Source organism: Populus nigra, chromosome 8, assembly GCF_951802175.1.
Source record: "Populus nigra chromosome 8, ddPopNigr1.1, whole genome shotgun sequence".
NCBI classification, from domain to species: domain Eukaryota; kingdom Viridiplantae; phylum Streptophyta; class Magnoliopsida; order Malpighiales; family Salicaceae; genus Populus; species Populus nigra.
Window position 1 is genome coordinate 8,885,149 of NC_084859.1, and position 72,089 is coordinate 8,957,237.

General features: G+C 32.9%; 5 protein-coding genes and 1 long non-coding RNA gene across 10 annotated transcripts; 4 read left to right on the forward strand and 2 right to left on the reverse strand.

Moving 5' to 3' along the window:
* The first annotated feature begins 13,831 nt into the window (after positions 1 to 13,831).
* On the forward strand, positions 13,832 to 24,465 carry LOC133700790 (periodic tryptophan protein 2-like). The gene is made up of 7 exons (XM_062124451.1): positions 13,832 to 15,180; positions 21,507 to 21,758; positions 21,851 to 21,943; positions 22,197 to 22,568; positions 22,913 to 23,257; positions 23,546 to 23,773; positions 23,863 to 24,465. Exons 1-7 carry the CDS (start codon positions 13,960 to 13,962, stop codon positions 24,028 to 24,030), a joined length of 2,679 nt encoding a protein of 892 aa, XP_061980435.1. The 5' UTR covers positions 13,832 to 13,959; the 3' UTR covers positions 24,031 to 24,465.
* Positions 24,466 to 26,247: 1,782 nt separating this feature from the next.
* Positions 26,248 to 29,477, reverse strand: LOC133700765 (monothiol glutaredoxin-S15, mitochondrial). Its single transcript, XM_062124421.1, has 6 exons — positions 29,187 to 29,477; positions 28,455 to 28,604; positions 28,288 to 28,387; positions 27,447 to 27,513; positions 26,757 to 26,835; positions 26,248 to 26,646 (listed from the first exon to the last, which is right to left on the reverse strand). The coding sequence occupies exons 1-6, from the start codon at positions 29,250 to 29,252 to the stop codon at positions 26,590 to 26,592; spliced, it is 519 nt and encodes a 172-aa protein (XP_061980405.1). The 5' UTR covers positions 29,253 to 29,477; the 3' UTR covers positions 26,248 to 26,589.
* A 3,761-nt stretch (positions 29,478 to 33,238) lies between these two features.
* On the reverse strand, positions 33,239 to 35,744 carry LOC133700805 (uncharacterized). Its single transcript, XM_062124470.1, has 3 exons — positions 35,706 to 35,744; positions 35,373 to 35,454; positions 33,239 to 34,847 (listed from the first exon to the last, which is right to left on the reverse strand). Exon 3 carries the CDS (start codon positions 34,799 to 34,801, stop codon positions 33,440 to 33,442), a length of 1,362 nt encoding a protein of 453 aa, XP_061980454.1. The 5' UTR covers positions 34,802 to 34,847; positions 35,373 to 35,454; positions 35,706 to 35,744; the 3' UTR covers positions 33,239 to 33,439.
* A 356-nt stretch (positions 35,745 to 36,100) lies between these two features.
* On the forward strand, positions 36,101 to 40,726 carry LOC133700806 (polyubiquitin 11). Of its 5 annotated transcripts, none has more exons than XM_062124471.1 (8): positions 36,101 to 36,295; positions 37,268 to 37,688; positions 37,772 to 37,876; positions 38,654 to 38,895; positions 39,089 to 39,171; positions 39,381 to 39,492; positions 39,932 to 40,006; positions 40,113 to 40,726. In XM_062124471.1, the coding sequence occupies exons 2-8, from the start codon at positions 37,427 to 37,429 to the stop codon at positions 40,284 to 40,286; spliced, it is 1,053 nt and encodes a 350-aa protein (XP_061980455.1). In that variant the 5' UTR covers positions 36,101 to 36,295; positions 37,268 to 37,426; the 3' UTR covers positions 40,287 to 40,726. The 5 variants fall into 5 exon arrangements, with proteins under 5 accessions (XP_061980455.1, XP_061980457.1, XP_061980456.1 ...); XM_062124473.1 differs by having other exon boundaries at positions 38,666 to 38,895; XM_062124472.1 differs by having other exon boundaries at positions 37,332 to 37,688.
* A 10,376-nt stretch (positions 40,727 to 51,102) lies between these two features.
* LOC133700591 (uncharacterized) lies at positions 51,103 to 51,661 on the forward strand. The gene is made up of 2 exons (XR_009843443.1): positions 51,103 to 51,244; positions 51,353 to 51,661. It is a non-coding gene; the product is annotated as an uncharacterized LOC133700591 (long non-coding RNA).
* Positions 51,662 to 61,446: 9,785 nt separating this feature from the next.
* Positions 61,447 to 61,975, forward strand: LOC133700712 (uncharacterized). Its single transcript, XM_062124345.1, has 2 exons — positions 61,447 to 61,581; positions 61,688 to 61,975. Exons 1-2 carry the CDS (start codon positions 61,476 to 61,478, stop codon positions 61,807 to 61,809), a joined length of 228 nt encoding a protein of 75 aa, XP_061980329.1. The 5' UTR covers positions 61,447 to 61,475; the 3' UTR covers positions 61,810 to 61,975.
* The last annotated feature ends 10,114 nt before the right edge of the window (positions 61,976 to 72,089 follow it).

Genomic DNA, 72,089 nt, shown 5'->3' on the forward strand with positions numbered 1-72,089 from the left:
TGAAGCCAGCCACCTAAGCCAACAATGGTGGGAAAAGGTGAAGCCATCATTTCCACCTTAGTCAATAATTATAGGCACTAATTCAGTGCCACTTGCAGCACCAATTGGTGCCCCTTGTCTTTTGCATGGATGCTTGCCTATAAATAGGCAATGCATCCAAGCTTATTGCACACCATAAGAGAGAAGAAGAGGAGAGTGAGAGAGGGAAAGTAATCCCACAAAATTGTGAGGTATTTGTTAGATAGTAAGTGAGGTGTTTTCTCCTACTAATAGAGAGATCTCAGTTGTTCTCCTATTAGTAGAGAGAGGTTGTAATTCTCACATTACTTAGTAAAATCCTTCTATACTTGCCCGTGGACGTAGCCAAATTAGGTGAACCACATAAATTCTTGTGTGTCTCATTTCTCATTTTATCCTATCCTTTGCCTGTCATCTTGTCAGGTTTGCATGCCAGTATCCTAACATCGAATGCAAAAAATTGCGAGGAGTTTGCATAGTACGTACTTATAGATTGATAACTGGAAGAACCTGCTGCCATAACAGCTTGACTTTCCTACTGTCTATCTCCCATGCGAGTAAAAAATTTCCCCTGAAAAAGATGAAACTGGGATGCTATTCATTTCCTTGCCTAAATAATGGTCCCCATCAGACATTAACTTCTCCTTATGTTGGTGCAGATTGCTTCTTAATTTCTTGCGTATACTAGAGTCTGAGCCTACAGAATCAGATCTGACAAAATTATCTCCAACTGAGGAAATACAAGATGATAAAACACGGTTTCCACAATTTTAAGCTGATATAATGGGTTCACATTCGGATGGGAAGAAAGAGGACTGCAATGTTGCAATCTAAGCACAACTTCTAGCTTGCCAACTGCTAGTGATTCCTCTTGGATCAAAGTGAGGTGGAACAGAACTCTCAAAGTATTTATAACTATCCGGTAAGCATAAATTACTTGTCTCATGAGCCCCGTAACTAGTATGTTTGCAAGCAATTGCAGCCCCAAAATTCAAATGTCTACGTATGCCACGTTAAAGCTGATCAGCCTCCTGTATCAAATACCAATACCACATATTAGAGAATAATATAAATCATATTCTGGGACTCTATCTAATAGCTTAAGTTATTGAGTTGCGATGGTTTTTTGACATGATATCAGAGCTTTGAGGATTATGTGGTCACGAATTCGAATCTCATCACCTCTATTTATTTGATAAAAATCAAGCACAAGATAATGTGAATCTATTCAAGTTTTAAGCTCAAAAAGCTTTCACTTGAGGGAGGTGTTAGAGAATAATATAAATCATATCATGATACCTCATCTAACAATTTAAACTTTTAGGTTGAATTGATTCTTTGACATGTTAGAGAATAATAGAAATATATATTGGGACTTCACCTAATAACTTAAGCTATTAGGTTGAGATGGTTCTTTGACATGGTATCAGAGCCTTGATGATCAAGCGATCACGAGTTCGAATCTCACCATCCCTTTTTATTTGATAAAAATTAAACACAAGGTAATGTAGGTCTGTGCAAGTTTCAAGTCCAAAGATGATGTGTTAGAGAATAATATAAATAATATCTTGAGACTTCACCTAATAGCTTAAGCTATTGGATTGGGATGGTTCTTTGACATGATATCAGAACCTTGATGACCAAGTTATCACGAGTTTAAATCTCATCATCCTTATTTATTTAATAAAAATCAAGCACAAGTTAGTATGAGCATGTGCAAATTTCAAGTCCATGTGAGCTTGTGGTTTAAAGCCCAAACTTTCACTTGAGGAGATGTGTTATAGAATAATATAAATCTTATTATCCCGAAACCTTACTTAACAACTTAAGTTATTGGGTTGAGATGATTTTTTTGACACCACATTCCACTATAATATTAACTCGTATTTCTCTTAGCAATACTTGATTGAAATCAAATATTATATTGAAAGGAATTCTTTTTGCAAGAGAAAAAACGTAAATCTTTTTAAATCCATTAATCATCAAGGATAAAACAAAGATGGGAGTAAAAATTATGTTACATGTTTAATTAAATTTAGCACAAATTTTCTAAGCATCTAAGTAAACTATTAGTGGTATTTTTCTCTGTTAACACACAATACATAGAGCACCAAACGTTGATTGATGCATAATAACTCAAGAATCATTGAAGCTTAAGCTTGAAAACCCTCTTGATTGCAAAAAAGTAACCCTCTTGATTGCAAAAAAGTGTTCGTGCTCCGATTATGCATTGCCTTTTCTAGCAGGTCCTAATGTTTTTTCCAAGAACTTTAAACCAAGTGTTACGAAGTAGAAGGATGCGATACCATCTGATATAAACTTTAATAACTAGCACCTCTATAGTCCAATGAGATTCCGCTAGAGTCTTAACTAAGACTGAAACTTTTTGTGTTTAAGGACAGCTAGGCAAAATCTAAGCAGGACAGAAGCCTGCAATGACACTGATGCACTTGAACACGAAACTTGAATGATAATTGTCTTTATCATAGCACCCATCATAGGGCACAACTTTAAACACTATAGTACTAAAGACTTCTGAACAAAATTTCCCATGCAATCATATCAGGCATAATTAATAGCAAAATATTAGCTCACTGTTAGCATGTAGATTTTCACTTTACACCAGGTAAATTTAAAATTTTATAGAACAAAATCAACAGATGAAAGAACTTAAATCCTTACATAAAGAAGAACATAACTAGTTAGAACAAAGCGAGTAGAATAAAGCAGCATCGTCTCTTACACTATAAAAAGGCTCTAAATTTGGACATGAAAGATTAAACTACACAAGTTTTGTATTGTATGATGATGTATCACAATATGGGTATCAGTTTTAACCTTAACAAATCCTTTTGATAGCAATCCTACTCTCTCTTTAGAATCTTTATATGCCTCATCTCTCTGCAAAGATTCAGGAAATGAATGAATACTAGCACCAAGTTTATTACATTGACCACCTGCAGCCTGCAACTCAATATTCTGATAAACGGACAACAATGGGAAACCAACTGAAATTTCACATTGAAATTCTTTCAAATTAATATGAACATGACGAACCCAAATCAATTTATTCACCTGAGATGAAAATAGCTCATGGAGTCATGGTGTTGTGCTCCAAATATAGGGGCCCAACTATATCGGACTCAACATGATCATCAACATTTCCAGACAAACACAACAGGAACTCTTGGAACCTTTCAATTTCTCTCTCATGCGCAGTGGTTTCAAAAAAATTCATTGAGACCGAAGGGAGCTCCTTGTCGGGAATCCGGCTCCCCCATGCGCGGACCGGTGGTATTCTGATATTTGCTCAAAGGAATGTTAAGCACACTGACACAATATTTTACGTGGTTCGGCAAATCGCCTACATCCACGGAAGATGTCCATTTTATTTAGAGATAGAGAAAGGATATAATAAATACATGGAGGAGGAGGATCACTTCACTCTACTCTACTCCCAGCTCTCTTTGGTGCTCTTACAGCTGCTGCAATGGCAGCAAGGCTGCTGCCATTGCAGCTCTCTCTTTCTCTCTACTCACACTTACATTTTGTTCACTCTCACAATTCTCTCAATGCTCTCAAATAATTATGTCTCTTTTATAGGCAGTAATGGTGAGCATAAAGGGGCCAATAATGCCTTAAAGCATGGCATGAATTGTGCCATAATTCATGCTTCCACTTGCTTAGTGGTGGGGTATTGCCACAAATGGCAATATCCTAACAATCACTCCCTTTGCCATTTGTGTGGGCAATTGTCCTCTTGCTTCTTAGTACAAGCTTGCATTCTACAGGTCTTTCAAGCTTACCATTCTGAGAGCGTCTTCAACACAACATTCCCCTTCGAGCGTATCAATCATGCTCGGTCCGGAATAATTTTTTAAGCCTTACACCAAGGCTTACAACACCCCCTCAAACGAAATATTCCCAAGTGCGACAGTCATTGAGTATTTCAATGTGATCACAAGCTCACCACTCTTTCAAGAGTCTACTCATCCAGGAGTTGCGCCTGCCCTCTGTTCCACCCTAGGAACCATGCCTTATTTCTCCGTGAGTCTCTCGCTCTTAGTCGTAAGAGTCCAGGTAGCTCTCCACCTTTAACCATGGGGGCAGCCCATTAAAGGTTGATCCATATCTGTCTCTATACTCTGAGTATTACAATGTCATTACCGAGCTCACCACTTTGACAAGAGTCAACTCGTTCCCGGAACCTGCACATGCCCTTCTGCTTGTTCATAGCAGCCGCGTCTTAATGCTCCACAAGTCACCCACTTATTGTCCAAGGCAAATGTCTTCTAGCTCATTGATCTTTAGCATAGGGACAATATCCATGAAAGTCAATCCTGCATTTGTCTCCATACTCATCATAGCCACTTTATTGGCTATTCATACACCTGTCCACTTATATCTAGCCATCACATCGGCTTTGGGGCATTCTGAACTGGGCTCATATCATGGCCCACACACCTTCTCCTCAGGTGTCTCCGCTCGTCGTCATGCGGCGGTCTGAAATGGAGCTCCTATCACGGCCCTTACACCTTCTCTAAGGTGTCTTCACCCGTTGTCATGAGACAATCTGATCTTGGGCTTATATCAAGGCCCTCACACCTTCTCTAAGGTGTCTTCGCCCGTTGTCATGGGGTGGTCGCATCCACCTTCAGCTGAGATGCTTCAAAGTGGCTCCAAAATTCTCTACCACCATGTGCACTATGGGAGAGATTACTGCCACTGATTACATAAAAAGAGAAAGTTGCGGTATACTCCTCGCAATCCTCCACCTCGATTTCTATATTTGGAGCTTCTATGCCTTTCTGCTTGACAGCTCCACCTACATCAACTCTCTTTGGTGTCTTCACCTTTCATTGGCGGTTGCACCCCCTTAATTATGTGCTTCTGCAACAGCTCATCTTTCCATCCTTGTATGCATTGGAAAGGTCTTCGCTTGTTGTCTTCATCAAGAGCACAAGAGACTTCCTGTTGTACAATTTTTCACACGGTCTCTGCTCTAAGCTTCATTTGAGAACTCTTCTTCTCCTTGTACCTGTTGTCTCATTACAGTACCTTATTGGATCCTACGGGTACTCCTGGACAATCTCCGTATGCCCTCGTGCAATTTTTGTTCTCCAGATTTCTCTTTATTCCTTGTTTATGTTTGACAATAGCTCATCCTGTCACAACACCTGTCCAAGTCAAAATAGAGTGCCAATCTTTATCCTTTTACTGTATTCCTCTTCCATTATTAGGGTCTTCATCAATTCTTCCCTCGAGAAATCACAATCACCGAATCTAACTTCTTTGGAGAAATCACCACTTCATCAGATCCTTGATCATACGGAACCCAACTGTTCCCTTGTGCCGTCATCCTGCTAGTCTTCAACCGTTTCATTACAAACTGCTATATATACGAAAATAGTACCGTATGGATAATCCTTCCACTAAGGAAGTTCCCAAGAAAGATTGGAGGGGTCACAACGGTCCCGCTTAAAACCCAATCTCCTAGACATAACTTCTTAGGCCATATCTATCCATCGTACTGTCTTTCCGTATATACAACCATTTGCTAGCTTTGTTGCGGTTTTCCTTTACAAGTGATCTGGAATATACTGGTTTAATACATGATTCCTCAACATCTGGCGAGACTACCAATTCTTAGATTCGTCAAGATTGGTCTTCGTCAATTTTTACTCTACACCTCTAATTGTCCACATGATCGGGTGTTCAGAGTGTCCCAATTTTGCCTTCCCTAAAGGCAATTAAAATTCTCCACTTAGCAGTTTAGCACATGTAATTGCGTAAACATGTGCACCTTCTTCTTCTTCATCTCCATCGACCACCAGGTGACCTTTAGATGCCTCCTGATCGGGCAATCTCTTTCAATAATTCACCATCTCCATTTTCGATCTTAATCTCAATGATCGGACCATACCATTGCATCCGGAACGATCAAATTAGCAGGAAACAAGTCTGAAATCGTCCAAATCGCATTTCAGACGGTTAAGATTTGATCAAAACAATTCTGGCCTAATCAGCGACCCAGATTCAATCTCAGATCTGGTTGCACGTAGAATCAGCTACACTGAATCCTATCCCTCGGCTCGCGGCTCGGATCCAACTCGGCTCGATTAATCTCGGCTCGGCTCAATTCAGCTCGGCTCGCGGCTGATGACGTGGCCGGTTGGTCCCACGTTGTTGACGTGGCTGCTGACTGGTCGCTAACCTTGCATGCTGATTGTGCATGATGACGTCATTGTTACATCATGCTGATGTCATCATGGGGCATGCCCACTGTGCATGCTGACGTCATAATTACATTATGCTGACGTCATTCTTATCCGGGTCAGCCACGTGGGTCGGGTTGTCTGGTATTCGGGTCGGGTCAGCCCATCCGGGCAAAGAAGACGCGTGAGGCGCGTCTGCGCGTGTGGGCAGACGCCTTGCCGGAGCGTGATGGCGCGTGCTGCCATGTTTCATGTCTGATTTTGACACCGTTTTCACCAGTGGCTTCGTCTCTTCCTCCTCTACACAGTGGTATGGTCAAAACATAATTTTGGCAACTTTCATTTTTTAGCAAAAATGAAACACCACTTTAAACCATGTGCTCTGATACCAATTGTCGGGGAATCCGGCTCCCCCATGCGCGGACCGGTGGTGTTCTGATATTTTCTCAAAGGAATGCTAAGCACACTAACATAATATTTTACATGGTTCGGCAAATCGCCTACATCCACGGGAGAGGTCCATTTTATTTAGAGATAGAGAAAGGATACAATAAATACATGGAGGAGGAGGATCACTTCACTCTACTCTATTCCCAGCTCTCTTTGGTGCTCTTACAGCTGCTGCTGCTGCCATTGCAGCTCTCTCTTTCTCTCTACTCACACTTACATTTTGTTCACTCTCACAATTCTCTCAATGCTCTCAAATAATTATGCCTCTTTTATAGGCATTAATGGTGAGCATGGAGGGGCCAATAATGTCTTAAAGCATGGCATGAATTGTGTCATAATTCATGCTTCCACTTGCTTGGTGGTGGGCTATTGCCACAAATGGCAATATCCTAACACTCCTCTCCAATTTGACCGGATATTGACACTATTACCTTTGCATTTCTAGCATTATTACCATCAGTTTCAGTAGTGGTTTCTTTGTAGCCTGTAAAACCACTCGTTGAAGAGTTCATAGTGTTGTCCCCCTCGACAGGATCAGCTAGATATTCATCTTTTAAAGTGAAGCATCAATTGAGACTTAGGTTGGATATCACTTTGTCTACAAACATCTGAAGCTACCACTCTGCCCACCTCTCTGTCATCAAACAGATTGAACTCTTCAGAAACAGAAACCAATGCTGTATTTTACAACGAAAAAAACATTATAATTCAATGCAATAACAACATCATAAACAAAACTAAAACTACTGAGTATATTATATAAATAAATAGCAATCCTTCATAAGAAACTGTGTTGTTGCTGAAGATCTACACAAGGCGAATTAAACATAGGTGATGGGATTGGGATGTTAGTTTGTGAAAACCTTTGGCAATACCATGCTGCCTTAACATATCTTATGGGAGAGAGATTGCTAATGTATCTAAAATAAGGAGATACTCACAATTCAAAAAAAAAAAGGAGAAATTAAACAGAAGAAATCACGCAATTCAAATTGTTTCCAAATTCAAGAACTCTATCCAGACAATTCATAAAGGTGTTGAAAGCTAAGCTGATTACTTGTTTTTGAAGTCTTAGAAGAAGACTCTGCAGGCTGTAGTGAGAAGAATGAAGAAATGGAAGAAATTATGTTAAAACAGTTAAATGAAGTAGTTAAAACAGTTATGGTAGTTATAGTCAGTTTTTTCTGTTAAATTCTGTTACAACCGTTTCTTACATGTGTAAGAATCATAGCCCTCCATTAATGGATGGATGAGATGACCTTGATTCCTAAAATAATAGAATCAGTTACATGCAATGTGTATAAAAGCAGAGTTTGCTGCATTAATGAAATATAGAAAAAATACAAGAATTTCTTCTCATCTTCTCTGCAAAACTCTTCTACAGACTCTTTTTTAGAAACCTGAAAAATCAAACAAAAGGATCCATACCCATATATACGGATGAAAAAGAAAAAAAAACTGCATTATACACGTTGTGGCAAGGAACTAGATTGCATTGCATTATAAGATGGCTATGATATTCATGGTACATTCTCATTTCAAAAGCAAGAAAAAGTTTCCTGAGTAATGATTCTGTGGATAGAATTTGCCTTCATTTCTGAACGTTTTCTTTTTCTTTTTTCAATTAATATAGAGATTAGAGAGGGCCCTTCATTTTTAGACTTCCATGTGTAGCAATCATCTTGCAAAAACTAAACAAGAACATAGAGGGTTGCCTATACCTTTATTATAGAATCATAATGACAACACCAGGAATTGCTTCTTCTTTTTTATGAAAATAATAATGATAATAATAATAAAAGGTTAAGAACTACAAGTAAGAAATCGTTTGAAAAATAAGATCCATCAGGAATAATGGTGATGAAAATAGATTAGGAAACTGAACAGAAACTTTGGAAATGACAAAAATCTAGAAGCAACAGAGACTGCCGTTTCCGCGCCAAAATATTAATCATTATCAAAACCGTATTAAACCCATCTAAAAGGAAAAAACATTTACAAATATGGTTGGAACCGTGTTGGAAGATGGTCTAACGTGTTCAACTTTGTAGTCTAAACTCGATTTAGTTATCCGATCAAAATTCATTTGATTTAATTTTTTTTTAATATTTCATTGTTTTTTAAAAATTTTAGTTTTTCTTAGATCACGATGTTTTGAATTAACACATATGAACTTGTTAAACTAGTCACATGAGCTATGAATTTGATTGGATTTAATAATTTTTTTAACTAATTTTTATTTAATTATATAATAATAAAAATAGATATGCACATGAAAATAATTGAATAATTTTAAAAAAAAAAATAAAAAAAATATCATGAAGGATTATACAAAAAGAGTGGTTACTAATATTAGAAAACATGAATGTTATGGTCTATTAAAAAACCAAGTAAAAATGAAATATAATTTATGAAATAATATCTTAAAAAAATTTTAATTAACATTTTTTTTTATGAAATTCAATTAAAATTGAAGATCTATAGAGTCGGGCATCCTAAGTATATTTTTAATAAATTTAAATTCAAATTGAGAAAAACAGTAAAGGTCAAAAAGAAACTAGACATTTAGGCTCAAACGAGTTCATGTGCTTGGCTTATTAAAAACATTCTAGGGGCGTGGACCTGCAAGCCCAGGTCAATGCTTTTAGCCTCTCTCTTTTTTTTTATTGATTCATCGGTTCAAGGACCGAACGTCTGTCTTATAAAAAAAAGATGATGTGTTGCCAACTATGGGACATAATACATCGCTTACCTTTTGAGGTTTTCACCATTAGAGAGGTGGTTAAAAACTTATGTCAGGGTTTTTTAACCTAAAAAATAATTTTTAATATATTTTAACTTAAAATATATAATAAATATTTTTAGAATCTCAATAAACCAATTTATCAAACCCAAAACACTTCTAAATTTGACTAAAATACAAAATTAAACTAAAAAGAATTTATTTGTCAACCTCGATCTATTTTTTCTAATAAGATCTAAAATAAAAAAAAATTCAATAAAAATACTCTTGTTGTATAAAATTTATTAATGCTAAGAACAACTCTCTCTTTTTATTATGAGAATATAAACCACCAATAACTTTTCTTCTTCTTTTTTTTATTTTAAGTTAAACTTTTTCTTTTCTTTATCAAACTCGGAAACTTTAACTTTAATAAATAAAGTTTTATACAAATGCAAAAAATCCAAAATTATAGGAATCTAAAAGAAAATCATCACAAAATATGACTAAATACAACTTTTTTGTTTGAATTTGAGATAGGCTACTATGTATTTTTTCTTTGTTTTTCAATTTTATCCTTAATTTTTTTTGTTATATCTTAATGTTATAAACTAAAACCATATCTTAATAAATTGATTCAATCAAGTTCAAAACTTTTATCAAAATCTTCTTACTTCAAGGAACTACAAATAAAGATATTATCAATTGAAAAAACTAAAACCAAAACACAAAAGGATAAAATTAAATAATAATAAAAAAATAATTAGTATCTTAATCCACAATAAAATATGAGATGATCTACAATGTATTGGTGAACAATATTTTACTCAACCTTCTAACTTATTAATAATTATGTTTTTGTTAAATATGACTAAACTTTGAATTTTATGAGAAAATAGGAAAACTTTTAATTTTTTGAACTTGATGGTGGAAACCATTTTTTCAATTGTAAAATTCTTTTATAAAAATTAAAACTCATTGTATGATAATCCCACTTATATAAAAAGTGAATTTAGTAAATTATATTTTGTTAAAAAATTAAACAAGTTTTTAAAATACGAATTCATTTCAATCCATGGAGTTCGATGCTGGTATGGAATGGTCCCTAATCTTCAGTTAACTTATAATCCAATGCTGAGATAATAGATGTTGAGAGAGGAGAGAAGGTGAGAGAGAGAGAGATTTTATGTTATGCATTTTGAGCATGTGATATTATATTCTTTGTGTTATGTGTTCGTATTTATGATGGAAGTTTATTTGTGATGTTTTAAGCATCTCAAATTATTAAAAAAAAATAATGGTCATTGAAAAAATAATTAACTGATTTTTTTAATTTAATTCAATTTTCTTAAGTTTATAAAGTGGATTAATTAAAATGTCTTTAAGGTTTAAAATGATTTTAGAACGATGCTTAAATGGTTATAATATAAGGTGTTTGATAATGAAAATGATGCAAAATTTGGGTGAGAAAGGGAAAAACTAGTAGCCCCCCCAATTTTTTAACAAATTTTCAGTTATAGTATTTTACTCACACGTTTTAAAGTATTATTAATTTGTTCATTGAAAAGTTTCAAGTACATAAATACATATTTTTACTCTTCTAATTTTTTACTTTAGTTTTTTACTCAAAATCAAATTCCTTAAAAAATATAATCATTTTTATAAAAAAAAAATATTGATTATTCATTGTACCTTACAATAATAATGATTAATTACCAAAATCTTTTAGAAATTTTTTTTTAAAAATAATTATTGACCTATGTAAGATGCATATTTTTAAAAAATTGTGTAACATGCAATAACACATAAACGTAGGGATATAATGCCGATTTTTTTTCTTTAAAAAATCAGCATTTTACTGATAGGTTAACATTTACAAGAAAAATAGTTTAAATAATAAGGATTTAGCGATTAATAATTTGATATCTTTTAATTTACATTAATTTTTGATTAATTACGCGTCCCTTCAAAATTGAACATAATTTTTCAACATGTCTATATATAAAATTGAACTCATTATTCTTTTGAAGTGGCATAGTCCAATTAAATAACTCACCGCTTGAGCTTATCATTTCCCTAAGTAAAATTATAATTACATTTCATATAATCAAAGAACGGAGCCAGTAATTTTTTTCTACTCTGGACTACATTACAAATACATATAATTTTTTTTTAAGATCAATTATTAACTTGTATATATAAATTTATCAAGTTAATAATAAAATTTCAATCCAAATACATAACATAAAATATAAAAAAATAAAATAAAATTTAAAGTACATAAAATTGAAAATAAAAATAAATTACACTATTAAAGTTGCACCCATTGATATTTTGTAAAATAAAATTCACCTATAATAGAATCTGAATCAGTATCTTCAACAAGCTCTCGTTCAATGGAAATCATCATAGAATCCGCTAAGAACTCCTCTTCCTTTACTGATTGATGTTTGTTTGCTTGGTTTAGAGAATAAAAACATAGTTTTTCCTTTCTTGCTCCCTTAATTTTCCATTATAATTTATAACTTATATTAAGTAAAAGGGATTAGGGAAGTCAGGTGCAAGATGAAAAGATACTAATGTTAAAATAAAATATTCATGAAATGCAGAATATACAAGGATAAAATAGTGATGCAGACTGCGTGGAGATTTGAGGAACTTAATTTTGAAATAACTAGTAAATTTTTTTTTGATGTGTTTATTTCATGTTTTCTCATGAGTCTAAATTCGAACCCCACAGCCCTTATGTCATGTTTTTTCATGTGTTTATTTTTTGTTGTGTCCCTGTAACTTTAGTTTTGGTTCTTGTGTATAACCTTGGCTTGTTCAAGCTCAACTCAAATTCATGTTAGCTTGGCTTGAAGTGGTTTCAAAAAATTGAAAAAATATGATCCAGAATGATTCATTAAAAAAAACACGAAAGAGAAACTGTCATTAAATGAGGTCATGCTTCCTCCTACTCTACACAAATTAAAACAACGCATTTAACAAGGTATTCAACGAATCATAACTTATAAATTGAGACCCATTAAAGTATTAAAAACACTTAATGTATTCAAGCTATTAGATTTATAGGGTACACTCTATTACAATGAATGTAAAATATTGAATTCAAAATGAAAAGTCAGGCTTGTAAATTCTTACATAGTGATTTTGCACTTTTATAGCTCTTAGTATACTGTTGAGAAGAAAAAAGCTAAAATTCCAAGTTACTTGGAAAGCATGTAAATCTAATTCTCACATCAATTCATTATTTGTGTTTAGGTTTTTTGTAAAAGACAAAAGAAAACAACCAATTAATAATTTGTGTTAGGTTTTCCCTAAAAAAAAATAAAGAAAAACAACCAATTAATTATTTATATTAGGTTTTCTGAAAAAAAAAGTGGGTTATTACATTTTTTATAACTGGGTTGAAAAAATGACACCACAAAAGGAACAAGCTAAACAAAACAAGCAATCAAGCCATCAAAGTTTAATGAGTCGGAGGTTAGAAAGAACTTGGAGGTTTCTCGGTGGCTAGCTTTGCGCATTTACAGTGGTAGCCCCTTTGCTTGCTTCATTTGGCATTCCAGTTGGGACGAAAAGGATGGGCTACTTTCCTCTTGATTTAGGAACTATTAACATATTAGATTAGTATTAATTTTTTTTACTTGGGCTACAACCCACCTAAATCTTTTACAAGGCTCCGCCCTTGAATATAATGGAAATTAGTGTTCAAAATTATATCAACGCAAAAAAAAAAAGAACTACAAAGTAGAGATTAACGAGATTTTTAATCAATTTTTTGTATTCATTAACTAAAACTAAACATCCTTCTGTCATAGATTGCGCACTCAATGCCAGTTCCTGCCTCTTTTTTTTAAGTATTGAATTTCTAATTAGATTTTATGTGATGTAAGAAATAAATTGCATATTTATTTTTTGTTTTTTAAAATAAAATATACTCATAAAATATTTTTAAAGTTAATAATAAAAATTCACATGATATTAAATACTAAAAATATATTTTAAATTAAAAACTTATAAAATTAACACTGATTTATTTTGATTTCATTTACCTCTATTTTTTTCTAAAAACAAATAATAAAATATAAAAAGAGATTTTACAAGGTTATCCGTAGCCATGCACGGATAATTATACTAGTGAAATTTAAATCAACGAAAATTCCATAAACTTGATATCACTTTAATTGAATGTTGAATGGTTGGGTGCCCTCACTAAAATATGGGAGCACCAAGAGTTTGCTGGAGGGGTTTGGGCTTAATGGGCCACAGTAGTTTAGATTGGGTCGTTGTAGATGGCAAATATTGGGGGCTTGAAGCCCATTGTTTATGTACTTCGATCTTAGTTCACAGTGTTAAATTAACTGAGCCTATTAATATTATTTTCTGGCAAAAGAACAAAAGAAAAGGAAAACAAGGGAAAAGACGTTTGTTTGTACACTCTTTAGTTTAAACCCTAAACCCTACAGAGGAAAAACTCAGCTTGCTTGTTCTCTTTCTTTCGTCCACTTCAATTTCTTGAGATAGAGAAGATATCAAACAGAGCAGAGGATGAATTACAGATTCCAAAACTTGCTTGGAGCTCCCTACAGAGGAGGCAACGTTGTAATTACTCAAAACACCCAACTAATATCACCAGTCGGCAACCGAGTCTCTATCACTGACCTCATCAAATCCCAAACCATAACCCTCCCACTCCAATCCTCCTCCAACATCCGCCGCATTGCCGCCTCCCCCGACGGAACTTTCCTCCTTACTGTCGACGAGAACCACCGCTGCCACTTCATCAATACCGCCCGCCGCGTCATCCTCCACCGCATTAACTTCAAGAATACAGTGAATGCCGTCAAATTCAGCCCCGATGGTAAATTTATCGCGGTTGCAGCGGGAAAATTGGTCCAACTCTGGCGGTCTCCGGGGTTCAAGAAAGATTTTTTCGCTTTCGAGTTAGTTAGGACCATAGCTGATTGCGAGGATACAGTTACAGCAATTGATTGGAGCTTAGACTGTAAGTATTTGCTTGTTGGCTCGAAGGACTTATCGGCACGCCTCTTTTGTGTTGAGAAATTGAAAGACGGGATTTTGAATAAGCCATTTTTGTTTTTAGGACATAGAGATAATGTAGTTGGTTGTTTCTTTGGTTATGATAAGAAAAATACTAATAAGGTTAGTAAGGTTTATACAATTACGCGTGATTGTTATATTTTTAGCTGGGGTTATAGTGGTAATAATGACGGTAATTTTGATGAAAATGATGAGAGGATTTCAGAGCCGGCCTTCCCGGGGACGCCGGAGAGGGATGGGGAAGGGAATATGGATAGTGGAAGCGTGGGTACTGTTAAGAAAAGGAAGGATTTTGATGGGAAAGATGAGGGAGAAGAGGGGTATTTGCACAAGGAGAAGTGGGAGCTGTTAAGGAAAGATGGGTTTATGCAATCACCGGCGAAGTTAACTGCATGTGATTATCATAGGGGGCTTGATATGGTGGTGGTGGGGTTTTCTAATGGTGTTTTTGGGTTATATCAAATGCCTGATTTTGTTTGCATGCATTTGTTGTCGATTTCGAGGGAGAAGATAACTGCTGCAGTTTTCAATGAGATTGGGAATTGGTTGACATTTGGTTGTGCAAAGTTGGGGCAGTTGCTTGTGTGGGAATGGCGGTCAGAGAGTTATGTGTTGAAGCAACAAGGGCATTACTTTGACGTGAATTGCTTGACTTACTCTCCAGATTCACAGTTGCTGGCTACTGGTGCAGATGATAACAAAGTAAAGGTAAAATATGAGCTTATGGAGATGTTTTATGTTTTTGGGAAGTTGTAGTCACTTAGCATGCTTTTCTTAGGTAAAATGCGTTATGAAATTGTCTGCATGATACAATAGGTTGGTTCTTGCAGGATATTTAGGTGAGCTTGCTGTTGTATATATGGATTGTTTGAAAGAAACGTGTTGCTATGTGCATGTGCTAGCTTGTGATTGGTTGCAAAAATGTTATGCTTATTTTGTTGATATGCAATTGCCCATGTATATTCTGAAGAGTATATTGAAAAAGTGTCATAATGCATATGCACAAATGTTAGGATTTTTGTTTATCATCTATATGGTATATCCATACATTGTGTGTTTGTTTGCGATGTAGAATAATTATCCCAAGAGTTTATGGACCAGATTGAAGCATGAAGTTATTGTTTTTCTATTTTAATTATTTTCTTAGTTAGTTTAGGATTTTAATTATTTGTTTCATACTTAACTTAGGATTTTTAATTTAATTAGTATTTTACTATTTAGAAATTCTAATGCTAGATCAATTCTATTAGCCAAGAAAGTCTTAATTAGGAATCTTTTACTATAAAAGATTTTAGGACTAATATAAATTGAGATGTCTTGTTTATTTTATAGAGATCAAGACTATTGTTTAGATTTAATAAAATATCAGAGAATTTTTCCTAGATTTCTCTACAGTTTTGTCTGTAACGTTAGGGCTTGAGAACCCTAGTTTTATCTTCCCTAAACGCTGCGTTAGATGGTATTAGAATAGGTCAACATGTGGATTGATGACAACCCGTGAAGAAAATCGTGGAGTAGTTGGTGGCAACAATCTCCGTGATTGAGATCAGGGGATGCAGGTTGTTTGAGATCAGTTAGATCACCATTTAGTAGTGATAGCAGCTTTAGAGGGCCGAATGCAAATCGACATCAATGCTAGATTTGATGACCTTTCAACTAGGCTTAAGGCATTAAGGTTGCACACAAACATGAACTGAGAAAAAAGAGAGGCACACACCAGAGATGATGCTTGCGACCAACCTGTCATTGAGCCGGTTCATGCAAATCCTCGTGGTCAATATGAATACGGGTATTCATTTGATGAAGAAGATCAAGATAAGGTGACTGAAAATAATAGGTATGATCAAGACTATTGTATAAAGGTTGAGATTTCTTCTTTTGGTAGTGATTTAGAAATAGAGGAGTTCCTTGATTGGTTAGCTGAATGTGATTGATTTTATGAGTATACAGAAATTTTAGATTTGAGAATGGTAAAAGTTGTAGGGTCTTGGTTTTGTGGGATAGGCTATTGGAGACTAGGAGGCGAGAGGGTAGAAGATCTATTATGAATTGGGAATGGATGAAGTAGTTATTGAGAGGTAGGTTTTCCCCCCCTAATCCATAAGTATCAAAGGTGTTCCCAAGGCTCCTGGACTATGCATTAATATACAACAAAATTTTTGCATCTAGTTGAGGGAAATAACGTGCATGAAATTGACAGGCAACAAATTACTAGATATGGAGAGGAACTGAAACCTGCCATTAGAGATAGAATTGGACTTCAAATGCTGCTAAATGTTATTGATGCATGAAATATGGTTTTAAGGGTAGAGATGTTGATGCATGATAAAACCAATATGACATTTGATTATTAAAGGAGGGTTACGACCATAAAGCCTTGACTTACACCTGTTGAGAAGGGTAAGCGGCCATATACAAACAGTCAATCCAAACTAGCTATTGCCAACTCTAGCAATTCCTAACATGGATAGCCAGAAGAGAGATAATCTTCATGCCAAGTCGCCTCCAATAAAGTGTTATAGATGCAATCATAAAGGGCATAGATCTAATGTATGTCCTCAGAGGAGGCCTGTGAATGCGGGGATGAAGAGTGTAGATAAGATACAAAATTATATCCGGAGGAGTATTGTGAATCTGATGGTGAGGGTGAGTATGAGGATGATGATGATCAAGCTTATGTGTTGAGGCGATTGCTATTCACACCAAAAATTGATGATGAGACACAAGCTTTTTCGTACTAGGTGCATGATAAACCAACAAATTTTTTATCTTATTATTGATAGCAATAGCTATGATAATATTATTGGTAAGGAAACCACTATTAAATTGGGTTCGAATATTGAGAAACATCTTGAACCTTACACTATATGTTGGATTAAAGAGGTACCTAAGGTAACATTAACTAAAAGATGTAAAGTTTCCTTTTCCATCTGCAAATATAGGGATGGAGTTTATTGTGACGTAGTTGATATGAATGCTTGTAACTTGCTGTCTGGTAGGCCATAACAGTATGATGTAAAGGCATGGCATGGGAGACGGGAAAGCATTTGTAGGTTTGTTAAAGATGTGATTAATTTTACTTTGATGTCTTTGAAGGGGAATTCCTAACCAAAAGCTCGAAAGGTTGGAGGAGAGACATTCATTGTGTTGAATCTTTGTCAAAATTTGAGTTATATTTAAAGGAAATGAAGGAAGTACATGCTTTAATTATGAAGCCCTTACTGTCGAAAGAAGTTGACAAGGCAGTAGAGGTCCTTGAAGCTATTAAGCCTTTATTGTAGGAGTTTCAAGAAGTTATTCCAGATAAGCTACTGGATGAGTTACCTTTTATGTGTGATATCCTACATCAAATTGACTTGATACCAAGGGCTAATCTTTTGAATTTGCCTCATATTACAGAATGAGCCCAAAAGAGAGGGAGATCTTGAGGGAGAAAATTGAAGAATTCCTAAAGAAATGGTTGATTTAGGAGAGCTTAAGTCTATGTGTTGTCCCTGCTTTACTGACACCAAAAAAGAATGGTAGCTCGCATATATGTGTTTATAGTCACGCCATCAACAAAATCATCGTGGGATACAGGTTTTCAATTCCATGATTGGATGACATGCTAGATCAGTTGTGTAATGTAACGATTTTTTCGAAGATTAACTTAAAGAGTGAGTACTATCAGATTCAGATTTGACCAGAGGATGAGTGGAAAATGGATTTCTAGACAAAGGATGGGTTGTATGAGTGGTTAGTCATACCATTTGGGTTAACAAATGCACTGATTACATTCATGAGGTTGATGAATTAGGTTTTGTGACATTTCATAAATAAATTTGTTATGCTTTATTTTGATGATATCCTTGTGTTCAATCACAATAAAACAAATCATATCGAGCACTTAAGGAGTGTTTTAGAGGTGTTGCTAAAAACAAGTTGTATGTGAATCTGAAAAAGTGTAACTTCATGACCAATAAGCTGTTATTCTTGGGTTTTGTAGTGGAAGCCAAAAGAGTTGAAGTTGATGAGAAAGTGAGGGCAATTCGTGATTGGCCCCTACCTTAGGCAATTAGTGATGTGCAGAGTTTTCATAGCTGGACTATTTTTTATAGGAGATTTATTTTGAATTTCAATAGTATTGTGGCATCGATCACCGAATGTTTGAAGAAGGGTAAGTTAAAAGGGGTGAGGAAGAAGAAAAGAGTTTTGCCTTGATAAAAGAGAAGTTATGCAATGCTCCAGTGCTTGCTTTACTCAACTTTGATAAGTTGTTTGAGGTTGAATGTGATGCTTGTGAAGTGGGTATTGAAGGAGTTCTTTCCTAGGAGAAACATCCTTAAGCCTTTTTCAGTGAGAAGTTAAATGAAACTCGCTTGAAGTACCTATGATAAAAAACTCTATATTGTGGTAAGGGCTTTGAAAATTTAGGAGCATTATTTCATTAATAGAGATTTTGTCTTATATTTAGATCATGAAGTCCTAAAGTCTCTAAATAGTTAGAAGAATGTTAGTATGAGTATCATGGCCAGATGGATTACATTCCTTTAGAAGTTCAACTTTAGTTTGAAGCACAAAGCCGAAGTTTAGAACAAAGTGGTTGATGCATTGAGTAGGTAAGTTGCCCTACTACTAATCACTTTTCATAGCAAGATTTTGGGTTTTAAGTGTTTGGAGGAACTACAAGCTTTTCATAGCAAGATTTTGGGTTTTAAGTGTTTGGAAGAACTATAAGCTGAAGATGTTGATTTTCCAAAGATATGGGAAAAATATTCTAAGGTCGAGTTAATGGAGATTTCTATATATATGATGCTTATTTAATGAAAGGTAATTGATTGTGTATTTCTCATATATCCTTTTGCAAAAAATTGATTTAAGACTTGCATGGTGATAGATTAAAGGGTTATAGAGGAAGAGATAAAACAATGTCAGTTTTGGAGGATAATTATTACTGGCCTCAACTCAAACGTGATGTAAACAAATTTGTTCAACGTTGTTTTACTTGTCAAACAACTAAGGAGCAATCATAAAACACTAGTTTATACATGCCTCTATCTATACTTGAACATATATGAGAAGATATTTTCATGGATTTTGTGTTTGGTCTTCCATGAACTCAACGAGGAATGAATTATGTTTTTGTTGTTGTGGACAGATACTAAAAAATGACACTTTATACCTTGTAAGAAGACTATAAATGCAATCAATATGGCTAAGCTATTTTTCATGGAGATAACGAGGTTGCGTGGTGTTCTAAAATCCATCATGTCTGGTAGATACTAGGTTCCTATGTCACTTTTGTCTAACTTTGAGAAAGATATGTAATTTCTTTTTGAAGGGGGTGTTTGGCCCCGCGTTTCAACCGGAGTTTCAAAAAATTTTATATTTTCTTCAAAAAATTTTTTTTTTTGTGTTTTTGAATTTTTTTGATATGCTGATGTCAAAAATAAATTTTAAAAAATAAAAAAACATTATTTTGGTATATTTTCAAGCGAAAAGCACTTTGAAAAGTAAGTGCTACCACTATCCTAAACACCCCCGGAATTTAGTAGTATTGCTCATCCACAAATTGATGACCAAACAAAGTCTCTAAACAGAATTTTGAGCAATCTAATTCGTAGCATTTCTAGAGACAAGCCTAAACAGTGGGATGTTGCATTGGCTTGGGTACAATTTGCTTACAACAGTTCCAAACATAGTGCTACTGGCAAGACATCATTTGAGTGTGTAGAGGAAACCTCAAAATCATGTATTCGATCTACATTCACTATCTAAAGCTGCTGGGTTTACCAAGTTAGCAGGGACTTTGGCTGAACAGAAGCAAATTGTCTATCAAGAGATAGGAGGAAACTAGAAAAATCAGCTACCAGAAATAGGTACGCAGTAGACAAGTATAAACAAGTTAAATTGTTTCAAGAAGGAGACATGGTCATGGTTTTCTTGTGCACATAGAGGTTTCTAGTAGGTACCTATAACAAATTAAACATAAAAAAGCATGGTCTATACAAGGTATTGAAGAAAATCAATGATAATGTTTATTTGATCTTCCGGATAGCATGGGCATGTTAAAGACCTTCAATGTTGTTGATCTTTACGAGTACTTTTCAGAATACTAAACTCAATTTGAGAACAAGTGTTTTTTAAGTAAGGGAGATTGATGTAGAACAATTATCCTAAAAGTTTATGGACCAGATTGAAGCATGAAGTTACAGTTTTTCTATTTTAATTATTTTTCTAGTTAATTTTGAATTTTAATTATTTGTTTGCTACTTAGCTTAGAACTTTTAATTTAATTAGTATTTTACTATTTAAAAATCAAAGATGAATTCTATTAGTTAAAAAAGTTTTAATTAGAAATCTTTTCCTATAAAATATTTTAGGATCAATAGAAATAAGAATGTCTAGTTTATTTTATTGAAATCAAGACTATTATTTAGATTTAATAAAATACTGAGAATTTTCTCTAGATTTCTTTATAGTTTAGTCTGTAACCTTATAGCTTGAAAATCTTAGTTTTATCTTTGCAGTACACTATTTCAGTTTGTCTATGTGTGTGTCTTCGTTACATTTAGTTGGTTGGATTCCTGTATTTGTGCTCCATATTCCATTCACGGTCCTTTAAAACTCCAAATTGTTAGTATAGTTTTTTTTCCTACAAGCCATATGCTGTTGCAGTGTTGGCTTTTTCTAAGGCAAGGAATTTTATTTAAAATGATGAAGTAGCATGTAACTAATGTATGTTTGTAGTGTTTAGTAAGTGTGTGATCTTACTGACTGTGTCTTAAACAGTTCCTATTGTGGTATATTAGTACTATTTTTCATGTATCTCATAAACTTTTTTCTAGACTGAATTTTAGTATTTGAGAATCATTGGAAATCTTCATCAGGAGATATTGTGCAGGCATATTTCATAATACCTTGAAAATATGATGATCCGTTATTTGTTTCTGATTGTAGCTTTTGTTCATGTGCTATACACTTGTCTCTTTGCTGGTCTCCCCTATTTTTGTACTTGAATGTCATGTGAATGTGTTTGTATTTTCTTGTCACAGGTGTGGACCGTTTCTTCTGGCTTTTGCTTTGTAACATTCTCAGAGCACACAAATGCTGTGACCGCGCTTCATTTTATGGCAAACAACCATTGTCTTTTAAGTGGATCTCTTGATGGAACTGTACGTGCATGGGATTTGTTCCGTTATCGAAATTTTAGGACATTTACCACCCCTTCTTCAAGGCAGTTTGTCTCTTTGGCAGCAGACCAAAGTGGGGAAGTCATTTGTGCTGGAACTCTAGATTCATTTGAGGTACGTTTATCTTTTGGTGCTGTACATTCAAGATCAATCTGCTGTTTTTTATTGTTTTTGCTGACAGAGTGCTTAATTTTTGTATACAATAGATATTTGTTTGGTCAATGAAGACAGGCCGTTTATTGGATGTCCTAAGTGGTCATGCAGGTCCTGTTCATGGGCTGACATTTTCTCCCTCAAATGTGAGTTGTATTGATATCTCTTTCCACTTACTGGTTATGCATCCCTTGTTTTGTATTAATTCCTCTTGGTTTCTCTGTTTGTCTGAAGTGGTTTGTTTACATGAATTTGTTGAGGTTGGATCGCCCTTCTACATTTGGCATCCAACATTATCTTGGATTCTTGTAACTAATAGTAAACATATAGGTCTGCAGTCAGCTTTTTGTACCTATTGATTCATGAGCAGCTTCTGAAGTAAACCTGTTTGACCTGTAGGCAGTCTTAGCTTCATCATCATGGGACAAAACTGTTCGCCTGTGGGATGTTTTTGAAGGAAAAGGTGCCGTTGAAACGTTTCCTCACACACATGATGTTCTTACTGTAGTTTATCGTCCAGATGGACGGCAATTAGCTTGCAGCACATTAGATGGGCAGATTCATTTCTGGGACACAATTGATGGCTTGTTAATGTACACAATCGAGGGCCGCAGGGATATTGCTGGAGGGCGTCTCATGACTGATCGTAGATCAGCAGCAAACTCAACTGCAGGAAAGTGCTTCACAACCTTGTGCTATTCTGCTGATGGGAGTTACATTTTAGCTGGTGGAAGTAGCAAGTACATCTGTATGTACGATGTTGCTGATCAGGTTTGTTCCTTTCTTATGTAAAACCTTCTGCTTATCATTTACATTTTTATTTTGTAAACATTTTAAATCATTTAATTATTTAGCTTTATGATGACATGAACATTATCACATGTTTCTATCTATACTGGGGCTCACTTTTTTGTTTTGTCATCTATAAGCAAGTTGAATGTAGAAAATTAGATTGAGAACTGTTTGGATGTTGGAGATACTTTTGAAGAATGACATAGCTTAGTTAGCTGGTTATTCTTCTGTTTTACATTTGTTTGGATGGGTTCATAGGTCCTCTAGTGTGATCTTCTCTCTTAGTGTTTGAGGTACTGGATTGATTTATGTATGAACTGCAGGTTCTGCTGCGTCGCTTCCAAATAACTCACAATCTTTCATTAGATGGAGTGCTGGATTTCTTGAACTCGAAGAAGATGACAGATGCAGGTCCACTTGATTTAATCGATGATGACGACTCTGATGCTGAAGAGGGTGTTGATAAACAAACTCGAGGAAAGTTGGGATATGATTTACCAGGATCCATGCCCAATCGTGGAAGGCCTATTATTAGAACAAAATGTCTGAGAATCGCACCTACCGGGCGAAGCTTTGCAGCGGCAACTACAGAGGGGGTTCTAGTTTATTCCATTGATGAATCCTTCATCTTTGATCCCACTGATCTAGACATAGATGTTACACCAGAGGTATCTCACGTTCTTTTGTAAAATTCTTTGAAACATACATCTTTAGCTTTATTCCCTCTTTTAAGTACTCTTCATGGAGAATTCAAGGCATGTTATGAGGCTGTCAAATTATCAACATCTACTTAGTTGAAAATAACAATTTTTCTTTATTGATATATTGTAGTTTTTCTTCTGCTGATTTTATTTGATGACTACAACATCTGCTTGTTGGAAATAACAATTTTTCTTCATTGACATGTTGTAGTATTTCTTCTGCTGATTTTATTTGATGACTACAATGGTGTGCAGGCAGTTGAAGAAGCATTAGATGAAGATCAACCAAACAGAGCTTTAATTATCAGCCTTCGCCTGAACGAGGATTCTCTAATTAAAAAATGCATTTTTTCTGTCAGTCCATTGGATATACCAGCTATTGCCTCCTCAGTCCCATACAGATATCTGCAAAGATTAATAGAAGCATTTTCTGATCTTTTAGAAAGCTGTCCGCACTTGGAGTTTATACTCCGCTGGTGTCAGGTGCTTGCTGCCATCTTGCAAAATTTTATAACCTCAGAGCCCTTCCTGTATTCAGATCTAATTCGTTGTTTGTGTTTATTTTTTGACAGGAGCTGTGCAAAGCTCATGGAAATTCAATTCAACAGACTTCCAGAAATCTTCTTCCGGCATTGAAATCCTTGCAGAAAGCAATTACTAGAATACATCAGGATTTGGCAGATACTTGTTCGTCTAATGAATACATGCTACGATATTTATGCTCAAGCAAAAACAAATGATGGACCACTATTAGTGGCTGGGATTTCCTCACTATTTGCTGACAGAACTATAACCTATTCTCCAGAAAAGGGAGCAGGTCAAGCACTCCCATAGCTAACACAAACATGCTAGATTCAGATACCTTGGCGCAAGGTTCACGTGGTTGAAAGCGTCTGCTTGTTGGATCTGACGCTGCAGTTTATTGGACGCTGTAATATGGCTTGGGATCATATGCATGACAGCATCAAGAACTGCCTTCAATGCAATTTTGATACAGGAAAGATGAACGTGGTTCCGTGACAATTATGGATGAGGATAGCTGTATAATGTGCTGTTAGACAATCAAAAGTTAATCGATTTTTTTTTGTCGTGAATTTAATTTTCCTCCCAAAACTCTAATGATTGTTTTTGTGTTGCACTGTTAATTATGTCTCTATGGAAGAATTATTTAATCTTCTGTAAGCCATAATAAAAGCAAATATATTAATCATATAGGGAGACAAAAATAAGAAGGAGCATCTAATGACCAAAACCACAGAATCAGAAGTGCATATATTTCTCAGCTTTGCAGTTTCTTTTGGACGTCTGTCGTTTCGTGCCATTTATGAAGCTATTGTTAATTTTCAAGTAACCTGTAAAATTTTATATTCAAATGCAATTAAGAAACTTAATTTTTAATTAATTTAATATTAAATAATAAAATAAAATAAAAATCAAATTAAAAAATTTATTAAAGTAAAAAATAATAACAATTAAAAGAACGAGCAAGAAAAAAATCCAAGATGAAATCGTAAAAAAATTCCTTTTTGAGATTATATTAAATAAAATAAATAGTAATAAAAAAAATAGAAACCAAATTTGTTAGTTGAAAAAATTAGAGAATGAAATTTTAAAAACTAATTTTTGAGATTATATTAAATAAAATAAATAGTAATTAAAAGAATATAAATCAAATCTAAAGGAAAAACAAATTAAAGGATTGTTTTGAAAATTTAAAAGGTCAAGCACGAAAATCAAGAAAAAAAAGAGAAAGGAAAAACAAAGAAAGGTCACTATCATCAAATCAGAGATATATAAGTTAAACGCAATATCTAGAGATGAAAGGGTTGCTGAGACGATTTGAACGCTGCTCTACAAGCCACTGTTTGGCCACAAAATGCCACCTCACGTCTCACTTAAATAACACGAACACAATTCACATACTAGCATGTGTAATGCATACTTTAATTAATTTTGTTCTTTTAAATAATGTTTTATAATTATTAAAATACTAAATTTTCACTTTAGTCAACTTAATTATAATAAAAAACAAAAAAACTAGGATAAAAATATGAAAAATCTTCTTGACACCGATTAAAGAAAATTTGCTTATAAGGATAGTTAACAAATTATCCCTAATAAATTTGATAATGATTAATATACGTATTATTTTTAATAGCAAGTTGTCATATTTTTTTCTTGAAAAATTAATCATTACATTATTTTAATTCACCATACAATTTATTTATTTTTAAAAAATTAAATTAAATTTATTTTAATTTTAACACATGGCAGTTTCACATGCCTTCGATGAACATGCAAATCTAACACGAAAAGGCGGAACTCTTATTTATTGGGGACATATTGTGTAATTGAGAGTGAAATAGTGCGTTTAACCATCGTGGGAGTGGCAAATCGTGGCACCAAAATGCTAGAAGTCATCTTCACCAAGCTATAATGGAGGTGATTCAGTCTGTAATATCTAATACGTTTTCAAAAGGCTTCATTTCATTTTCTAGTTAGAGAACTTCTGATGCAAGCCATACACGAGGAGTTGGAATTTGTGTTAATCTTAGTGAGCTTTATACACTTGTTTTTTAATTTTTTTATATAAAATAATTATGCTACACTCCATATTTTTTTTATACCCTACATTCTCTTACATTATTTCCGTAAAACCTCAAACACAATTTCTTTAAATTTTTCCGGGTTGACCATGTGACCCAAGGACCCGCCCACAGCTTCTTATCCAGATCAACCTAACTATATTGAAGCATTGAGAACAATCCTCTGTTGGACCGCATGGAATGTTAAATTCTAAAACAGAAAAAAACAGCATCGAATATTTACAGTCTATTTGACAAAAGTACATAATCCAGAAAACATTTTGCAGTTCTAGTTATCAGAAAGAGAACGCCAAACAGAGAAACAAGACAACTGCATGAAAACACTGAGGCATATGCTTGACAAGCATCACATAACAAAAATTTCATAATTTGTTATTCGCTTCACGGTAATCATTCTACCTTCTTTCAACCATTTTCCACTTGGTGGTTAACTTCCAAATGCAGCGAAACTTGAAAGAATTCAATCGCAAATTCCCTATGCAACAATTTCTTGATGCAACACAAAGTATAAAGATTGATGACAACGAATTTATTGTTGTTGAAAATAAGAACAAACAGTTTGAGCTTATACTGCTGAAACATGCCTAGCATAAACCTTGCATATTAGTATCTCATCACTTCCGGTTGGAGCAAAGGAAAAAAACGGAGACCATAATAACCCATCAAATTTTCCGAAAATTCAGCCAGAAAGACTTATTCAGACTCCTCTTTTCCTGCAATATCTTGGAGCTTTTCTTTCAGTTCGCCAGTCTGCAAAGGAGGGGCCATAGAACCCAGATCAACTCAAGGAAAGTTTGATCCTGCCAAAATTTTACTTACCCAAAAATTCAAGAAAAAGAGGTCTACTTTAAGTCACTGACCTGGTGCATATTCATAATTATATCTGAGCCACCAATAAACTCTCCCTTGATAAAAATTTGAGGAAATGTAGGCCAATTGCTGCAAAAGAAATTGGAGGGTCAAGAAACAAGTGTTCTTGCACATAATATTTTTTAAATCACTCTCCAAGCATATTGAGCAAAGACATTTTTAAGTGGCATGACAACAAAGAGTTCCATCTCTAAATCCCTTCCCCTTCTTTTCTTTTGACTTGGGGTCAAAAGCAGGAGAGGAAGTACAGCTGAGATTGGTCCGGAACCAAGTACAAACAAATAATCGTGCATATAATACCAAAATTTTATCTTTTAAGCAAAAGAAGGAAATTGGACATAAACCAAAGAAACATAACATAAAAAGCAAGGAAATACTCTTTTCACAGACATTTCTGGAAAAGAAAAAAACACCTAGGTACAGTCCAACATCAATTATCAAGCTGAAAGATATTTTAACATCAGGAGGCAAAAACTAATTGCCTTGACAAACAGAACAGATGATGCTAGACTAGACCTGCAATACCATTGCAAAGGATTCTACAGATGCATGCCCAAAGAGATTCCAAAGAGAATTCACAAGTTTTAACATTGAATTTCTTACAGACCTGTACTTATGTATCAAGACTTACTCCCATTAACTACTCATGTTATTCATATAAACCACCAAATGGAACTAACCTGTATGCTTTTACTCCAGTTCTTAGGTCAGGATACTCCAATATATTTCTAGCAGTTATCGGAACATCTGCAATCACCAAACACCAGATCAACTGACATTGCCATTCAAAGATAACAAATTAAACCACCAAGAAACTAATGGGCATTGGCCGGCCGCAATACTGCCATTAAACAATTTAGAAAAACTTGAAACACATACTTTATATCAACAAAAATATTTAGCCTTTTCAATCAGTGTCAAATTAGTTGACAAATGCATCTAAAGTACATGTACATTTACATAAAGCTAATAACAAAATAGTCAGATTGGGATTCAATAATTTCATGCTTTCTCAACCTGACTAAATCTCAGCTAGGAAATAACCAATCATTCAAATAACTCCTTTCCGTTAGTGCTACAGTCAAAGTTTTTGTTTTTGTTTTTTTTTTAAGAAATTCTTGTTATCACTGAACATGACATAGCTATTTATTTCAACCAATATATCTTCAAAATGAGAAGGAATGGCAAACTATCCAGACCACCTAAATAGGGTCGTATTTTAGGCTTAGTAAGCAGATCTAATACAGGATAACCCCCTCTCATGCATGCTCTAGATGGTAGTGAAATAATCTTTAGAATTTACAAGAAAACCAATTTCAGCCACTATAATGCTCTCATTACCCATGACCCTTACCATTCTCAATCCCTCCTTTTCTAGGCCACCAACAGTGAGGTTACCAGTAAAGAGAAAGGAACTATCCATATATCATCCATGTATTTGCTACATGTGTGGGTTAACACTATTTACTGTCAAGGAAAGATTGAATGCAGATTATCAAACAAAAAAGTTTTAACACTTACTGTATTGTTTCAATACTCTAACCGCCAGAGCGCTAAATCCACATTGAGGAAGGTCAGGATATCCCTTCATGTAAATTACTATTGGGTGTTCCTTGACATCCTGCACAACAAATGAAAAATGATCATTGAGAGATAACAGAAAAGAAACTAGCATCAGCTACATATACCTTGTCAACAAGTTCCTTAATATTAATTCCGCTACAACTCCCACTCTCATTCACAGCCTTATTATTTGGTTGAAAATCTGCATGACTGTCGGGATCATTGGGAATGGTGGTAGAGAATCTGAGCTTGACGTGGTTAAAAGATGCAGGCACCTACAAACAAACCAAGCAAAGCATGACATGAGCCATCCATACTCACTTCATGTATATGTTGAGACTTTGCAATTTGTTTGCCCAACTGATATTACACATCACTCAAGAATCTCAAGTTTATCATATAGTTAAACTGCCATCTTGTGCAAAAATTAATTCGCTTACTAAGTTCATGAAGAGCAGCTACAAAAATAGTACACACAAAGTTTAGATGGTTCTCATTTTGCCAAACCCTAAAAGAAAAGAACTTTCCAAGGAATATTCCAACATTCCAAAAGGGCTTAAGATCAAAAACCAAAATCACTGCTACGCCCAAGAAAACAGAACTACAAGTAAAGTTTGGTTCTTCAGAGCAAAAACCTTAAGAAACCCTAAAAATAAATAAAGGAAGCTGCAAACAAATGGGAAATCGCATAAATAAAAAATCAAAAGTTACGAAAGTGTAACTAAAACCCTAAATCTTGAAGCCGCGACTGGGTTCCGGGTAAAATGAGGGATTCTGAACAGCCTTAAAAAAATATTCTCAAAATCAAAAGGTATCAAATCTACCATTGATCACATAATAATTAGTTGGGTTCTTACAATTCTAGGAGACTGTGATGCACGCGAAATACCCTTCAAGATTGTATTCGACAGTAACCTTGCCATTATTCCTTCTGCAAAAATCAATTTCTATTTCTGAAATTGACACGCATACAAGAAATCGAGGGGGTGAGAGAGGTTTGCCTCTTTGACTTTGTTGGTTCCAGAGAAGCCCGGCCAAATCGAAGACTCAAAATGAGAGGCGCACACAACACCCTAAACCTTAATTCCCTTCGGAAAAACTAGTTTACAGTGCCTTCCTTAGCTGCGGATGGAATAAAAAAATTTTGAAGGTAGAAAAGATGTCCAGCAATATGAGGCATTTAACATTGTTATTACACGTGGCATATTTTGTCAATCTTAAAAATTTTTAAATTAAACATTTAGGAGTTATTTCCATATAATTCAATTAACTTAAAGAAAAATATAGTTTGAATTTTAAAAAATAATATATTAAATTATTCTAAGCTTTGCAATATAATCAGTTAAATTCATGATTTAAAAATAAATTCTAATAGACAAATATCAGTATTTATTTTAAATTATAATAACTTTATAAAAAAAATGAAGATAAATTTAAAATCAAATGAGTATTTTAAAAAAATTAAAAAAATATAAAAAAATAAAAATAAAAAAGTTCACCTTCTACCATGTCAATGAAGTGTTGCACCCTAGTTTTTTAATGTGGACATAAATAAAATAAAATTACTCATATAATATAACACAAATACTTAAAAAAATAGATTAATTAAACAAAATTTCTCTAATTTCAAATTCGATATCTCCCTCGTCTCTATGAACACAGTTTTGTTAAAGAATTTATTTAAGCACTTATAGCCTAAAATTTGCTTTTCTTGGATCCCTCAACATTTTTTTTCTTGCCGGTGAAAAAACAATCAGTCATGTTTTTTTTTTTGAAAACTAAAAAACAAAAACCCAAATTAAAGCTTCTGGTTGTGGATTAGAACCCTAATTTTTAGATCTGGTGAATTTGCACAGATATTTCATTTTTGTTATGAAAAAGCTTCTGGATGTTGAGTTGCCGACAATAATAGAGGAAGAAGAGGGATCGACGATGCCGAGTGGTTCGTCTGTATTTTGATTGGCAATGAGCAGAAGAAGAAGCAGTCAAATATTTTAAATTTTTTGTTGAATATTTCTAGTAATTATATAGAATATAATAACAATTTTTTAAATTTTTTGTTGAATTTCTTTTATGCATAATTATATAAAAATATAATTTTTTTAAAAAAATTAAAATAAAGTAGAAAAACAACTAAATAACTTATATATGAGTTTTTAAGGGTATTTAAGAGTATGGTAGCGTTATTTTTTAAAGTGTTTTTTTATTTAGAAATATATTAAAATATTTTTTATTTTTTAAAAGTTAATTTTTACATTAGTATATTAAAATAATTTAAAAAACAATTCATGAAAAATAATTTGTATTACATTCCTAAACAGTTATAAAATAAAATTTAAAAATAATAATAATAAAAATCTTTGTATATTAATACTCAAGCTCCCTCCTTAACCTTCATCGACGTGCCAGCCTTTGCCTACTAATGTTGGTAATATCAAAGACATCCTCGCACTCATTTACCTCCTCAATAAGCGTGTCAAAGGCCAATTTCTCAACAACACCAGCACCTTCAAATTCATCGCAAACATCAAAACTTTTCTCTTTATCCTCGCTCATCTCATCAAAATTATTGATCATTTTGGATTTGTTGAGTATTTTTTTGTTTATATAAAATTTATATGTACAGTAAAATAATAAAAATCCCTTTAATAACAAAAAAATCAATTATTTTGGATAACAGGATATAGATATTTTTTATTTTTCAAAAATAAAAAAATTACAGATACATCTTTGAATCCAAAAAATTTAATGCATTAAGCTCAGAGATATTAGAGTCTTTTGGGTCTAGTTTTGTTATTAATTGTTGGTTTTCATGAGGGTGGAATAATAATTTATCATTAAAATAATATTTTTAATTAGAAAAATTATTGGCGTGTGTTCAACACACTCCAGTGAGTGAGTGGTGTCCATGTCATTCAAGTGGCACGCGTGATGCCTTCAGATAACCAAAACTAGCTTTCTGTTGTCTCCCTAAATGCACTACTATATCATCTTCCATGTAGAGTGGCATGTGGCTATGGTCAAATTATCACCGATGATTATTTGGTTTTCCCCCTTTCTTTCTTTTTCATGACAAATAATGTACATCATTGACCTCTTTGTTTCTTACCTTTTGATTTCAAACCTCATTATCTTAATTTTTTATTTTGTTCCCTTTTCATTTATAGAAGTTTTTTATCTTTTCAATTTAGTCTTTCATTTACAATTTCTCATATATTTTTTTTAATTTCAATCTTTATTTTTTTATTTTTAATTTTTTTTCCTTGACACCTTTGTTGAATTTTTTTTTCATTTTTTTCATCATTTAATCAATTTTTTTTTTCAGTTTGACCTTCATTCTTTTGATTTTTTTTTCTTTTTATTAAAATTATTTTTCAATTCAATTTATCCCTCTAATTAATGTTTTTTTTCACCCTTATTTTTTATATTTTTTTGTGTAATTTTGACCTTCATTCTTTTTCAGTTTGACCTTCATTCTTTGATTTTTTTTTCTTGTTTCATTTTTCAATATTTAATTTGATAGAAATTCGGCTTCGTACAATCTTATTAGTCTACATTTGCTATTTTTAATATTGATTTTGTGATTATTTTCAAGTTTTTTCTATGAGTATATCCCGGTTTTATGACCTAAATTTTGTGTTTTGCATGTCTTTTTTTAATATAATTTTTTTTAGTTGTTTTGTTTCTGTTTGATCTTTCAAGATATTATTTTAATTCATCTATAATTTTTTATTTATTTCATACAAACAAAGTTTATTTTTCAAAATAAAAATATATTTCTAAATAATATTGTTGATGTGTTCGGCCTTGCATAATATTTTTTATGATGTTTATTTATTCAATCAGTTTCATTTGTATTTATCTTTTAAATCATGAATTTTTTAGGGTGTAGATTTATCTTTTATTGATTTAAATAAATAAATTCAGTAAACACAATCGGATTAATGTCTTATTTTATGTGATTCAATATTTTGATCTATTTTCATTTATTAATTTTTTCAATTTTTTTCTTGGTTATTGTTAATGATTTTTTTAATATTTACATAAATGATTATCAATTTATTTAATTAAATGCTTGTATAGATTTTTTAATTTATACTTTTGAATTTTTTTATGTAAAAAATTTATTGAAGTAAAAAATATATACCTAGTATTTTTTTAAAAAAATATTTATAACTCATGAACTAATTTAAACTATAAGAGGTGAGGTTTAAAGTAATTGTTTCTTTGATTTTATTCATTTTTGTTACTCGCAAATGTTGGAAATCATCCCAATATTTCAATTTGTTTATTGTAGTTTTTCTAGAGAGTATTTGGCTTGGAGGTGTGGTGACTTTTTCTAAAAGTACAATACATTTTAAGCATAAACCATACCTAACCACACCTTTAAAAGCTATAAAAACATGTTTTTTAGTAAAAAAAAAGCACAAACTACCTCCCATCCGGAAGCTGGGTGTTTAACTTGGAAATGTGGTGGCTTTTTTTATAAGATATAATATTTTAAGCACAAATTATACCTAACAACATCTCTAAAAGCTATAAAATCATACTTTTTACCAAAAAAAAAAAAAAAAAAAGAAGCATAAATTACCTCCCATCCAAACACTTATAATGATCCGACGCTTGCAAGCTGAACCGCTGGCTCATGTTTTTTTATTTTTAATATAATTAAATTCATTTTATTTATCATTAAATACAATGTCCTGGGAGTCTCATTCTTGAAATCTTGTTAGGACAATCTTTACTAAAAATAGAGATGGCCTAATCCTGTCAGTCAGGAAAAGCTAGTACTGTTGTATGAGCCCATTTTTTTAAGAGCAAAGGAGTACTGATTGTGTGAACCACTGCTGGTTTGGGACCTAAAATCTTCCTTAAACATGCATTCAAATGTTTCACAACAGAATAGAAAGACTGTAAAAACTCAGAATATGTTATATTATCAGCACAAAAGACTTTTGAAAGACAAAATTATCAACATCCAGTACTCAATTCTTCACTGCGTGTCGGCCGTCTCCACTGTCATCGCTCCACAGACTACGGTTAAAGTTGTCGTCGTCGTTCAGCCTATATTGCCTTCTCTCCAACGGATTTTGCTATTTTGTCTTAAAGTTCAGGGCGTCCTCTCTGACGGTCTGCGCCTGAAACTGTCACTCCGCCTGCGCTCGTTTCTCTCCGTGCGATTACTCCAAAAATTACCGTTCCCTCTAAAGTTACCATTTCTACTGAAACCATCATTCTGCCTATAGCTATTTAGACCATGTCGCATCTGCTCTGGATCGTTATTCCTAGAACTGTTGTTCCATCTAGTATTGTTGGTTCGTCTGTTGGAATAACTATGGCTGTTCAGACCATGCAGCATCCTCTCTGGAATATTATTACTCCTAGAACTGTTGTTCCGTCTAAAATTGTTGTTGGTTCGTCTATTAGCATAACTAACCCCCCTTTCATAGCGTGCTGGTGACATGTTTCTGTTCCATCTGAAATTGTTGGTTTGCCTACTGTTATGGCTAGTCTCCATATCATGGTCTTCTGGCGACATCTCAAGTTCAAAACGGAGGAGTACAACAGGACGGTCATTTCGGTTTGAAGTTCTCCTAACCTGATAATAAGAACCTCCTCTATTCCTGTCTTCATTCTCCTCATCTTCTTCTTCATTTGGGATGACCATAGCAGGGAGGTCGTCAAAATCTCTACCAAGCTCCTCTTGTTCCTCTCTTGTTAAACCGAGCGTAGCAACAATGTCCGCGACATCTCTTTCATACTCAAAGTTGGCCCAGTCATGTTGTCGTTGGATGTCCACCTCTGATGGGCGGATGAAAGGATGGTCAGACCTTGCGTGCTTTCTAAGTTCTGAATAACTCCCACTAAAATCACAAGTCTCCCGAGAACAACTCCGTACCTTGGAATTCATGAATTCTCGTGCAGGCTTTACAACAGTCCATCCATAGATTTGTCCTCGACACAGAGGGCACCAAAGCTTAGGCTGCGGCTCACTCTCTTTATGCCCAGTTTGTCCAAGCATTTGCAATTCTCCCCCTGTTCTAATGGAAACAGAAGGAATTTCATGCAAAATTTCCACGGATGGAGATGACACATTAGACTTGCGGAATTGGTCAAGGCAATTTGAGTGGCGATAGCTAGTATTGCACATGTGAGGCCGGCAGCCTTTGCCAAAGGAAGAACATTGTAAGAGAACAGCATTGTGGGGATGTTCCATGCAAATGGGGCACCTAATTTCTTCCCATTCTTTGACATCTTTGGTCGATCTCAATGACCTCTCGGGATCGTCACCTTTATCGCGTGGATGGTCCACAGAGACGGGGCACCTGACATTCCCCCATTTTTGGATATTCTCATCCAACCCCAATGAGCTTTGGGTTTTGAATTGCTCAGAATTTTTTGAACTCCTAGGGTAAGGCGACGATCTAGACCGATCAGAAGACAAACGATCGACTCTTCTATCCCTTGGCATTTTCAGAAACTTCGAATTCACCTTTCTCTTAAAAAGAATATGATCCCTTGATAATCATACGAAAATCATGTAATCAGTGAATTGAGTTTAGCTTTAAACATATGAAAAGCAACAATAAAACAGTTCAAAATAAAATGTAACTGGAAGAAAATAGTCATCAAATCCAAGAAACCATTTATTTACCCAAATAACACAACAAAGAAAGCAATGGTCTTACAAACATAAAGCAGGAAGTCACATTCCTTGTGTTAGCAAATATTGTTTGTTAACCTTGTAGATTTCATGAGTGTGTTCATCACTATTAATGTCCTGTATAAAGTGTCGAATAGAACAATCATTACCCAAAACTATAGTCCAAAGGAGAAACATAACGACAACATATTCTTTGTCCTTGCGAACACGTTACATCTTTTTAAAATTGATTTTTTCTGGAATTACTTGAAACATACCCCATTATACATCTTTTGTGGCTAGTTTTCAACAGCAAGTCAGATGCGCTAACAAATAAGCAACAAATACTGGATAAATAGAATCTCAAATATCATTAAAAAAGGTGGCATAAATTACATACCAAGCAGTTGATCGATTTTCTTCGAACAAGCCAACCAACTCTAAGCAGATGTGAGAAGCAGCAGAGACCCAAGTCAGCTCAACTGAAACAATAAAAGAAAAGACAATTTTACTGATACAAAAACCACAAGATTTATAGATTTAATAGCGATAACTTGGAGCCCGGAGAGATGCTTGTGATCCCTCTGAACATGCACAAACACGACGAGTGAGGAATGCATGGCATCAAAAGCAACAGGCAGGAATATGAGATGAGAATTTCATCAAGCAAACCACATCATAGACATGCAACAAGATAATAACTAGTTCAGTTGAAAGAGGAAGTCTAAGTCACCTGAAGATCCGAGAGAGACGGTTTGGCTTATCAAATAAGAGTACAACACGGCTTGATCGTTACGAATGAGGTCCTTGTATATATTTATAGCACAATAAGTTACCAGCTTTTTTATTTTTTTTTTATTTTTATCTAAGGTCGGTGCAAGAACCCTCGATGTGGTCGGTAATAGCAAAGGCCCAAACAAAATTCTGAGTGTTTGGATTATTAGTCTTACGCCCAAAGCCCATTCCATGACACAACTGTCTTTGTCTTCGTGTTTGTGTTTGTGTCAATCTGGACTGTTTGAAAATGTTGAATCCGATTCCGACTCAAAGAATGAAATAAAATAGAAAGGCAATTTAACTTGAATTATTGAAAACGACGTCGTTTCGAGCACCTGAAAAACCTAATTTCAACTCAGCTAACTTAACTTTGGCCGCACCCTAAGAAATTAAAAAAAAAAAAAAGAGAAAAAGAAAACATCCCATTCAATTGTTCATAATTCATCAAGAAAGATCACGATCGGGAAAATAATTTCCTTGTTAGATTTTCGTACGTGAAGACATTTTTGAAGGATTGCTTGAAGAATTTTTCTTCTGCTTGCTGAGGTACTTACAAGTTCATAGTGTCTAGTTTCTTATGCTAGTCAAGAAGCTTTTTTTTCCCCTTAAGGAAAAAAAAAAGTAATCAAAACTATGAAAACATGTTGCAAAGGTTTCCCTCGGCTGCATTCCAAGTATGAATAAAGTCAATACTAAATTAATTCTGTTCAATATCTTTTTTGATGTATTGCCAGTTTATGTTAACTAGCAAGCAACCTCATCAAGATATATTCCCATTCTGGGCTTTCTTCATCTTTAGTGCTCACTAGAATTTGAATGGGTTCAATCAAATTCCATTGCTGACCAAGTTTACCAATCTTTGAGTTAATTTTCCAGTAGTGCTAAAAATGGGATTGGTGTAATGGCATAGCTGGTAATGTATTCATCGAAGAGTTATTTGAGATTCTATTAAATAGGACTAATGTATTCATAGCCGGTAGTTTTTCCGGCACTATATTAGTATTTTGTAATCCAATTTCGTAAATTAGGATTATTTCTCATGTATGCTGATTGTTATAGTCAGGTGGAATTTGTAGTTATTAATCTTTTTCATAGATTAATCCTGGAATTGGAGCAGGGAAATGGGTGCTCGTGCTGCACTTGTGTGCTCAATATTGTGATATGGACCATTATTTAAAGCGTAGAATAACTATTAAACTTTTTGGAGCTTCCAATTCACATTGGAAACAGATAAATAATGAACCTCACCTCTAATATGAATGCCAACTCCAGTAGAATTGCAGGATTCATGACATCAAACAGTGGAATGGAGGTTGCTACTTTAGTTCACCTTTCCTTTTTAGCCTATGTTGATGGCAATGTAATGTTTGGACATTTAGCATTAAATTGCATGGTCAAGTGTTGTTTCATGCTTTAATTTTTCATTAAACTTGTGTTATTTCACTTATTTGTGTGTGTTTTGTATTTGAACTTTAGAAATTTGGATGTTTAGAAGTTTGATGACTTGTTTAAATTTAGGTGCTATTGCAAACTTCTCTCTCTCGAAGTTTTACAAGTCCTATACGGTTGAAAAATTGAATAGGCTGAAGATGCACTGAACCAGCAGTGAACTGTAGCTGGAGAAACCTTTTCTCGTATTCTATTGCCTCCCTGTTAGCATAAAAAACCGGGGAAAAAATGCAGATTTTGGTGAAAATGGTAACAGGAAAGACCCTAACACTGGGGATGGAGTCTTCAGACACTGTGGACTGTGTAAAGGCCAAAATCAAAGATGAGGAAGACATCCCACCAGACCAGCAATGCCTAATCTTTGCAGGAAAACAGCTGGAAGATGGCCAAATCCTTGCTGACTTCAGCATCCACAAGAAGAAGAAAACAAAGCCCCTCAAGTTTACTCTGCTCCAGGTTGATGATGTTGCTGCTGCACCAAAACAGTTAGGTAGCATCATTTCATAGGAAACTCTTAAAATTGTTTATTCTTGGTGTTTCGTGTTATTATAATATGAGGAAACTGTGTTGTAGATGTCCAAAATGTAGAATCAGAAGCAGCAGTTGCCTCGACTAAAGCTAAAAAATCAAAGAAGAAGAAACGTGCTGCATCTGATGTGGGAGACACAATTGATACTGGTATGGATTGTCATACAGTTGATTTTTAATTCTACTTACTGTTCCTTGTTTGCGTTGTCTGCAATTCCTTTGCATAACTTACAAAATACATGGCTTATTATGTTTAGCACTTGAAAGACAAATATTATGACTCGATAAGATGATAGGTCCTCTGTTTATGCAATTGGGTTTAGTTTTAAGTTTCATTACTTAATTAGAAGCAGATAATATACAATTTTGAGGTAATGGTTAGCCCGGTAGTCCTACTATTACACATCTTCATTTCTTTTTCTTTTTTATTTATTTGGTTCTGATTGGAGAAAGAGGATTCACTGTAATAGAAGATATTAGGGATAGGTACTTTTCAATGAGGGCCATTAGCTTTGACTGAAGACAGGTTTTATGAACTAAATAGCAATTTAATAGTCAATGAAAAATATTTGGAGAAAGAGGATTATTGTGGGATTAGGTTCTCAAGTTTTCTTATCTACTCCAACGTTGAAATTAGCCTTGTAACTCATATCACTCTGCCTTCACTGTGGTGGTGGTGATCAAGCATGTAATTCTAGCAAGAAGAAAGGAGTTGAACCCTCCCAATATTTATTTTCACAGTCTTACATGCGTGGAAGTTGACAATGTCAATTCTAGTCAAATACTTACATTCAGCTCCTGCTAGTGTTTTATCCTATTCATAGGAACCACCAGGAGTGTTAGTGTGACACAAATGCGTGACAACTAATTTTGTTATTACTGGATTGAATACTAATGTATGCTCACACATTCACTTAACTGATATAGATCATGGTGCAGCTACTGATGGAGTCCTTGTTGAGTATGATGTCAATGAGCCGACCATGGGTGAAAAACTTGCTAGTATAACTCTACAAGATAATGGCAAAACCAACAGCCTTGAGATAGAAGAATCACCTCCTCATGCAAAGCCTCCAAGTGCTGACTCTGTTAACATTCTTCTTAAGCAAGCATTGCGTGCTGATGATCGTGCTCTTCTATTAGATTGCTTATACACCCAAGATGAGAAGGTTGTTTTCTCCGCTTTAGATATGTTAATGCTGAACTTCATCTACAGGAGGTTTACTTTAGTGTGAAACCAATTGCTATTATGCTCACCAAAAAGTTGGGTGCTCACTTCTTTTCACATTTGTTTTCAATAAGCAGGTTTTTATCAAGAAACAAAATGTACTGGTACATAACTTGGAGATTTTCTGTTTACAGGTTATTGCAAATTCAATCTCACTGCTCAATCCATCTGATGTGCTCAAGCTCTTACAGTCTCTTCTATCCATAATTCACTCCAGGTGGATAATTATTTGTCTTATCAAGTTGTATCTGGTGAATCTGGCAGTCTATCTGTCCATGAATCTTTCAAATTTGTATTTAGTTTGTGGATTTCATTGAACTTCTCTCTTTAATCTTACAATTCTTAAAGGGGGGACAGAAAAGTACTGTTGGATTTGAACCAAAAATATCTTATTGTCAGGTCTTATGTAATGTGTTTTTGTTCCAGGGGTGCAATCTTGGCATGTGCTCTTCCTTGGCTAAGAAGTTTACTTCTTCAACATTCAACTGGAATAATGTCTCAGGAATCTTCTTTACATGCTTTGAATTCCTTATATCAGGTGAAAATGAGAACTTCACCCTGGAAAGACTCTGATGGTGATGCATAGCAAAAAAAACAAAAAAAATCTTTTTCATCTGTAAATTCATGCCCATCCATACACTTTGAACTTCCTTTTGTATTTCAACCAATTATTTGTCCCTTCCTTGATTATCGAGTTGTTTTTCAATTGTAATATAGTTGAGACAATCAGATATTGGCTTTCCTTAAAATTTCAATGCAGATATTAGACTATTCTTTACTGATGGAGTGTTCAGTTCCATATACTTAGTCATAATTGAATCCCGAGTTCCATTTAAAATTTCAATGCAGATTATGGTGTATCTAACATCTTTTTGACGTGGTGATGCTTGCATTATTACGTGCTATTGAATATAATTGGATGATCACTATATAATTCCTCTTAAAGTGTTAATTTGAAGCATGTTGGTTTTATTCAGCTCATTGAATCCCGAGTGTCAACTTTCCAGTCAGCTCTTCAATTGTCAAGTTGCATAGACTTTCTCTACGCAGGGGTATGTTTTTGTGCGGTATTATGTAGATAGTGGCTAATGCAGCTTGATTTATGGACAACGTGATCATTTATTTCTTTCTTTGTTTTTCCTTTTCTCCTGCAAACAGGTTGTTGATGATGCATCAGATGAAAATCATACAGTAACTCCTGTAATTTACGAGGACAATGATGAAAGTGATGAGGAATCTGAAGATGCCATGGAAACTGATCAAGACAGCAAAGAGGAGGAAGCGTCTGATGGACTTAGTGATATTGAAGGAATTGATGGCATGAGTGAGTGATGGCATTATTCAAGCCTATATTGGTTGCCTTTTTGACAACATTTGACAGTTGATGATGTCCTAGAATTAAGGGCTATCAATTCCACTGTAGAGTAGCTGGACAATCTCTTTGTTTATGTCCAGTGGACATTGAATCGCTTGACATTATGAGGGAGCTACTATAAGCATTTTCCAGGGAGCACAAAGATAATTCGGAAATTTCTTTTATGAGTAGAAGCATATGTCAGGTTTTTGAAGACAAACCTGGTTTTTCTGATGTATGTGTGCAAGAGAAATATTACACCATAGGCTTGATCGTATTCACTGCTGTACCTTTTATCAATTTTGTTTTCCTTTGTAGAGCAGGCCTTCCATCGTGTTGCTTGATGACATTTTGAAGAAACCACAGTTGTATCTTCTCTTCTAAGAAATACGAGACAAAACACTTAAAACAGCAAAAATCGTTTCATGTATTTGCTATTCAATTTGTTGAGATTTATGATTGTTGCTAATTAAGAAAATAGCAGTCCCCAAAGACAGTCTAAATGGAACCAGATTTTATAATTTTCCCTAGCTTGGAAAGTCATCGAACCTGCGTAAAGCAGCCGCTCCCCATTTTGGTAATTTATGGCTGCACAGGGTAATTCTTCGCTCTGAGAGCGCTTGTCCAACAATAAACTTTCTCATGAACTGTCCATTACTAGTGCTGTATTATAAGTTGGAAATAGATAAAGAGAGTTATTCCATTACTAGTGTTATATTATAAGTTTGTATGGGAAATAGATAGAGAGAGTTATATTATAACTATAAGATAATTGAATTAATTGAAAGAAACTTAAATAATAAGGGTTATTGTCACATACATGTGATTATACAAACAAGTATAACGAGCCAATTATAAAGGTAAGATCATGGAAAAAAACTTAAAAAAATAAAAGGTTATCAACAGTTAATAAGAAGTTAGTGAAGAACTCTAAATGGTATGAGGTGATTAGCTGTTGATGTCACTATATAAGACAGATTGCAGGGGAGATCATTATCAACAATTCAACTAAAAACTCTAATCACTAGTTTTATTAAGTTCTCCGGACCTTTCAAACTTGAAACAAATAGGTAATATTTGTAAGAGATAACTCTGTAGGTTATAGAACAATAAGCGATAATCAAGTAAATTTACAATTTCCTTTATAATCAACAGGTTTGCAATTTCAATTTCATAAACCAAAAATACTTAAAAGATGTTGCATTATCTAGGAGTTTTAATTTATGGATGTAATCAGAGTATGAACTACTTTATAAATGTAAGTATTCCTTTCTTATCATAAGTTATTGAGTTTACTTTACATTCAAGTTGTTTTAATTATTTGGTTACTTCTTCAATTCAACTATTGTCTGTGTGGAGGTGAATTTAATTATATTGATACTCATGTAACTCTATAATATAAATTTAAAATTATATGAGTAGATGCAATACTATATCCAGAGTTCAAATCAATTAACTTAAAACTCTAGTCTTAAATTGCAAAGTCTTCTTAATTGAGGCAGACATAAAACAATCTATATGAAATAATTGGCAACCACAACAGGAGTGTCAAATTATTTCTTTAGAATTATGGCATCAAAGAAATCAAAATTACCGGGAAGTTTAGAAGAAAAAAACGAGTTAAATAATGTTCTTGTTGGAACAAAACATGAAATACCAACTTTTTAGGAAATAGAGTTAGAAAAGGAAGAGGACACACACACACATGTCATTAGAAGAGAAATATGCATACCTTAAGCGAAGATTAGAGGAAACTAATAGAACCATTGATAAAAAATATTAACACCTTGCTGAAGAAATAGAGGAAAGCTTAAGAACAAGAATAAAAATTTATGATGATTATTACAACGAGATTACAATGATGAATGATAAGTCAACTCATACTATACAAGAGTCCAATATTAGAGAAAGACAAACTTGTGAATGGAATTTAGCAAGAAGCCTTGAAAGCTTTGAAAGGAACTTAGAAGGAGGTTTTGAAATACTACGCAACTTTAATAAAATTTCTTGTTAAGAAGTTGTTATAACACTAGAAGATGTTAATCTTAAGTTAAATGCCAAAATAAAAGGTGAAAATGATGAAATAATATCTGACTTTAGTATGTAATGATGGAAATAGTTAATAATATATCTAAATAGATGGTAATTGAAGTAAAAAACCAAGGTTAAAGAATCTAATTTTGAGAAAACAAATCTCAAGTCAATTGGTAAAAAGCCAATTTAACCAAAATAGTTCAACTTAAAAAGTAGCTTCTCATCATAATCTAAAATAAATTTAGAAAAAATTGTAGTTATAGAAGAAGCATAAAGTAATTCAAGAGCAAGGATTATGAATAATAAAAATATTTCACTGAGAAACATGGGTTAAAAAATGATACCAAGCAATCCAAAGTTTAATACTCTACTAGTTAGGATTAATCCAGAATATATTTTAGGGGCAATTGAACATGCTTATGGTTTAAAGGTTCAACAAATCCATAAACCAACCTATAAGAGACCTTATCCAGACTACATAGATAGAATGTACCTTTATCCCATCAATTTTATATTCCTAGACTTTATATTGTTCAATGGTCAAGGGTCAATATTGCTCTGGAACACTTATCTAGATTCATTCGTCAATGTAGAGAAGTTGCTAATTCTGAATTTTTAAAGTTAAGATTGTTTCTAAATTCATTAATGGAAAGTGTATTTACTTGGTATATAAATTTACCACCAAACTTTGTTCAAAATTGGAATGACTTGCAAACTATATTCCAGACACACTTTTCTAGGACAAAACCAAAGTTTATAGGTAAACTTAGTAAGTCTGAAACAATACCTTATAGAGATTATGAAGTAGTGTTTAGATAGGTTTATGGAGGCTAAAAAAAATGTTGGTCTAGGATTTCTGAAAAGGAATTTGTAACGATATTTGCATAACAAGGTCTAAAATGAGAATTGAGAAAGAAATTTGAAGGGATAAAGTTTACGGATATATATGAGTTGGGGGTAAAAGCTTTTTTGGTACGAGAGTTTATTGAGAGGGAGAAAAAGGTCCTAATTTATGGAACTTATTATCAAGAAACAATAAATGTAGATGTTGCATTGTTCATTAATGAGGAGCTAATAGTTTGCGATGCATTAACGAAAAAGAATTGTAAAGCTTTAAGATCTCTAAGGTCAAATGAAGAAAGACACTATTCATTTGACATAAATCAAGCTGATGATATTTTTTATTGGTTGTTAGCAAACAAAAGGATTAAAATGAAAAAGGAAACACAAACATGTGACTAATTAAGAATTGAAAAGAAAGAATTATTGTAAATGGCATGGGGTGATTGGCCATTCCACAAATAATTATGTAATATTTAAAAATATAATTGAGAATTTGATAGAATCAAAACGTGTTAGGTTTCTTAATAAAAATGAAACAATAAAAATTAATGAGAACCCTTTTCTTTCAATCAATACATTGTCAACTAATATGATGATTATTGCTAATGATATTTTATTGTCCTGGGATGTCACTTTCGTGACTATTGCAACAAATGAGTTGTTTAATGCCTTGGTAGCAAATCAAATACTTAGATTTGAGACAACGAACAATCACATGATACTGAAAAATTGTACAAATGACATATAACTACAAGCCATACTACTGATAAATAAGCAAACTTCAAGAGATTTGTTAGAGGTGGAGTAGTGAAAGAAGTGATAAGCCTCAATAAAAAATATATGCAAATTCTAGAGTGGACAGACTTGAGTGGGCTCTTAATATCCAAAATGATGCTAGAAAGATGACTAATACCAACATAAAGGTTGAATGTGGATGAGATGACTTATCTAGAACAACCATAGCAAGAAAATGGTCACACAATTACCAGAGGTAAATGTGTTATTAAAAAATATACAACTCATTGCAAAAACCATGTGCAACGATTGTAGTTTAATTATGAAAAAAAAGAATTGGCGTCTTAGGGTATAGATATTAAAAGAGATATAAGGAGACATGGTTTCCTCATCAGGGTACACTCTAGAAGGACAATCCATGTTAGTTCATCCTAAAATGGAAACCACTGAGAATAAAAAAGTTGAAGGAGGAGTTCGGGCAAGAAAGAGTTATCCATGAAACAAATCTTTAAGGAAAGACTTACCATTAAGTTCAAAAGAATGCTGGACTGAGGTGAGATCCAAAGAAAAAAGACAGGCTGATAAAATTTAAGAGGAAAAGTGTCAAAGAGATGTAACAAGAACTATATAGAAAAGACTGTAAAGAGAAATAGTGATTGTATTTCATAACTACATGAAGAAAAAGAAAGCATTGGATGCTAAAGAGAAAGTTCGAGAGTGTCATTAATCATAAGAGTGAGCAAAAAAACCAAAAAACCGATTAAACCGAGAAAACCAGAAAAAAAAATAACTGAATTGTGAAAAAAACCCGATTAAACCGATTAAAATTTTAAAAAAACCAACCGGTTCGGTTTCGGTTTTATAAGCTTAAAATTGAAAAAACTGAACCGAATCGAACCCAAACCGAAAAAAACCGAGCTAAACCAGAAAAACACTGAGCCAAACTGAAAAAACTAAGCCAAATCAGAAAAAACCGAGCCAAACCGAACCAAAACCGAGCGAAACTGGTTTGAACCGGTTTTTGTCTAAAAAACCAAACCAAACCGAAACCGGTCGGTTTGAACCAATTTTAATTTTTTTAAAATATTGGTTTGGTTACTTTTTTTTTATAAAAACCGAACTGAATCGAAAATGATCACCCTTAATTAATTATACCAATGATAACTTGATTTATTCAAATAGATGATGAGGACATATATTCAAATGAAAATAAAACAAAGCAACATAAAAAACTAGAAAGAACTAATGAATGATATCTAGTTGATTATGAAAATGAAGAAGACAATATGTTTGGTTCTCTAAAAAAAAATAAAGATGATCTCTTTATAGATAACATGTCATAATATAACATGGTGACTCACATCCCTGAGTAGTTTATCAATCAAAATACCAAAGTTACAAGATTGGAAGGATATGTTGTTGATAACTGATATGTAACACCCCATGAAGTGATAACAAAGGAATCTGATCGGGAAGTATACTAGCAAATGATAATAAGGGATATTTGAGCTAAGGAAAAAGGTGTTGTGGAGTTTGCAGAAGTTGTGAGAGTTTTGCTTGAGAAACTAAATGCTAATAAGCTTGTGTATGTAAAATCATTGTATTTACGCGTTAAAATTGAAGGAGATGAAATAGGGAGAGTATTGGTTAATAATGACACTACTGTGAATATATTGCCTTTGAGTATGTTAGAGGTAAATGAAAAACTAGTGGAGGACTTCACACCAACTAGAGTAGAAATAAGTGGGTTCTCTAAAGAAATCTTACAAGCTAAAGGAATGATAGGAGTTAGTTGAAAATTAAAGTGGGCTCTTTGGCTACATAAACAGTGTTCTTTGTTGTAAATGCGATCCCAAGCTATAATGTTTTACTTGGAAATGATTGGATTCACGTGAATGGTTATATTCTCTCAACTCTGTGTCAAATGTTATTACTTTGGAATGAATGTAAGTTTGAAATTATACCTGCAAATAACAAGCCATTTGTAAAATGCGCAAACCATTTGGAAGCACAATGATATATAGAAAAATAGAGTATAATTAGAATTGCATAGTCATCACCATTAATAAAAATTAAAGAAATAAAGGATGAAATTTGTGAAATCTAAATAAGGTATTTACTAACTAAAGAGCGTGAAAGGAAGAAAAACATCTCTTCTACTAAGTGAAACAATAACATGAAACCATTGTGAATAGCAGGTCAAATGACTACTATTCAGAGGTTATAGGCTTGCTACGATAAAAGTATGGCTTTCTAGACATAAGAATAGATATTAATGGAATAAAAAACACAAAAAAAAAGGAAAGAAGAAAGATACAAAAACAAAGGGCTATAATATAACAATCGAGGCCTTTGAATATAGAAGAGCACAATATAACAAAAAGGAGTTAGAAGAAAATCCAAGTGTTTTTAAAAAAACAAAAAGAGTCACTAAGACTTAAGAGCAATTAGGAACCTTAACTTCATGGAATACATCGGCAGTCAAAAGATGATTATTTCTAATCTCATTTGAGGACTCACTAGGCTAGCTATAAGTGTGAGAACCATCGAGCCAACCAAAATATATACAGCAAGCCCCATTGAGAATGATTTGCTTTGCTAGTTTTTAAGGCATCATCTCAGGAGTATGATTTCTTTGTTTTTATTTTGCTTATTTGACGAGTAAAAAATGGAAAAAAAATCTTAAATAAATGGAAAACAAGATTTTACTTCATAACAAAGTTAAAATTACAATGGTCCTTTCATTACTTTTAGTTTTAAGAACTTGAAGCAGTACAAAATGCTAAATTAGGATCTTTAGAAAACTAAAGAATACCCATCTAGAAACTTGGCCAGCTAAGGTGAAAGAATTTAAAAACAAGCCCAAACAAGAGACACGAACATGAACATAACCTAAAGAAGGCCTAGATATGTATCTCATGCCCTTGATCATGCATATGTATCAAACTTATTAAAACTAATAATTTTATTATTATTATTATTAATATGGGTGTTTGGATCATTTTGCGTATATCTTTACTAATCCTACGGGTCTTGAAGTTAACAGCAAATCTCTAACAGTTTTAGAAAGATTTGAACTCGTGACTAACTAATTAAACTATTTTTTTATTAACACTAATACTTAGTGGTGTGCTCATTACCAGCATGATCTACGTAATATCTCTTCTAGTGTAAATATCCTCGTCCTCACCATCAAACATTTGTCATGTTTGATCATTGATTTGATTGTAAATTTTTTCTTTGAATAATAACACTCTAGAATTTTGCGATTAATAGAATTTGTAAGACATTAAATATGGTTTTTCACTGTAACTATAGTGAAAACCTAGTTAATCAAAAGGCATAATTATTTCAGAGCCAAGCCTCTTCCGGACTCTAAGCCAATGACTTCTACCTATTGACTAAGAAAATTCCCTGGAAACATTCTGCACCCTATACTGTCATATCATGACATATGCTTGTAAAACCATATGATTTTGAGGACTTAACGTGACAAGTTGAGTGCATGTTTTAGCTATAAATTTCATCCCAATCTCTTCATTTCCTCAATCAATTTACATCCCCATTCATCCATAAAAGAAGTAAGAAATAAAGATAATGGCAAACCAAGGTCATGACATCACTTACAATGCCAACGAACTAACTGGTCAAGCTCAGGTGAATTTTCATTTTCTTGTGATTTTTTTAGAATATGCTTAATTTATTTAATCTAATTTACATACGTTTACTTTTCTTTACAAGTTAAGAAGGATGATGTTTTGAACCAATATGAGGAAGGCTACCAATCCACCCAAGACAGCTCCTATACTGCCCAGGCTTCCAGCTTCCTTCAACAGGCAATATATATTGCTTGCGCAACTTCTTTGTTTTATTTTCTACTTTTAATTAAAATTTACTAAAAAAAACTATAGTTTCTCTGAGAATATACAGTACCAGCAGGCATTACCAAGATTAGAGCCCATAATTGTTTTTGGAATGGTCAACCAATTATAGTTCAATAGTAAAGAAAATGGAACTAATCATTCCAAACTAATTACAGTTCAATAATAAAGAAAATGGAATTATTTTTTTTCAGACTGGGGAGCAAGTGAAGAGCGTGGCCCATGGAGCAGCTGAGGTGATGAAGAACACTCTAGGTATGAACAAAGAAAATACCTCAACCAAAAATACAAGCAACGACCCAAGCCACCTATCTACAAGGGCTTGAGGTGTTTTTAGTTATTGATTTATTTGAGATGTAAAAGTCTGTGGGTCCAAAAAGGGTGATGAGGTGATGTCTCATCACTTTAGTACTTGTGATCATAAAATTTTGATTAATAGAAATTTTATTTCCTTTGTGTTTATTAATTTGGATGAGATATTGTGCTTAAAATAAACAGGTTGCTATACGTGACACAAGTGTCTTCAAAAGGTTATAGTGATGTTGATAAACTGAATTTAAATGGATGAAATCTTTGATGATGTTTACTATAGATATGGGCAAATTTTAGGACTAAATTTTCATTTTGAAAATAAACTTATTTTATGTTGTTTTTCAAGTTTTGAAGGTCATCTTTACATATTATCCGGTCATGTATGTATTGGAGTTTTATACAAAAAAAATATATTTATTTTAATTTTTAAATGTTTTAAGTGTTTGCTTGTGTTTTTAAGAAATAGAAAACATGTACTAGTTAATATTTGTCTGTCATAGTCATTTATTTATATCTTGATTATGTTATTTTGATGTTTTTCTAAACTTGAAAGGTTATTCCAAGAATATAATGTTGAATTAGACCATGTATTCAGATCTTTTGACATAATTTGAATTGAAAGTCTTTGACTTGTCTCTTGACAATTTAACAAGTTTTGTATCTTTTTTGTAGTGGTTAACTTATTTTTTTAACTTCATATCTCTAAAGTGATGAGTGGTATGTATCTTTAGAATAATGAGTTTATTCATGTATGTATCTTTTAGGTTTTTATCTTAGAGTGATGAGTAAAACACTATCATTTATTTATATGTGTTACATGTTTCTTTGCGATTTTCATACCTTCCAATATCAAGTTGGTATCAGAGCTTTGGATTTAAAACCATATCTTTTCATGGACGTTGTATGCAAGAATCTAAAAGGGAAGTCCATGGTCTTGAAATTGATGAAATGAAAAGGCAACTCTAAGAGCGTCTTGATCGATTTGAGATTCAAAACAATAAATCGGAGTATGTTATTCCTATCCTTCAAAGGCAACACAACGATTTTAGTGATGATTCTTCTAACAATAATGATCAAAGGAAGCATCCTTTTATCATGATATACAAGAGAAAATTCAGTAACAAGTAAGTGATGAAGCTAAAATCTTTATAATTATGGATTGGAATCAACCATCAAAATCTAATGAGAATGAGAAACATGCTATTGAAGGAGAAGATTTTTGATGTAAAAATCTCGGTCTATGATGAGCCTAAGTATGCTAATGAAATTATTATTATATCAGCTGATCAATATTTTGAGGAGGTGGTTGTAGAAGTGGGTCTTGATAAAGGAAATTATGGAGGATATGCTTAATATATGATGGAGGAGAATTCTAGAATTAATGGGGTTGAAGTTGATGTTTTTGGATAGAGAAAGAATGAACTTGTCAATGTTTCCGAAAATATTCCAGAAATAACTTTTATTAGTTCAGAACACAATAAACCGAATAAAGGTGAAGTAGTTTATTTTTTATTTTATGATAATTCAAGGAAAATCCATTAAGTGAAAAGTAATGTAACTAATGTTCATGATAATTCAAGGAAATTCCATTATGTGAAAAGTAATGTAACTGGTCTTAAAGGATTCCAGTTCAATGCTTACATAAAGGATTGTGAAAGTGTTTTAATTGGACATCCACAGACCATGAAAAGAACAATATAAACTCGAGGATGAGTTTTTCTCAACCATGGAAACTTGACACGAGCATGTCCTTAAAAGGTTCTATTAGTGTCGAGCTACTTGAGTTTGGGTTGACAATATAAATGGATAAAATCTTTAATGATGTTTAATGTCAGCCTACGGACCAGCTTTGAACCAAATTTTCATGTCCTCGTTGCATGAGAAAATAAGCTTATCTTATGAGGTTTAATTTAAAGTTTGAGTGTCATCTTTATAAATTATTAATCCATACATGCATTGGTGTTTAAATTTTTAAAGTGTCTATTTGTGTTCTTAAAAAGTTAAAAATATGTTCTTTTTAATATTTATTTATTTTTTATTTTGTAAAAGTATTTGGGTTTTAATAATGTTATTTTGATGTTTCTCTAGGCTTGGATGATTATTCCAAGTATATAATGTTGAATCAGATTATGTATTGAGATATTTTGGCATAATTTGAATTGAAAATTTTTTCACTTTATCTTTTGGCAATCTAACAAGTTTTGTAATTTATATATATATATATATATATATATATATATATATATATATATATATATAATGTGGAAATTCATCATAGAGAAGCTAATTTTGTTACGACTGGCTTGCTAATAAGACTTCTGACTTCGAAATTGATCTACTTGTCCTCTCAAGTTGCTTGAGCCTCTTTTTGCAGGAATTTGTGGTTTTTCCTTCCCTAACTTTCGTGTAGCTCGTAATTTTTTAGAAATTCAAGCAGGAGGCTCTATATTGCGTCAGATAGGCGGCTGAGACTAAAGAAAATTGTAGTCTTGCATGTACAGCTATGATTCCATGCATTAGAATTGACATTGTTAATAATCGTAGAAATGAAACTCTCTCTTGTGATCCGTTTACACTCCAAAAATAATTGTAAAATTTTTAATTTTTTTTTAAAATATTTTTAAGATACAAAAACAAACATTTATTTAAAATGATTTTATTTTTATATTTTCAGATTATTTTAATATATTGATATTAAAAATAATTTTTAAAAAATAAAATTTTTTATTTTAATACATTTCTAAACCAAAAACATTTTGAACCGTCACTACTATTATATTCAAAACAAACCAGCTAGAATACTGCTGGACGTAAGTCATCGAGCTGCCTTCAAGTTGCCAACATAATAAATAATAAGAAGCTCGAATGGGAAACCAAACTTGCTGTTCAAACAAGTTTTCGCGCAACCATTTTTGACATGTATGCTGTGGTCCAGGATCCTCAAGCCTATATAAACACATGCTTAGAGCTAGATCATGTACACCATATCTATTCATTCAAGCAGTAAGCAATAACTAAGGCAAAAATGGCAGGTAACTCTCTGAAGTCTATTATGGTGACCCTCTTCATCTTTGCTATGGTACTGTCTCCGATATTGCCATCAGCTGAAGCAGGCCGTTTGAATTATCGAGGTGATTATTTACTTAAACGTAGCTCTCTCTCGAATTCATTATTTGTTCATTAATTACCAACACCTCATTTCTTATTGATCTTACGCTTGTGTGCGTGCGTGTGTGTAGGTCTCCAATCTGGACCCATATGTCCAGCTTGTGTATGCTGCTCACCTCCACCTCCAGGGTCCTGCTGCCCATGTTGTTCTACTCCTATAGAACCTGAATCTACAACTGGGTCTCCATGAAACTATTTACGTTCGCTTATGATATTCATATATGTATTCTGCAGGAATAAATTAGTATATGAATAGAAAGGATCAGTATCACTCTCGTTATTCTGTATTCTGTACTCCTTTGTGGAGACATATCCATGTTGTATCATCTTCCATGACTGGCAATTTCAATAAATCAATGTCCTTGTTTTAGTAAGATTCATTTAAACCCTAACGACGGTTAACCCTTTTTTTTTTTTTTTTTTTGTCTTAATAATAGCGATGCTCAACTTATTATCTTATGTTAGAAAGTCCTGCAAAAGAAAACAAAAAACAAAATACATATACGTTTCTTTAATTGATTGGTGGGTGCCATGATCCTAATATTGTGAGTGATTACTAATAAGCTAATTTGTAAATGATTGTTGGAGAACTTTTGACCTTAAAATGAGTAGAAATGCTTTAGATTTACAATTGTGCATGTATTTCTTTTTATCATGAAAGACACTTCGGATGGAAGATATTTTCTCCTATTCATATTGTTAGTTAGATTTAATCTTAATTTAATTATATACCGGGGCAGAATTAGGGGGGTTGGTCCTTGTAAGAAATTTTTTTCTCCAGCCCCCTTTAACAAATTAGAGTTTTAGCTCTAAAAATAAAAAATAAATAAAAAATTTAGCCCCCCTAGAATTTTATCCTCCCCAACTAAAATTCCTAGTGCCAAACTAAAATTCCTAGCACCACCCATGAGGACGTAGTTCTTAGCCATGGTGGAATGACAACTACAAGCACACCGAAAGAATTACAATAGAGTATTTGTGAGAAATTTTATGATATTAATTCAAGTTATAATTAATAGTAATAGATTGAGTCATTAATTAATATCTCATCCGTCTATATTAATAAATCCAAATAATTAATAGTAAATGGAAATAATTACTTTCTTAAATAGTCAAATTAATGTAATTACTTTTTAAAGTCATTTCTAACTTTTACCTTACTTAATTAATGGTCAATGCATTATCAACATGAGAAGATTAGAAGAAACATTTTAAGTTGTAGAAATAATGGAATGGAAAGAGATTTTGAGTTTGATTATAAGGTTTTGTTTCTCACTTTAAAGTGATTATTTCTTAATATCAAATTTATTTAATTTTAAATAAATGAGTTATGTAAGCATAAATATTATTTTTTAAATTAAATTAATCATAATAATCACCCAATTATTAATTACCATAGAAATGAAAAATAACATTTAAAAAAAATATCATCTTCTACTTGTATTGCTAATTTTTGGTTTTTCTAGACGAATCAATTTTGATTTACCTTTTCATAAGGAGATAATATCTCGATAAGCAACAAGTTAGATTAATCATATTTAAGTTTGAGACTTGCATTGAAAAAAAAGGTTAATTGAAAAATTCATTTAAAACCAATATGAATGTTAATTCTTACTAAAAAAATAATTATATTAATTTATCTTTCTGGAAAAGTTATTTGTTCTATTTAATTTATATTATTAGTAGTTTTTCTAGATAGAAAGTTGTAGATAGAAAGTTAAACATAATTGATGGTTGTGTTTAGATACGAATTAATGATACAATATATTAGCTAATGACTCAAAATATAAGTAAAATATCATTAGTTATAGCTTGAAAATCATAAATTTTATCAAGCAGTTATACCAAAACAAGATATTAGAAGCAATTACTATTCAATTAAAAAAATATTAAAAGTTGAGCACCAAAATATACTCCTATTATCAATATCACTCCATTATTTATAACGCATTCTCATGACAGAGCTAGGCTTGTTGTTGGGCCCATAGGAGTAGCTCTTGAGATATTTGAGTTCATATTGGGACAAGTCAGTTTATCAAGGAAGTTAATCGTTTGATTACTTTATAGGTGCAAAAAGTAGAGTATCTATAGGTTCATTTGAGACACCTTACCAATTATAATTAAAATATAAATAAACTGAAAAGGAATGGTGGTTCCTCATAGCTAAACCCCAGCTATAAGAAACCTAAAAGAGAATGATTATTTCTTATAGACAAACCTAAAAATAGTATATTAAGAATTATCTACTTTGTTAAAAATTATGATTTCTTTTTTTTTATTTGACTATAAAAACATCTTCATATAAACTTGTTAATTAAAACAAAGTTTTCTTTAGAAAAGATGCATCTTCACTTTGACTTGATAGATTACAAAAAAATCTAATAATTACGATCTAAAATTTAAATCCAAAAATTTAATAAATTGTATGTAAATATTATTTAATGGATTTTAATTTCTAAGTTCATGAAAGCGTGAAAAAACTTCACATAGAAATTTGGTTTTCAACTAACTGCGATCTTAGATCAAAATGTGTGGGCTGGGCCAAGATATATGGGCTTGGTTACAGGCTTAATTGTTCTTGAAAAAATAAGTCAATCATGGAATGAAAAACAGTCCTATACTTAAATCAATATGTTCACGAGAGAAAATATAGTAAGTTGTGAAAATTGTCCCTTGTTTTTACTTGGTGACCCGAGGTTTTTATAGACATTGGTCATGCTCACCTCGGGATGTAGATAGTTTCACAATTGATAAAAACATTGGTGCTCATTATTGGTTGTAGTGTCTTCATTGTTATTGGTGAAAAGGTTGGTGGATGTTAACAACTTGTTAGCTAAAAATAATCATTGGTTAAGGAAGTGGGTTGTTGATTTGTATGGAAAGTGATTCATGTTTTCATTGTCAACCATTAACTAGAAAAAGTGTATACTTGTAGAGAATATATCAGTTGATAATAAAAAATATTGTGTGGGCGGTGCGATGAAAAAATATTCCGATGTGTGTATAATGAACATTATATTGGTGGAAAAAAAAGAGAAGTAGAAGTTGTGTGAGAAAGGAGGAGAGAGAATGTGTGAGAGAGAAAAGTGAAAGTGGGAAAGTGGAAAAGAGTGAGTGGTTGATTGGGTCGAAGCCCATATAAATCTTCATTATTTTTTGTATGTCTGGTATATGTACTGCACATGCAAGATGAGTCGGCACACCACTGTTTTTGGGTGACACTTATAGCCCACTCTGGCCACTTTTAGTGATATTTTAAGGTCTCATAAGGTTTGTCTCATTGATATTTTCTTAACGATATTAAATGCGTCAAAATCAGATTCTATGTGTTCTTAGTGGCTTTTCCTCTTTCCTTTCTCTTCTCTTGTGCCATTTCAACAGTGTAGAAGAAAAAAATAGCACATTTATTTAGGTTTTAATAATGTTACTTTAGTGTTTCTCTAGCCTTGGATGACTGTTCCAAGCATATAATGTTGAATCAGATCATGTATCCAGAATTGTAGCATAATTTGAATTGAAAAATATTTGATTTGATCTTTTGGCAATCTAACAAGTTTTATAACTACTTTGTGAGTGATGGACTTGTTCCCTTTAACTCTATATCTTTAAAGTGGTGAGTGATTTGTATCTTTAAAATAATGAGTTTATTCACATCTATATCTCTTAGATTTTTTATCTTAGGTGGTGGGCGAAACACTATCATTTGTTTTTGTGTGTTACATGTCCCTTTGCAATTTTCCTACCATCCCGACATCACTACATATGGTTAATTTATTGAAATCCAGCACCATTTCTTCTCCTTGATATTTGCCTTTATTGACCTCTCCATCAATCTTTTGAAGTGTTGTGTTTGTTCATGTCCTTAGAGAAGGAATGTAATGGTTGATTAATTAGCAAAGCAGGTGGCCATCTTTTGCACATTTGGTTGCTCGAACCTTTTAATTTTAGTTCTTTACGTTCTATAACTCTATATCTGACTTCCTTCATCTTAAGCCAGTAGTTTTCGACATGCTTTTAGCTTGTGTCTCATCACCTGTATGTTGGTGGGCTAATCTTCGAGTTGATAGCACTGATGGCTTGAAGTCCTCTCTTTTAAGTAGTGCGTTTTATGCTTCTGTTTTAGCTGTTATAGCCTGTTTTCTTGGCTTCTTCTATCCATTTGCAGCTAGCTTGTGTTTTCCATTTTGGTGCTTAAAACATTTAGTCTCTTGGCTTCTAATAATAATAAAAAAGAGCATTCTTTTCCTTTATTTTTGTAAAGATTGTTGTTACTTAATTTTGGACCCCACATGCTAGAGACGGTGTATACCCATTTTGAACCGAGTGTAGGAGTGTAGCTTATGTTTGCTGGAAAATTGACAAAAGTGGAGGAGAAAGAAATATTTTTTTAAACCATGTTTGAGCTGTTTTCTACTTTTTTATCCTCCCATTTGTTGCCAAAATCATCAGGTTTCTTAGATTGACTAGGGGTCTTCATAATGTTAAATCCATTCCTTCGTTATCTTGTTTTTAAGGTTGGATAAATCCCTCAAAATTTGCACTAAAAAAACTGATTCTACTGTTGCTGCAATTTTTTTGTTCGAACTTAGGCTCTGATTCTGACTTGGTTTCGTACAATATCTGATCATCCTAGCTATGTTCTATCACTCATGACATGTTGAAGAATTGACCTACACTTTTATTGGGTCCTAGGGGTCACTGTTCTTAGGGCAGACTCTCAGTTAGATTTAGATGCTCGGCATTGTTAGATCAAGAAAACCTCTTTAACCAACCAGATCCCTACCAGAATCTGTTATCTAAAACGATTTTATCTCACATTGAATCCTTCATCAAAGTTGTAGTTCGGGACACTTAGATGAATTTGGGATTTTGAATGGCTTGATTTCGGTATCAGAAGCTCAAAATATTCCTATTTGAAATCTAGCGTAAAAACATAGAATCTTGCCGCGAGAAGGTTTCCAGCCGAGTTTGGTTGCAATTTTGTTATTCAAAATGAATATAGCTCACTTTGAATCCTTCATCAAAGTTGTAGTTCGGGACATGTAAATAAATTTGGGCTTTTGAATTGCTTGATTTCAATATCAGAAGCTCAAGATATTCCCGTTTGAATATCTAGTGTGAAAGCAGGGATTCCTGCCGCGAGAAGGATTTTTGCCCAGGTTCGTGGGCCTGATTCGAAGGATTTTTTTTGGACCAAGGACTAAAATGAAAAGTGCTAAAATGAGGGATTTAATTGAAGAAAGATATTGGAAGCTGGAGAGGGGGGCTGGATCATCATAAATGACAGGATTTCTACCACATCGAATAAGAAAAATAAGACTTTGCAACATGCACCTTTACCCATCTAATTTCTTTCCTTTTTCTTTGCCAATTTCCTGCTAGTTTCCATGATTCTCTTGTTGGATTGGAGAGCTGCAGACTACGTTTTTATTGCCTCATTTCAAAGAAAATAGCCAGTGCCTCATGGTCCCAGCTATGGAAGGAAAGAAAGGAGTTGTACCACCTTTTGATCAATGGAAACTAATTGCTGAAATCAGAATAGAAATCATGATATTCAGTTTTCCTTTTTTGCGTTTTTTCACTGCAAATCAGTAGGGATTTGCATCCTAGAATTAATGCATTGAATCTTTCCTAATAAAGAGTTGTGATTAGGCTATATAAACCGTCCACTGACCTAGCGGAAATGGGGCAAAAAAAAAAAAGAGGAGAAGAGAAAAAAAAAGGAGAAAAAAAGAGACAAGCCGCAGGAAAAACAAGGAAGAGCAAGAGAACACAAACTCCACCAGCACATCACAACTTCAACGTCATTGTTTTCGTCTCTCAGAAGGCACGCATGAGCTGTTTCTTGGTCTTTTGTTTCATTTCCTGCAAAACAGGATCTGCAGGTGTTTCTTCCCTAGTGCTCCAACTGCAAGAACTTTAGGGACCCTCACATTCTTTTCTCTTCTTACACCTGCTGGAGGAAAGGTTAGCGGGCCATGACTTTGTCTTTTTGTGTGTAATAAAACATGCTTTCCCATTTTCTGTTTTGTTTCTCTCTGTTGGCATTGTGAAATGAATAAGGTAGTTTGTTTTTAAGGTGAGGAAATAATGGGGTTGTGAGGCACGAACATAGGAGTTTGATTTCAAAATTTTAGTTCTAGAACTGTGGCTCCCTCATGCATACGAGTTTATTCCTTTCCAGTTACAAAATTTTAAGTTGATTTGGCTTTGAACTGTTTTTGTTACGAATTGTTTCAAGCTTCTTGTAATTCTTATAATATGTATGATGGCTTGCTACTTTTCATTTTGATGTTTACGTCTAGTTGTGATGTTTGTGTTTCGACAAAAATATATAAAAACATTTTCTTGTGTGCTGCATATGGCTAGTACCCTAACATGTTTTGAACGTTTTTTTAAAACAAATATTTGAAGTTTCGAAAATGTTTTTTCGATGGATTTCTTAAATACAACAAAAAATATTTTTTTACATTTCTGGATTTTACAATATGTTTGTAAAACTCCAAAGGGTATTGACCAATATTCCTAAAAAATAAAATCTTATTTTGGGAGGAATTCATCTATTATTCACCGTTAATAGTTGGATAAAGAAATTCCAAAGGGATGAATATCCAAAATATTATTGGGAATAACTTGTTATTATTCACTGTTAATATTTGGATAAAGAAACCCTAAGTGGTAAATATCCAAAATAATTTTTTAGGAATAATAAGTCCTCACACATCCTTAAAAGAAGCCTTGATTATAATCGAGGACATTTCAATTTTTTACTCCACGGTTTACGAGTCGTGAGAGTATAAAACACTAAGGCAAAAATAGGCTTTTAAAGCGCCCTAGATTTCTAAATTTTTGTGCCTTCTCCTTGGGATTTACGAGTCGCAAACTCTTGAAATACTAAGGGAAAATGAGCTTTTAAAGCACATGGAATCTCATTGGATTTCTATCTTAATAAATTTAGTTTGGATCAAACCTAGAAAAACTGATAGGATTAGAAAACACCAACACCACAACAATTACAAAGCAAATCAAACACCAAGCAACTTACCTTAGGTAGGTTGCATACTAGGGGTGCTAATACCTTCATTTTACGCAACCAGTCCTTTGCCTTAGAATTTCTGAAAGACTAGTTAGGATTCCTAGTAATCAAAATACTAGGTGGTGACTCCTTTACATAAAAAGAAAAACCTCAAAATCAATCAAGGGTTACCGCTCCGCCGCGCTCCGCCATAAAGGTATGGCAAAAATGAAGAGGATTCTGAACATTGTCATTCTAACCATAACCATGAGTCATTTACCATCAGATTAATCTCTAGTTGACAATTAACTTGCTTGAAAGTTACTAGTTGGCACTAGTATCCATTATTGTCTCTAAAGTTGAGATGGAAGTGCTCTTAGCTGGTTAAGCATAATATATAACAAGCTAATTTTGTCATAATTAACAATAACATCTCCAACAGTTGTCTTTAAAGCTTTTTTTTCTGAGAATTTTAGAGATGTTCACAGAGAAAATAACCATGTAGCGGATAATTTGACCAAGTTCATAAAAAAATTGAATTAGTTTCATGGTTATAATTTTCTTTCATGAATTTATATTTTTCTTGATTTGTCTACTTTATTGACTTAACAATGAAGTGAGTTATTTGATTCATATGTAGTTTGTAATTTTTTTGAGTTATTTTTTGTTACTTCTTTGTTTAGCCATGTTTTTATTCGCTAAATGAGATAATAAAATTATTTTCTTCCATAAAATAAAATAAAAAGTTACTAATTAGCATTTTATTTTATTGATATAAAAATCAAGCAAAATTTCAGCTTAGTTAATCTTCTATAGAGAAAACAATACCACAATAAAATGACAATTAGTTCTGATTTTTGTCAATTTTGGCAAAATAAAAATTAAGAGTGCATTAGAGAGTCTACAAACAAATGAACTCCTTTTTATTCCAACCCTTCCCTCCCTTAATTCTATAGTTTTTTTTTGCGTGTGCATGGAAAGAAATAAACTACATGTTCAAATCTGAGCTACTACTGGTAATCTTACTCATAGACCTACTAAATCATATGCCTATAATAATAATAAAAAAAATGATGTTAAATTTCATGTGTTTTTATTATGTGGGTAACTCGTTAAGATTGCCATGAAGTTCTTAAATAAACTTGATATATATATATATATATACATATATATATATATATATATACATATATATATATATATATATATATATATATATATATTATCACAATCTTAAATTAAATTTTTACAAGATAAAAGCAATCTTAAAAATCTTCCTCCCCTTGCACTTAACGAGCTACCCACAGAATAAAATCTATATATAAATATGATGTGCCCACTCGCCTAGCACGTGTAATGCACATACCACACATTAAAAAAAAAATAGTAATATGCATTCACCTTTCGTGGCTGTTTGGGCTATGGCTCAAATGGCCACTCACCTTTTATGTAGCTGTTTGGGCTAAAACTCAAATGACCACTCACTTATTTTTGGCTCACCCTTTCCTGCATGCATCCTTCCTCTCCACCTTTATCTCATTATGTTTACCTCTTCTTCTTGGGCTCAATCTTTTTAATTCCCGATGAGTCAGAACACAAGCGTTGTATACTGTAAAAGTAAATATTTTATACAAGGCTGCCATTATTTTTTCTAACTAGTGGTTGACAGGACAAACAAGCAAGACATTCATTGCAAATTGGATATTTCTTTTCTCTATCAGTAATTATTTCAGTTATCGTATCATTAACATTCATCAAATACTTTACCAATAACATGTTAAATACTTTTTCAAAGTTGGACACTAATATTCTCACCAATAAATTTTCATGCAAATCAGCTGACATGATCAAGATTTATAAATATTTTGAATCATCAAGTAAAACAAATAAGTTTTTATGCTATATTTTCTTAAACTCATTATATCTTCTCTCAATTATCTGATATGTTATTTTTGAGGAATCTTTAAAAAGCTCACTAGTACTATAATGATATCAATTATTATTATTTTTCAAATTAACTAAAGTGTTAAACATTAAAAAAAATTAAGAATGCGCATGCATGGATCATAGGATTATGATTCAAGTGTGGCTGATTTATGGGCTCTACTAATCCAAGTGATCCATGCATGTTCTAACTTTTGACTGCTATTCTTTATTTTTCAGCAAGTACAAGAGGAGGAAGATTTTTAAGATTGCTTTTATATTGTAAAAAATTAATTCAAGTGTGCTACATAATTTTAAATTAATTATAATGTTTTATTCTATTTTAAAATACACCTAAATAAAAATTAAAGTTTTGTACTTTTATCTATATATATAGAGGAGTGTTTGAAATATCATTTGACATCACCTTTTTTGAATGAGCACTTTTAATTGAATGAGCAAGCAGTGATTACATGCTTCCGATTGGACTGTGGAAATTCATCATAGAGAAATTCATCATAGCTTGCTAATAAGACTTCTGACTTCGAAATTGATCCACTTGTCCTCTCAAGTTGCTTAAGCCTCTTTTTGCAGGAATTTGTGGTTTTTCCTTCCCTAACTTTCGTGTAGCTCGTAATATTTTGGAAATTCAAGCAGGAGGCTCTATATTGCGTCAGATTAGGCGGCTGAGACTAAAGAAAATTGTAGTCTTGCATGTACAGCTATGATTCCATGCATTAGAATTTACATTGTTAACCGATTCAAGAATAATAGTAGAAATGAAACTCTCTCTTTTCACTCCAAAAATAATTGTAAAAGTTTTATTTTTTTTTTAAATATTTTTAAGATACACAAACAAATATTTATTTAAAATGAATTTCTTATATATATATTTTCGGATTGTTTTGATGGGATAATGTTAAAAATAATTTTTAAAAAATTAAAAAAATTATTTTAATATATTTCTAAATAAAAAAAGTTTTGGACCATCATCACTGTCACAATTCAAAACACACCAACTAGAATACTACTGGGCGCAAGTGATCGAGCTGCCTTCAAGTTGCCAACATAATAAATAATAAGAAGCTAGAATGGGAAACCAAACTTGCTGTTCAAACAAGTTTTCGCGCAACCATTTTTGACATGTATGCTGTGGTCAGGATCCTCAACTTCAAGCCTATATAAACACATACTTAGAGCTAGATCATGTACACCATATCTATTCATTCAACCAGTAAGCAATAACTAAGGCAAAAATGGCAGGTAACTCTCTGAAGTCTATTTTGGTGACCCTCTTCATCTTTGCTATGGTACTGTCTCCGATACTGCCATCAGCTGAAGCAGGCCGTTTGAATCATCGAGGTGATTATTTACTTAAACGCAGCTCTCTCTCGAATTCATTACTTGTTCATTACCAACACCTCATTTCTTATTGATCTTACGCTTGTGTGTGTGTGTGTGTGTGTAGGTCTCCAGTCTGGACGGCCAATATGTCCAACTTGTGTATGCTGCTCACCTCCACCTCCAGGGTCCTGCTGCCCATGTTGTTCTACTCCTATTGAAACTGAATCGACAACTGGGTCTCCATGAAACTATTTACGTTCGCTTTTGATATTCATATATGTATACTGCAGGAATAAATTAGTATCGGTATCACTCTCGTTATTCTGTATTCTGTACTCCTTTGTGGAGACATATCCATGTTGTATTATCATGCAACGGCAATTTCAATAAATCAATGTCCTTATTTTAGTAAGAGTCATTTAAACCCTAACGACGGTTAACCCTTTTTCTTTTTTGTCTTAATAATTGCGATGCTCGACTTATTATCTTATGTTGGAAAGTCCTGCAAAAAAAAAAAAAACATATACGTTTCTTGTTTGGGAGGGAAAAAAAAAACAAAAAACATGTACTTATGTAGATCAAGACTCTTTCAATGATTGGTGGGTGCCACGATCCTAATATTGTGAGTGATTACTAATAAACTAATTTGTAAATGATTGTTGGAGAACTTTTGACCTTCAAATGAATAGAAATGCTTTAGATTTACAATTATGCATGTATTTCTTTTTATCATGAAAGAGAATTCGGATAAAAGATATTTTATCACTATTCATATTGTTAGTTAGATTTAATCTTAATTTAATTATATACCGGGGCAGAATTAGGGGGGTTGGTCCTTGTAAGAAATTTTTTTCTCCAGCCCCCTTTAACAAATTAGTGTTTTAGCTCTAAAAATAAAAAATTTAGCCCCCCTAGAATTTTTTCCTCCCAAACTAAAATTCCTAGCACCACCCATGAGGACGTAGTTCTTAACCATGGTGGAATTACAACTACAAGCACACCGAAAGAATTACAATAGAGTATTTGTGAGAAATTTTATGATATTAATTCAAGTTATAATTAATAGTAATAGATTGAGTCATTAATTAATATCTCATCCGTCTATATTAATAAATCCAAATAATTAACAGTAATTGGAAATAATTACTTTCTTAAATAGTCAAATTAATGTAATTACTTTTAAAAGTCATTTCTAACTTTTACCTTACTTAATTAATGGTCAATGCATTATCAACATGAGAAGATTAGAAGAAACATTTTAAGTTGTAGAAATAATGGAATGGAAAGAGATTTTGAGTTTGATTATAAGGTTTTGTTTCTCACTTTAAAGTGATTATTGCTTAATATCAAATTTATTTAATTTTAAATAAATGAGTTATGTAAGCATAAATATTATTTTTTAAATTAAATTAATCATAATAATCACCCAATTATTACCATAGAAATGAAAAATAACATTTAAAAAAAATATCATTTTCTACTTGTATTGCTAATTTTTGGTTTTTCTAAACGAATCAATTTTGATTTACCTTTTTATAAGGAGATAATATCTCAATATGCAACAAGTTAGATTAATCATATTTAAGTTTGAGACTTGCATTGAAAAAAAAGGTTAATTGAAAAATTCATTTAAAACCTATATGAATGTTAATCCTTACTAAAAAAATAATTATATTAATTTATCTCTCTGGAAAAGTGATTTGTTCTATTTAATTTATATTATTAGTAGTTTTTCTAGATAGAAAGGTGTAGATAGAAAGTTAAACATAATTGATGATTGTTTTTAGATACGAATTAATGATACAACATATTAGCTAATGACTCAAAATATAAGTAAAATATCATTAGTTCTAGCTTGAAAATCATAAATTTTATCAAGCAGTTATACCAAAACAAGATATTAGAAGCAATTAGTATTCAATTAAAAAAATATTAAAAGTTGAGCACCAAAATATACTCCTATTATCAATATCATCCCATTATTTATAGCGCACTCTCATGGCGGAGCTAGGCTTGTTGTTGTGCCCCTAGGAGTAGCTCTTGAGATATTTGAATTCATATTAGGACAAGTCAATTTATCAAGGAAGTTAGTCATTTCATTGCTTTATAGATGCAAAAAGTAGAGTATCTATAGGTTAATTTGAAGCACCTTACCAATTATAATTAAATTATAAATAAACTAAAAAGGAATGGTGGTTCCTCATAGCTAAACCCCAGCTACAAGAAACCTAAAAGAGAATGATTATTTCTCATAGACAAACCTAAAAATAGTATATTAAAAATTATCTACTTTGTTAAACAATATGATTTCTTTTTTTTTTATTTCACTATAAAACCATCTTCATATAAACTTGTTAATTAAAACAAAGTTTTCTTTTGAAAAGATGCATCTTCATTTTGACTTGATAAATTAAAAAAAAATCTAATAAATTTTCTTATGATCTAAAATTTAAATCCAAAAATTTAATAAATTTTATGTAAATATTATTTATTGGATTTTAATTTCTAAGTTCATGAAAGCGTGAAAAAACTTCACATAGAAATTTGGTTTTCAACTAACTGCAATCTTGGATCAAAATGTGTGGGCTTAAGTCTGGGCCAAGATATATGGGCTTGGTTATAGGCTTGATTGTTCTTGAAAAAATAAGTCCTTCATGGAATGAAAGACTATCCGATACTTAAATCAATATGTTTATGAGAGAAAATATAGTAAGTTGTCAAAATTGTCCCGTGTTTTTACTTGATGACCCGAGGTTTTTATAGACATTGGTCATGCTCACCTCGAAATGTAGATAGTTTCACAATTGATAAAAACATTGGTGCTCATTATTGGTTGTAGTGTCTTCATTGTTATTAGTGAAAAGGAAAGTGATTCATGTTTTCATTGTCAACCGTTAGCTAGAAAAAGTGTATACTTGTAGAGAATATATCAGTTGGTCATTAAAAATATTCTGTGGGCGGTGCGATGAAAAAATATTCCGATGTGTGCATAATGAACACTCTATTGGTGGAAAAAAAAAAGAGAAGTAGAAGTTGTGTGAGAAAGGAGGAGAGAGAATGTGTGAGAGAAAAAAAAGTGAAAGTGGGAAAGAGAGAAAGAGTGAGTGGTTGATTGGGTCGAAGCCCAAATAAATCTTCATTATTTTTTGTATGTCTAGTACGTGTACTGCACATGCAAGACGAGTGGGTGCACCATTATTTTTAGGAGACACTTACAGCCCACTCTGGCCATTTTTAGTGATATTTTGAGGTCTTATAAGGTTTGTCTCATTGATATTTTCTTAACAATATTAACTGCGTCAAAATCAGAGTCTATGTGTTCTTAGTGGCTTTTCCTCTCTCTTTTCTCATTTTATTCCTCTCTTCTTTCTCCTCTCTCGTGCCATTTCAGCAGTGTACAAGAAAAAAACAAGTATTTATTTGGGTTTTAATAATGTTATTTTAGTGTTTCTCTAGCCTTGGATGATTGTTCCAAGCATATAATGTTGAATCAGATCATGTATCCAGAATTTTGGTATAATTTGAATTGAAAAATATTTGATTTGATCTTTTGGCAATCTAACAAGTTTTGTAACTACTTTGTGAGTAATGAACTTATTTCCTTCAACTCTATATCTTTAAAGTGGTGAGTGATTTGTATCTTTAAAATAGTGAGTTTATTCGCATCTATATCTCTTAGATTTTTTACCTTAAGTGGTGGGCGAAATACTATCATTTGTTTTTGTGTGTTACATGTCCCTTTGCAGTTTTCCTACCATCCTGACATCACTACATATGGTTAATTTATTGAAATCCAGCCCCATTTCTTCTCCTTGATATTTGCCTCTATTGACCTCTCCATCAATCTTTTGAAGTGTTGTGTTTGTTCATATCCTTAGAGAAGGAATGTAATGGTTGATTAATTAGCAAAGTAGGTGGCCATCTTTTGAACATTTGGTTGCTCGAACCTTTTAATTTTGGTTGTCTACGCTCTATAACTCTATATCTGACTTCCTTCATCTTAAGCCAGCAGTTTTCAACATGCTTTTAGCTTGTGTCTCATCACCTGTATGCTGGTGGGCTAATCTTCGAGTTGATAACACTGATGGCTTGAAGTCCTCTCTTTTGAGTAGTGTGTTTTGTGCTTCTATTTCAGTTGCTATAGCCTATTTTATTGGCTTCTTCTATCCATCTGCAGCTAGCTTTTGTTCTCCATTTTGGTGCTTAAAACATTTAATGTCTTGGCTTCTAATAAAAAAAAGACATTATTTTCCTTTATTTTTGTAAAGATTGTTGTTACTCAATTTTGAACCCCACGTGCTAGAGACGGTATATACCCGTTTTGAACCGAGTGTAAGAGTGTAGCTCATGTTTGCTGGAAAGTTGACAAAAGCGGAGGAGAAAGAAATATTTTTTTCGAACCCTGTTTGAGTTGTTTTCTACTCTTTTTATCCTCCCCTTTGCTGCCAAAATCATCAGGTTTCTTAGACTGACTAGGGGTCTTCATAATGCTAAATTTGTTCCTTCGTTATCTTGTTTTTAAGGTTGGATAAATCCCTTAAAATTTGCACACAAAAAACTGATTCTGCTATTGTCGCAATTTTTTTGTTCGAACTTAGGCTCTGATTCTGACTTGGTTTCATACGATATCTGACCATCCTAGATATGTTCTATCACTCATGACATGTTGAAGAATTGACCTACACCTTTATTGGGTCCTAGGGGTTACTGTTCTTAGGGCAGACTCTCAGTTAGATTTGGATGCTCGGCATTATCAGATCAAGAAAACGTTTTTGACCAACCAGATCCCTTCCAGATTGTGTTATATAAAATGATTTTATCTCACTTTAAATCCTCTATCAAAGTTGTAGTCTGGGACACGTAGATGAATTTGGGCTTTTGAATAGCTTGATTTCGATATCAAAAGCTCAAGATATTCCTGTTTGAAATCTAGCATGAAAACATAGAATCTTGCCGCGAAAAGGTTTCCAGCCGAGTTTGGTTGCAATTTTGTTATTCAAAACAAATTTATCTCACTTTGAATCCTTCATCAAAGTTGTAGTCCGGGACACGTAGATGAATTTGAGCTTTTGAATCTTTTGATTTCAATATCAGAAGCTCAAGATATTCCGTTTGAATATCTAGTGTGAAAGCAGGGATTCCTGCCGCGAGAAGGATTTTTGCCCAAGTTCGCGGGCCTGATTCAAAGGATTTTTTTTGGATCAAGGACTGAAATGAAAAGTGCTAAAATGTGGGATTTAATTGAAGAAAGATATTGGAAGCTGAAGAGGGGGGCTGAATCATCATAAATGACAGGATTTCTACCACATCGAATAAGGAAAATAAGACTTTGCAATGTGCACCCTTACCCATTTAATTTCTTTCCTTTTTCTTTGCAAATTTCCTGCTAGTTTCCATGTTTCTCTTGCTGGATTGGAGAGCTGCAGGCCACATTTTTATTGCCTCATTTCAAAGGAAACAGCTGGTGCCTCATGGTCCTAGCTATGAAAGGAAAGAAAGGAGTTGTACCACCCTTTGATCAATGAAAACTAATTGCTGAAATCAGAATAGAAATTAGGATATTTCAGTTTTCCTTTTTTGCATTTTTTTACTGCAAATCAGCAGGGATTTGTATCCTAGAATTAATACATTGAATCTTTCCTAATAAAGAGTTGTGATTAGGCTATATAAACCCTCTACTGACCTAGCAAAATAGGGGAAGAAAAAAGGAGGAGAAGAGAAAAAAAGAAGGAGAAAAAGAGAGGTAAGCCGCAGGAAAAACAAGAAAGAGCAAGAGAACACAAACTCCACAGCATATCACAAGTTCAGCGTCATTGTATTCGTCCGTCAAAAGGCACGCGTGAGCTGTTTCTTTGTCTTTTGTTTCATTTCCTGCAAAACAGGATCTGCAGGTGTTTCTTCCCTAGTGGTCCAGCTGCGAGAACTTTAGGGACCCTCACGTTCTTTTCTCTTTTTACGCCATGTAATAAAGCATGCTTTCCCATTTTCTGTTTTGTTTCTCTCTGTTGGCGTTGTGAAACGAATAAGGCTGTTTGTTTTTAAGGCAAGGAAATAATGGGGTTGTGAGGCACGGACATAGGGGTTTGATTTCAAAATTTTAGTTTTAGAACTGTGGCTCCCTCATGCATACAGGTTTATTCCTTTCCAGTTACAAAATTTTAAGTTGATTTGGCCTTGAACTGTTTTTGTTACGAATTGTTTCAAGCTTCTTGTAATTCTTATAATATGTATGATGGCTTGCTACTTTCCATTTTGATGTATACGTCTAATTGTGATGTTTGTGTTTTGACAAAAATATAAAATAATTTTTGCTGTATACGGCCAATACCCTAAGATGTTTTGAAATTTTTTTTAAGAAAAACAAATATTTGAAGTTTTGAAAATGTGTTTTCGCATGGATTTTTTAAATACAACAAAAATTATTTTCTTGCATTTCTGGATTTTACAACATGTTTGTAAAACTCAAAAGGGTACTGGCTAATATTCCCAAAAAATAAAAAATCTTATTTTGGGGGGAATTCATCTATTATTCACCGTTAATATTTGGATAAAGAAATTTCAAAGGGATGAATATCCAAAATATTATTGGGAATAACTTGTTATTATTCACTGTTAATATTTGAATAAAGAAACTCTAAGTGGTAAATATCCAAAATAATTTTCTAAAAATAATAAGTCCTCACACATTCTTAAAAGAAGCCTTGATTATAATCGAGGACATTTTAATTTTTTACTCCACGGTTTACGAGTCGTGAGAGTATAAAACACTAAAACAAAAATAAGCTTTTAAAGCGTCCTAGATATCTAAATTTTTGTCCCTCCTCCATAGGATTTACGAGTCGCGAACTCTTAAAATACTAAGGGAAAAATGAGCTTTTAAAGCACATGGAATCTCCTTGGATTTTTATCTTAATAAATTTAGTTTGAATCAAACCTAGAAAAACTGATGGGATTAGAAAACACCAACACCATAACAATTATAAAGCAAACCAAACACCAAGCAGCTTACCTTAGGTAGGCCATACTAGGGGTGCTAATACTTTCCCTTTATGCAACCAGTCCCTTGCCTTAGAATCTCTGAAAGACCAATTAGGATTCCTACTGACCAAAATACTAGGTGGCGACTCCTTTACACAAAACAAAAAAAAAACCGAAAATCAATCGAGGGTCGCCGCGACACCGCGCTCCAACACGAGGGTGCGACAAAGATGAAGAGGATTCTGAACATTGTCATTCTAACCATAACCTTGAGTCATTTACCATCTTATTATTCTCTAGTTGACAATTAACTTGCTTGAAAGTTACTAGTTGGCACTAGTATCCATTATTGTCTCTAAAGTTGAGATGGAAGTGCTCTTAGCTGGTTAAGCATAATATATAACAAGCTAATTTTGTCATATATAACAATAACATCTCCAACAGTTGTCTTTAAAGCTTTTTTTCTAGAATTTTAGAGATGTCCACAGAGAAAATAACCATGTAGCGGATAATTTGACCAAGTTCATAGAAAAATTGAATTAGTTGCATGGTTATAATTTTCTTTCATGAATTTATATTTTGCTTGATTTGTCTACTTTATTGACTTAACAATGAAGTGAGTTTAGTTTGTTTGATTCATATGTAGTTTGTAATTTTTTTGAGTTATTTTTTGTTACTTTTCTTCTTTGTTTAGCCATGTTTTTATTCACTAAATGAGTTAATAAAAATCTTGTCTTCCATAAAATAAAATAAAAAGTTATTGGTTGGCATTTTATTTTATTGATATAAAAATTAACCAAAATTTCAGCTTAGTTGATCTTCTTCAGAGAAAACAATATCATAGTAAAATGACAATTAGTTCTAATTTTTGTCAATTTTGGCAAAACAATAATTAATAGTGCATTAGAGAGTTTACAAACAAATGAATTCCTTTCTGTTCCAACCCTTCCCTCCGTTAATTCTATAGGTTTTTTTTCCTTTTTTTTTTTTGCGTGTGCATTGAAAGAAATAAACTACAAGTTCAAATCTAAGCTACTATACTGGTAATCCTACTCATAGGCCCACTAAATCATATGCCTATACTAATAAAAAAAATGTTGTTAAATTTCATGTATTTTTATTCTGTGGGTAGCTCATTAATATTGGCATGAAGTTCTTAAATAAACTTCATATATATATATATATGGTAACTGAATTTAGTACAAGATTAAACAATTTATAATGTATAACAGTTATTCAATATATATTTTATTATTATAATTGCAACTTTTTTTTATGATGTTTAAAAGAACAATAACCTAAATGGAGAAAATAAAAGTCACTCCATTTGAGCCACTGCCCATATAGAGTGAAAAAAAAACTACTCCGGCCAAAAAATTAAAACAACAAAAACATTTGCATTTCACTTGCACTTCCACGCCATGCACAAAAAATGTACCTTTTCACTTTCCTTTATCTTCGACCATTTTATTTCACCTCTCACATAAATTCGGCATGTTATTTCTATTATAAGGCTGACTTGGCATGGAAAAGGAGAGAGAGAAGGTTATCAATAACATACTGGGTATTTAATTTTATCACATCTAATTTATTATAAAGATGTCCATAAGATTAACCTGTTTAAATCTAAAAGACCACCAAAAATATCAAGTGAGCCAGACACATTGTCTAAAATAATAATGCGCTCACTCTCTTAATACTTGTAATGCACATACCACATGACACGACCACAGAGTTGATATCTTCTCCCAAGTATAGGAGTGTCGAAGTAATAAATAACCTGACAAGATTAGGGTCGAACCACAGGGAGGTTAACTGTATAAACTACAAATAAAGAAATAGATAATAACAAAAAAAGAGTTGAAGAGAGCTTTGAGATGTAATATTGATGTAAGGATTTAAACAAGTATAAAATAATTGTCAAGGTTAGAGGATCCACTAATGGTATTTTAAAGAAGTATAGTATAAACTTTTTTTATTACTCAACTAGAAACCACACACACAGAAGGTTCCAATCGGATTATAAATTGTTAACATGATTACATTAGTTATCTTATTCGAATAATGTTAATACTTGTAAATGTTGTCAGGTATTCATGATTATAACTTATGTTAACAACAAATCAAGTTCCTTTCATAGCACAGGTGTCGGTTATACCATACGATTGGGTTATGAAAGTGCCAAGTATTTGTTGTACCAAGACTTATTCAACATAAATATAAATTTACCATTTAACAAGCAAAGTATTAAGAGTGAATAAGATAACAAATACAAAACATGTTAGTATCAAACATTAAGGTCCATGTTGAGTTTATACTATACTTATTCTTACACCATTAGTGTAACTTTTTCACCTTGACATAATAAACTTAATTAAACATAATAAAAGAGAGAAACATAAATAAACAAGATAAGAACATAAATAAAATGTAAGTTAACCAAGTAAAGGAAAGGAAATGAAAGGCATAAACAAGAGATTAATATTGAAAGAAAAGCTTAAGCATTATAAAAAGAAAGAGAACAGGAACATAATCTTGATCTGAAAACCAAGATGCCTAAATGCATGGCAAATGCCTCTTTTTATAGGCCAAAATTTAAAACTATTGATTTGATGACTAATTGTTGAGTGGGTGGCCACTTCTTGACTTGGTAACAATCCTTGTCTTCTTGTTTGCCAAAAAGGTCGTTACTAACATCAGAATTGGAACAGGATGGTCCCCATGAAAGTTCTAGGAAATTGTCTCAGCTTTCCAACAAAAAATGAATCGGTGCATTTGGACTTCTAGAACTCGAGATATGGGCTGAACACTGAACAGTGTCTAGGCTACAGGACAGATTCTGACTTCTCTATTGTTACTATAATTTGAACTTGAAAACGATCTTTTTGAATCTTGGACTCCGCATGAAAGTTTTAGGCCTATATCTTAGCTTTCCATACATATAAACCAAACCTAAATCCAAGTTCTACAGCTTCAGTTATGATCCAATAACTGAATAGTGTTCCAGTTTGGACTGAACCATCATCTCTTTTCTAAGCTTAGCCTTATTTTTGTCTTCTCAATTTCAGTAGTTAAATTCACCAATCAAGCATTTGATTTATGTGATAGACCTGCATTTAAAATGAAAATTTACCATAAATTAAAGGTATCTTATATTTTCAAACTTGTTATTATAAAACATGCTTTAGCTAAGAAGTTATTAATACTTTAAGTGCAAAATGATGATATAAAACCTTGATAAAAATACACTTTCAAGTACAAATAGTAATGGATGTTTAGGTCAAAACCCAAATAAGCATGCACTTTTTGTGTATGTTTGGGCTATGGCTCAAATGGCCACTCACCTTTTATGTGGTTGTTTGGGTCAAAACCCAAATGACCACTCACTTATTTTTTGTCTCACCCTTTCCTGCCTACATCCTTCATCTCCACCTTTATCTCATGTTGTTTACCTCTTCTTATTCACCACATAGATTGTCCATTACACACACACACACACACATACACACACCTAAATATCTTTTTAATTCTCGATGTTAGAGAATAAT

Excerpts from the sequence above, each read along its gene's own strand:
- LOC133700790 (XM_062124451.1), top strand. The coding sequence starts at position 13,960 with ATGAATTACAGATTCCAAAACTTGCTTGGAGCTCCCTACAGAGGAGGC. Across the intron at positions 21,944-22,196 it reads TGACATTTTCTCCCTCAAAT|GCAGTCTTAGCTTCATCATC; the intron begins GTGAGTTGTATT and ends TTTGACCTGTAG. Across the intron at positions 23,258-23,545 it reads ACATAGATGTTACACCAGAG|GCAGTTGAAGAAGCATTAGA; the intron begins GTATCTCACGTT and ends AATGGTGTGCAG.
- LOC133700765 (XM_062124421.1), bottom strand. The coding sequence starts at position 29,252 with ATGGCAAGGTTACTGTCGAATACAATCTTGAAGGGTATTTCGCGTGCA. Across the intron at positions 27,514-28,287 it reads TAGAGTATTGAAACAATACA|ATGTTCCGATAACTGCTAGA; the intron begins GTAAGTGTTAAA and ends TGGTGATTGCAG. Across the intron at positions 26,836-27,446 it reads ACTGGAGTAAAAGCATACAG|CAATTGGCCTACATTTCCTC; the intron begins GTTAGTTCCATT and ends TTTCTTTTGCAG.
- LOC133700805 (XM_062124470.1), bottom strand. The coding sequence starts at position 34,801 with ATGCCAAGGGATAGAAGAGTCGATCGTTTGTCTTCTGATCGGTCTAGA.
- LOC133700806 (XM_062124471.1), top strand. The coding sequence starts at position 37,427 with ATGCAGATTTTGGTGAAAATGGTAACAGGAAAGACCCTAACACTGGGG. Across the intron at positions 39,493-39,931 it reads CTTTGAATTCCTTATATCAG|CTCATTGAATCCCGAGTGTC; the intron begins GTGAAAATGAGA and ends GGTTTTATTCAG. Across the intron at positions 40,007-40,112 it reads TAGACTTTCTCTACGCAGGG|GTTGTTGATGATGCATCAGA; the intron begins GTATGTTTTTGT and ends TCCTGCAAACAG.
- LOC133700712 (XM_062124345.1), top strand. The coding sequence starts at position 61,476 with ATGGCAGGTAACTCTCTGAAGTCTATTTTGGTGACCCTCTTCATCTTT. Across the intron at positions 61,582-61,687 it reads AGGCCGTTTGAATCATCGAG|GTCTCCAGTCTGGACGGCCA; the intron begins GTGATTATTTAC and ends GTGTGTGTGTAG.